Here is a 72,089-nt window from a genome sequence, read left to right on the forward strand (position 1 = left end):
TTGACTTGTTGTGATGTTATATTACCTATACAGAACTCCATATTTGACACAAGGAAAATATTTCTGGCCAAAAAATTCTGAATCTTGAACTTTCCACATATACTCATAGACAACTTCTGATTCTTCATTAGTCATATTGAAGTCCATTTAGAAGTCCATATCTTGACTGATTGAACTTATTTCTGGTCAAAGGGTCCTTAATTGGTTTTAAACTATATAAACTTAGAGACTCCTTCTGATGTTAAATCAGCCATTCAGAATTCCATATTTGACCTACTGAACATATTTTTGGCCAAAGAGTCCTCATCTTGATTTTTCGAGACATACTCATTGACTCATTCTGATGCTTCATAAGCCATATATGGCCATATCTGACCTATTGAACTTATTTCCGGTCACCTTCTATACATTCTCGTTAACACCTTCTGATATTACGTCAGCCATACAGAAGTCCATATTTGACCAAATAAACATATTTCTGGCCAAAGAGTCCTCAATCTTGAACTTTCTACACACTCACAATCTCCTTCTGATGCTTCATAAGCCATATATGGCCATATCTGAGCTATTGAACTTATTTCCGGTCAAAGGGTCCTAAGTTTTAAAAAAAGTTATAGACTACTTTTGATGAAATATTTGCCATACAGAGTCTTTGAACTTTGTATACAGAGGTCACTTTTTGACTTACTGGACTCTTCCTGGCCAAAGAGTACCTGAACGTTAACTTGCTATTCATAAAGATTGACTTGTTGTGATGTTATATTACCCACACAGAAGTCCATATTTGACACAAGGAAAATATTTCTGGCCAAAAAATTCTGAATCTTGAACTTTCCACATATACTCATAGACAACTTCTGATGCTTCATTAGTCATATTGAAGTCATTTATAAGTCCATATCTTGACTGATTGAACTTATTTCTGGTCAAAGGGTCCTTAATTGGTTTTAAACTATATAAACTTAGAGACTCCTTCTGATGTTAAATCAGCCATTCAGAATTCCATATTTGACCTACTGAACATATTTTTGGCCAAAGAGTCCTCATCTTGATTTTTCGAGACATACTCATTGACTCATTCTGATGCTTCATAAGCCTTATATGGCCATATCTGACCTATTGAACTTATTTCCGGTCACCTTCTTTACATTCTCGTTAACACCTTCTGATATTACGTCAGCCATACAGAAGTCCATATTTGATCAAATGAACATATTTATGGCCAAAGAGTCCTCAATCTTGAACTTTCTACACACTCACAATCTCCTTCTGATGCTTCATAAGCCATATATGGCCATATCTGACCTATTGAACTTATTTCCGGTCAAAGGGTCCTAAGATTTAAAAAAAGTTATAGACTACTTTTGATGAAAAATTTGCCATACAGAGTCTTTGAACTCTGTATACAGAGTTCACTTTTTGACTTACTGGACTCTTCCTGGCCAAAGAGTACCTGAACGTTAACTTGCTATTCATAAAGATTGAGTTGTTGTGATGTTATATTACCCATACAGAAGTCCATATTTGACACAAGAAAAACATTTCTGGCCAAAAAATTCTGAATCTTGAACTTTCCACATATACTCATAGACATCTTCTGATGCTTCATTACTCATATTGAAGTCCATTTATAAGTCCATATCTTGACTGTTTGAACTTATTTCTGGTCAAAGGGTCCTTAATTGGTTTTAAACTATATACATTTAGAGACTCCTTCTGATGTTAAAGCAGCCATTCAGAATTCCATATTTGACCTACTGAACATATTTTTGGCCAAAGAGTCCTCATCTTGATTTTTCGAGACATACTCATTGACTCATTCTGATGCTTCAGAAGCCATATATGGCCATAGCTGACCTATTGAACTTATTTCCGGTCACCTTCTATACATTCTCGTTAACACCTTCTGATATTACGTCAGCCATACAGAAGTCCATATTTTACCAAATAAACATATTTCTGGCCAAAGAGTCCTCAATCTTGAACTTTCTACACACTCACAACCTCCTTCTGATGCTTCATAAGCCATATATGGCCATATCTGACCTATTGAACTTATTTCTGGTCAAAGGGTCCTTAATTGGTTTTAAACTATATACATTTAGAGACTCCTTCTGATGTTAAATCAGCCATTCAGAATTCCATATTTGACCTACTGAACATATTTTTGGCCAAAGAGTCCTCATCTTGATTTTTCGAGACATACTCATTGACTCATTCTGATGCTTCATAAGCCATATATGGCCATATCTGACCTATTGAACTTATTTCCGGTCACCTTCTTTACATTCTCGTTAACACCTTCTGATATTACGTCAGCCATACAGAAGTCCATATTTGATCAAATGAACATATTTCTGGCCAAAGAGTCCTCAATCTTGAACTTTCTACACACTCACAATCTCCTTCTGATGCTTCATAAGCCATATATGGCCATATCTGACCTATTGAACTTATTTCCGGTCAAAGGGTCCTAAGTTTTAAAAAAAGTTGTAGACTACTTTTGATGAAAAATTTGCCATACAGAGTCTTTGAACTCTGTATACAGAGGTCACTTTTTGACTTACTGGACTCTTCCTGGCCAAAGAGTACCTGAACGTTAACTTGCTATTTATAAAGATTGACTTGTTGTGATGTTATATTACCCATACAGAACTCCATATTTGACACAAGGAAAATATTTCTGGCCAAAAAATTCTGAATCTTGAACTTTCCACATATACTCATAGACAACTTCTGATTCTTCATTAGTCATATTGAAGTCCATTTAGAAGTCCATATCTTGACTGATTGAACTTATTTCTGGTCAAAGGGTCCTTAATTGGTTTTAAACTATATAAACTTAGAGACTCCTTCTGATGTTAAATCAGCCATTCAGAATTCCATATTTGACCTACTGAACATATTTTTGGCCAAAGAGTCCTCATCTTGATTTTTCGAGACATACTCATTGACTCATTCTGATGCTTCATAAGCCATATATGGCCATATCTGACCTATTGAACTTATTTCCGGTCACCTTCTATACATTCTCGTTAACACCTTCTGATATTACGTCAGCCATACAGAAGTCCATATTTGACCAAATAAACATATTTCTGGCCAAAGAGTCCTCAATCTTGAACTTTCTACACACTCACAATCTCCTTCTGATGCTTCATAAGCCATATATGGCCATATCTGACCTATTGAACTTATTTCCGGTCAAAGGGTCCTAAGATTTAAAAAAAGTTATAGACTACTTTTGATGAAAAATTTGCCATACAGAGTCTTTGAACTCTGTATACAGAGTTCACTTTTTGACTTACTGGACTCTTCCTGGCCAAAGAGTACCTGAACGTTAACTTGCTATTCATAAAGATTGACTTGTTGTGATGTTATATTACCCATACAGAAGTCCATATTTGACACAAGAAAAACATTTCTGGCCAAAAAATTCTGAATCTTGAACTTTCCACATATACTCATAGACATCTTCTGATGCTTCATTACTCTCATATTGAAGTCCATTTATAAGTCCATATCTTGACTGTTTGAACTTATTTCTGGTCAAAGGGTCCTTAATTGGTTTTAAACTATATACATTTAGAGACTCCTTCTGATGTTAAAGCAGCCATTCAGAATTCCATATTTGACCTACTGAACATATTTTTGGCCAAAGAGTCCTCATCTTGATTTTTCGAGACATACTCATTGACTCATTCTGATGCTTCAGAAGCCATATATGGCCATAGCTGACCTATTGAACTTATTTCCGGTCACCTTCTATACGTTCTCGTTAACACCTTCTGATATTACGTCAGCCATACAGAAGTCCATATTTGACCAAATAAACATATTTCTGGCCAAAGAGTCCTCAATCTTGAACTTTCTACACACTCACAATATCCTTCTGATGCTTCATAAGCCATATATGGCCATATCTGACCTATTGAACTTATTTCCGGTCAAAGGGTCCTAAGTTTTAAAAAAAGTTATAGACTACTTTTGATGAAAAATTTGCCATACAGAGTCTTTGAACTCTGTATACAGAGGTCACTTTTTGACTTACTGGACTCTTCCTGGCCAAAGAGTACCTGAACGTTAACTTGCTATTCATAAAGATTGACTTGTTGTGATGTTATATTACCCATACAGAAGTCCATATTTGACACAAGGAAAATATTTCTGGCCAAAAAATTCTGAATCTTGAACTCTCCACATATACTCATAGACAACTTCTGATGCTTCATTAGTCATATTGAAGTCATTTATAAGTCCATATCTTGACTGATTGAACTTATTTCTGGTCAAAGGGTCCTTAATTGGTTTTAAACCATATAAACTTAGAGACTCCTTCTGATGTTAAATCAGCCATTCAGAATTCCATATTTGACCTACTGAACATATTTTTGGCCAAAGAATCCTCATCTTGATTTTTCGAGACATACTCATTGACTCATTCTGATGCTTCATAAGCCATATATGGCCATATCTGACCTATTGAACTTATTTCCGGTCACCTTCTATACATTCTCGTTAACACCTTCTGATATTACGTCAGCCATACAGAAGTCCATATTTGACCAAATAAACATATTTCTGGCCAAAGAGTCCTCAATCTTGAACTTTCTACACACTCACAACCTCCTTCTGATGCTTCATAAGCCATATATGGCCATATCTGACCTATTGAACTTATTTCTGGTCAAAGGGTCCTTAATTGGTTTTAAACTATATACATTTAGAGACTCCTTCTGATGTTAAATCAGCCATTCAGAATTCCATATTTGACCTACTGAACATATTTTTGGCCAAAGAGTCCTCATCTTGATTTTTCGAGACATACTCATTGACTCATTCTGATGCTTCATAAGCCATATATGGCCATATCTGACCTATTGAACTTATTTCCGGTCACCTTCTTTACATTCTCGTTAACACCTTCTGATATTACGTCAGCCATACAGAAGTCCATATTCGATCAAATGAACATATTTCTGGCCAAAGAGTCCTCAATCTTGAACTTTCTACACACTCACAATCTCCTTCTGATGCTTCATAAGCCATATATGGCCATATCTGACCTATTGAACTTATTTCCGGTCAAAGGGTCCTAAGTTTTAAAAAAAGTTGTAGACTACTTTTGATGAAAAATTTGCCATACAGAGTCTTTGAACTCTGTATACAGAGGTCACTTTTTGACTTACTGGACTCTTCCTGGCCAAAGAGTACCTGAACGTTAACTTGCTATTTATAAAGATTGACTTGTTGTGATGTTATATTACCCATACAGAACTCCATATTTGACACAAGGAAAATATTTCTGGCCAAAAAATTCTGAATCTTGAACTTTCCACATATACTCATAGACAACTTCTGATTCTTCATTAGTCATATTGAAGTCCATTTAGAAGTCCATATCTTGACTGATTGAACTTATTTCTGGTCAAAGGGTCCTTAATTGGTTTTAAACTATATAAACTTAGAGACTCCTTCTGATGTTAAATCAGCCATTCAGAATTCCATATTTGACCTACTGAACATATTTTTGGCCAAAGAGTCCTCATCTTGATTTTTCGAGACATACTCATTGACTCATTCTGATGCTTCATAAGCCATATATGGCCATATCTGACCTATTGAACTTATTTCAGGTCACCTTCTATACATTCTCGTTAACACCTTCTGATATTACGTCAGCCATACAGAAGTCCATATTTGACCAAATAAACATATTTCTGGCCAAAGAGTCCTCAATCTTGAACTTTCTACACACTCACAATCTCCTTCTGATGCTTCATAAGCCATATATGGCCATATCTGAGCTATTGAACTTATTTCCGGTCAAAGGGTCCTAAGTTTTAAAAAAAGTTATAGACTACTTTTGATGAAAGATTTGCCATACAGTCTTTGAACTCTGTATACAGAGGTCACTTTTTGACTTACTGGACTCTTCCTGGCCAAAGAGTACCTGAACGTTAACTTGCTATTCATAAAGATTGACTTGTTGTGATGTTATATTACCCACACAGAAGTCCATATTTGACACAAGGAAAATATTTCTGGCCAAAAAATTCTGAATCTTGAACTTTCCACATATACTCATGGACAACTTCTGATGCTTCATTAGTCATATTGAAGTCATTTATAAGTCCATATCTTGACTGATTGAACTTATTTCTGGTCAAAGGGTCCTTAATGGGTTTTAAACTATATAAACTTAGAGACTCCTTCTGATGTTAAATCAGCCATTCAGAATTCCATATTTGACCTACTGAACATATTTTTGGCCAAAGAGTCCTCATCTTGATTTTTCGAGACATACTCATTGACTCATTCTGATGCTTCATAAGCCTTATATGGCCATATCTGACCTATTGAACTTATTTCCGGTCACCTTCTTTACATTCTCGTTAACACCTTCTGATATTACGTCAGCCATACAGAAGTCCATATTTGATCAAATGAACATATTTATGGCCAAAGAGTCCTCAATCTTGAACTTTCTACACACTCACAATCTCTTTCTGATGCTTCATAAGCCATATATGGCCATATCTGACCTATTGAACTTATTTCCGGTCAAAGGGTCCTAAGATTTAAAAAAAGTTATAGACTACTTTTGATGAAAAATTTGCCATACAGAGTCTTTGAACTCTGTATACAGAGTTCACTTTTTGACTTACTGGACTCTTCCTGGCCAAAGAGTCCCTGAACGTTAACTTGCTATTCATAAAGATTGACTTGTTGTGATGTTATATTACCCATACAGAAGTCCATATTTGACACAAGAAAAACATTTCTGGCCAAAAAATTCTGAATCTTGAACTTTCCACATATACTCATAGACATCTTCTGATGCTTCATTACTCATATTGAAGTCCATTTATAAGTCCATATCTTGACTGTTTGAACTTATTTCTGGTCAAAGGGTCCTTAATTGGTTTTAAACTATATACATTTAGAGACTCCTTCTGATGTTAAAGCAGCCATTCAGAATTCCATATTTGACCTACTGAACATATTTTTGGCCAAAGAGTCCTCATCTTGATTTTTCGAGACATACTCATTGACTCATTCTGATGCTTCAGAAGCCATATATGGCCATAGCTGACCTATTGAACTTATTTCCGGTCACCTTCTATACATTCTCGTTAACACCTTCTGATATTACGTCAGCCATACAGAAGTCCATATTTGACCAAATAAACATATTTCTGGCCAAAGAGTCCTCAATCTTGAACTTTCTACACACTCACAATATCCTTCTGATGCTTCATAAGCCATATATGGCCATATCTGACCTATTGAACTTATTTCCGGTCAAAGGGTCCTAAGTTTTAAAAAAAGTTATAGACTACTTTTGATGAAAAATTTGCCATACAGAGTCTTTGAACTCTGTATGAGGTCACTTTTTGACTTACTGGACTCTTCCTGGCCAAAGAGTACCTGAACGTTAACTTGCTATTCATAAAGATTGACTTGTTGTGATGTTATATTACCCATACAGAACTCCATATTTGACACAAGGAAAATATTTCTGGCCAAAAAATTCTGAATCTTGAACTCTCCACATATACTCATAGACAACTTCTGATGCTTCATTAGTCATATTGAAGTCATTTATAAGTCCATATCTTGACTGATTGAACTTATTTCTGGTCAAAGGGTCCTTAATTGGTTTTAAACTATAAACTTAGAGACTCCTTCTGATGTTAAATCAGCCATTCAGAATTCCATATTTGACCTACTGAACATATTTTTGGCCAAAGAGTCCTCATCTTGATTTTTCGAGACATACTCATTGACTCATTCTGATGCTTCATAAGCCATATATGGCCATATATGACCTATTGAACTTATTTCCGGTCACCTTCTTTACATTCTCGTTAACACCTTCTGATATTACGTCAGCCATACAGAAGTCCATATTTGATCAAATGAACATATTTCTGGCCAAAGAGTCCTCAATCTTGAACTTTCTACACACTCACAATCTCCTTCTGATGCTTCATAAGCCATATATGGCCATATCTGACCTATTGAACTTATTTCCGGTCAAAGGGTCCTAAGATTTAAAAAAAGTTATAGACTACTTTTGATGAAAAATTTGCCATACAGAGTCTTTGAATGAATTCTGTATACAGAGGTCACTTTTTGACTTACTGGACTCTTCCTGGCCAAAGAGTACCTGAACGTTAACTTGCTATTCATAAAGATTGACTTGTTGTGATGTTATATTACCCATACAGAAGTCCATATTTGACACAAGGAAAATATTTCTGGCCAAAAAATTCTGAATCTTGAACTTTCCACATATAGTCATAGACAACTTCTGATTATTCATTAGTCATATTGGAGTCATTTATAAGTCCATATCTTGACTGATTGAACTTATTTCTGGTTAAAGGGTCCTTAATTGGTTTTAAACTATATAAACTTAGAGACTCCTTCTGATGTTAAATCAGCCATTCAGAATTCCATATTTGACCTACAGAACATATTTTTGGCCAAAGAGTCCTCATCTTGATTTTTCGAGACATACTCATTGACTCATTCTGATGCTTCATAAGCCATATATGGCCATATCTGACCTATTGAACTTATTTCCGGTCACCTTCTATACATTCTCGTTAACACCTTCTGATATTACGTCAGCCATACAGAAGTCCATATTTGACCAAATAAACATATTTTTGGCCAAAGAGTCCTCAATCTTGAACTTTCTACACACTCACAATCTCCTTCTGATGCTTCATAAGCCATATATGGCCATATCTGACCTATTGAACTTATTTCCGGTCAAAGGGTCCTGAGTTTTAAAAAAATTTATAGACTACTTTTGATGAAAAATTTGCCCTACAGAGTCTTTGAACTCTGTATACAGAGGTCACTTTTTGACTTACTGGACTCTTCCTGGCCAAAGAGTACCTGAACGTTAACTTGCTATTCATAAAGATTGACTTGTTGTGATGTTATATTACCCATACAGAAGTCCATATTTGACAGAAGGAAAATATTTCTGGCCAAAAAATTCTGAATCTTGAACTCTCCACATATACTCATAGACAACTTCTGATGCTTCATTAGTCATATTGAAGTCATTTATAAGTCCATATCTTGACTGATTGAACTTATTTCTGGTCAAAGGGTCCTTAATTGGTTTTAAACTATATAAACTTAGAGACTCCTTCTGATGTTAAATCAGCCATTCAGAATTCCATATTTGACCTACTGAACATATTTTTGGCCAAAGAGTCCTCATCTTGAGTTTTCGAGACATACTCATTGACTCATTCTGATGCTTCATAAGCCATATATGGCCATATCTGACCTATTGAACTTATTTCCGGTCACCTTCTTTACATTCTCGTTAACACCTTCTGATATTACGTCAGCCATACAGAAGTCCATATTTGATCAAATGAACATATTTATGGCCAAAGAGTCCTCAATCTTGAACTTTCTACACACTCACAATCTCCTTCTGATGCTTCATAAGCCATATATGGCCATATCTGACCTATTGAACTTATTTCCGGTCAAAGGGTCCTAAGATTTAAAAAAAGTTATAGACTACTTTTGATGAAAAATTTGCCATACAGAGTCTTTGAACTCTGTATACAGAGTTCACTTTTTGACTTACTGGACTCTTCCTGGCCAAAGAGTACCTGAACGTTAACTTGCTATTCATAAAGATTGACTTGTTGTGATGTTATATTACCCATACAGAAGTCCATATTTGACAAAAGGAAAAAAATTCTGGCCAAAAAATTCTGAATCTTGAACTTTCCACATATACTCATAGACAACTTCTGATGCTTCATTACTCATATTGAAGTCCATTTATAAGTCCATATCTTGACTGTTTGAACTTATTTCTGGTCAAAGGGTCCTTAATTGGTTTTAAACTATATACATTTAGAGACTCCTTCTGATGTTAAATCAGCCATTCAGAATTCCATATTTGACATACTGAACATATTTTTGGCCAAAGAGTCCTCATCTTGATTTTTCGAGACATACTCATTGACTCATTCTGATGCTTCATAAGCCATATATGGCCATAGCTGACCTATTGAACTTATTTCCGGTCACCTTCTATACATTCTCGTTAACACCTTCTGATATTACGTCAGCCATACAGAAGTCCATATTTGACCAAATAAACATATTTCTGGCCAAAGAGTCCTCAATCTTGAACTTTCTACACACTCACAATCTCCTTCTGATGCTTCATAAGCCATATATGGCCATATCTGACCTATTGAACTCATTTCCGGTCAAAGGGTCCTAAGATTTAAAAAAAGTTATAGACTACTTTTGATGAAAAATTTGCCATACAGAGTCTTTGAACTCTTTATACAGAGGTCACTTTTTGACTTACTGGACTCTTCCTGGCCAAAGAGTACCTGAACGTTAACTTGCTATTCATAAAGATTGACTTGTTGTGATGTTATATTACCCATACAGAAGTCCATATTTGACACAAGGAAAATATTTCTGGCCAAAAAATTCTGAATCTTGAACTCTCCACATATACTCATAGAAAACTTCTGGTGCTTCATTAGTCATATTGAAGTCATTTATAAGTCCATATCTTGACTGATTGAACTTATTTCTGGTCAAAGGGTCCTTAATTGGTTTTAAACTATATAAACTTAGAGACTCCTTCTGATGTTAAATCAGCCATTCAGAATTCCATATTTTACCTACTGAACATATTTTTGGCCAAAGAGTCCTCATCTTGATTTTTCGAGACATACTCATTGACTCATTCTGATGCTTCATAAGCCATATATGGCCATATCTGACCTATTGAACTTATTTCCGGTCACCTTCTTTACATTCTCGTTAACACCTTCTGATATTACGTCAGCCATACAGAAGTCCATATTTGATCAAATGAACATATTTCTGGCCAAAGAGTCCTCAATCTTGAACTTTCTACACACTCACAATCTCCTTCTGATGCTTCATAAGCCATATATGGCCATATCTGACCTATTGAACTTATTTCCGGTCAAAGGGTCCTAAGATTTAAAAAAAGTTATAGACTACTTTTGATGAAAAATTTGCCATACAGAGTCTTTGAACTCTGTATACAGAGGTCACTTTTTGACTTACTGGACTCTTCCTGGCCAAAGAGTACCTGAACGTTAACTTGCTATTCATAAAGATTGACTTGTTGTGATGTTATATTACCCATACAGAAGTCCATATTTGACACAAGGAAAATATTTCTGGCCAAAAAATTCTGAATCTTGAACTTTCCATATATACTCATAGACAACTTCTGATGCTTCATTAGTCATATTGAAGTCATTTATAAGTCCATATCTTGACTGATTGAACTTATTTCTGGTCAAATGGTCCTTAATTGGTTTTAAACTATATAAACTTAGAGACTCCTTCTGATGTTAAATCAGCCATTCAGAATTCCATATTTGACCTACTGAACATATTTTTGGCCAAAGAGTCCTCATCTTGATTTTTCGAGACATACTCATTGACTCATTCTGATGCTTCATAAGCCTTATATGGCCATATCTGACCTATTGAACTTATTTCCGGTCACCTTCTTTACATTCTCGTTAACACCTTCTGATATTACGTCAGCCATACAGAAGTCCATATTTGATCAAATGAACATATTTATGGCCAAAGAGTCCTCAATCTTGAACTTTCTACACACTCACAATCTCCTTCTGATGCTTCATAAGCCATATATGGCCATATCTGACCTATTGAACTTATTTCCGGTCAAAGGGTCCTAAGATTTAAAAAAAGTTATAGACTACTTTTGATGAAAAATTTGCCATACAGAGTCTTTGAACTCTGTATACAGAGTTCACTTTTTGACTTACTGGACTCTTCCTGGCCAAAGAGTACCTGAACGTTAACTTGCTATTCATAAAGATTGACTTGTTGTGATGTTATATTACCCATACAGAAGTCCATATTTGACACAAGAAAAACATTTCTGGCCAAAAAATTCTGAATCTTGAACTTTCCACATATACTCATAGACATCTTCTGATGCTTCATTACTCATATTGAAGTCCATTTATAAGTCCATATCTTGACTGTTTGAACTTATTTCTGGTCAAAGGGTCCTTAATTGGTTTTAAACTATATACATTTAGAGACTCCTTCTGATGTTAAAGCAGCCATTCAGAATTCCATATTTGACCTACTGAACATATTTTTGGCCAAAGAGTCCTCATCTTGATTTTTCGAGACATACTCATTGACTAATTCTGATGCTTCAGAAGCCATATATGGCCATAGCTGACCTATTGAACTTATTTCCGGTCACCTTCTATACATTCTCGTTAACACCTTCTGATATTACGTCAGCCATACAGAAGTCCATATTTGACCAAATAAACATATTTCTGGCCAAAGAGTCCTCAATCTTGAACTTTCTACACACTCACAATATCCTTCTGATAAGCCATATATGGCCATATCTGACCTATTGAACTTATTTCCGGTCAAAGGGTCCTAAGTTTTAAAAAAAGTTATAGACTACTTTTGATGAAAAATTTGCCATACAGAGTCTTTGAACTCTGTATGAGGTCACTTTTTGACTTACTGGACTCTTCCTGGCCAAAGAGTACCTGAACGTTAACTTGCTATTCATAAAGATTGACTTGTTGTGATGTTATATTACCCATACAGAACTCCATATTTGACACAAGGAAAATATTTCTGGCCAAAAAATTCTAAATCTTGAACTCTCCACATATACTCATAGACAACTTCTGATGCTTCATTAGTCATATTGAAGTCATTTATAAGTCCATATCTTGACTGATTGAACTTATTTCTGGTCAAAGGGTCCTTAATTGGTTTTAAACTATATAAACTTAGAGACTCCTTCTGATGTTAAATCAGCCATTCAGAATTCCATATTTGACCTACTGAACATATTTTTGGCCAAAGAGTCCTCATCTTGATTTTTCGAGACATACTCATTGACTCATTCTGATGCTTCATAAGCCATATATGGCCATATCTGACCTATTGAACTTATTTCCGGTCACCTTCTATACATTCTCGTTAACACCTTCTGATATTACGTCAGCCATACAGAAGTCCATATTTGACCAAATAAACATATTTTTGGCCAAAGAGTCCTCAATCTTGAACTTTCTACACACTCACAATCTCCTTCTGATGCTTCATAAGCCATATATGGCCATATCTGACCTATTGAACTTATTTCCGGTCAAAGGGTCCTGAGTTTTAAAAAAATTTATAGACTACTTTTGATGAAAAATTTGCCCTACAGAGTCTTTGAACTCTGTATACAGAGGTCACTTTTTGACTTACTGGACTCTTCCTGGCCAAAGAGTACCTGAACGTTAACTTGCTATTCATAAAGATTGACTTGTTGTGATGTTATATTACCCATACAGAAGTCCATATTTGACAGAAGGAAAATATTTCTGGCCAAAAAATTCTGAATCTTGAACTCTCCACATATACTCATAGACAACTTCTGATGCTTCATTAGTCATATTGAAGTCATTTATAAGTCCATATCTTGACTGATTGAACTTATTTCTGGTCAAAGGGTCCTTAATTGGTTTTAAACTATATAAACGTAGAGACTCCTTCTGATGTTAAATCAGCCATTCAGAATTCCATATTTGACCTACTGAACATATTTTTGGCCAAAGAGTCCTCATCTTGAGTTTTCGAGACATACTCATTGACTCATTCTGATGCTTCATAAGCCATATATGGCCATATCTGACCTATTGAACTTATTTTCGGTCACCTTCTTTACATTCTCGTTAACACCTTCTGATATTACGTCAGCCATACAGAAGTCCATATTTGATCAAATGAACATATTTATGGCCAAAGAGTCCTCAATCTTGAACTTTCTACACACTCACAATCTCCTTCTGATGCTTCATAAGCCATATATGGCCATATCTGACCTATTGAACTTATTTCCGGTCAAAGGGTCCTAAGATTTAAAAAAAGTTATAGACTACTTTTGATGAAAAATTTGCCATACAGAGTCTTTGAACTCTGTATACAGAGTTCACTTTTTGACTTACTGGACTCTTCCTGGCCAAAGAGTACCTGAACGTTAACTTGCTATTCATAAAGATTGACTTGTTGTGATGTTATATTACCCATACAGAAGTCCATATTTGACAAAAGGAAAAAAATTCTGGCCAAAAAATTCTGAATCTTGAACTTTCCACATATACTCATAGACAACTTCTGATGCTTCATTACTCATATTGAAGTCCATTTATAAGTCCATATCTTGACTGTTTGAACTTATTTCTGGTCAAAGGGTCCTTAACTGGTTTTAAACTATATACATTTAGAGACTCCTTCTGATGTTAAATCAGCCATTCAGAATTCCATATTTGACATACTGAACATATTTTTGGCCAAAGAGTCCTCATCTTGATTTTTCGAGACATACTCATTGACTCATTCTGATGCTTCATAAGCCATATATGGCCATAGCTGACCTATTGAACTTATTTCCGGTCACCTTCTATACATTCTCGTTAACACCTTCTGATATTACGTCAGCCATACAGAAGTCCATATTTGACCAAATAAACATATTTCTGGCCAAAGAGTCCTCAATCTTGAACTTTCTACACACTCACAATCTCCTTCTGATGCTTCATAAGCCATATATGGCCATATCTGACCTATTGAACTCATTTCCGGTCAAAGGGTCCTAAGTTTTAAAAAAAGTTATAGACTACTTTTGATGAAAAATTTGCCATACAGAGTCTTTGAACTCTGTATACAGAGTTCACTTTTTGACTTACTGGACTCTTCCTGGCCAAAGAGTACCTGAACGTTAACTTGCTATTCATAAAGATTGACTTGTTGTGATGTTATATTACCCATACAGAAGTCCATATTTGACACAAGAAAAACATTTCTGGCCAAAAAATTCTGAATCTTGAACTTTCCACATATACTCATAGACAACTTCTGATGCTTCATTAGTCATATTGAAGTCATTTATAAGTCCATATCTTGACTGATTGAACTTATTTCTGGTCAAAGGGTCCTTAATTGGTTTTAAACTATATAAACTTAGAGACTCCTTCTGATGTTAAATCAGCCATTCAGAATTCCATATTTGACCTACTGAACATATTTTTGGCCAAAGAGTCCTCATCTTGATTTTTCGAGACATACTCATTGACTCATTCTGATGCTTCATAAGCCATATATGGCCATATCTGACCTATTGAACTTATTTCCGGTTAAAGGGTCCTAAAAAGTTTTTTTTTTTTTTAAATAGACTACTTTTGATAAAAAATCTGCCATACAGAGTCTTTGAATTCTGTATACAGAGGTCACTTTTTGACTTAGTGGACATATTCCTGGCCAAAGAGTACCTGAACATTAACTTGCTATTCATAAAGATTGACTTGTTGTGATGTTATATTACCCATACAGAAGTCCATATTTGACACAAGGAAAATATTTCTGGCCAAAAAATTCTGAATCTTGAACTTTCCACATATACTCATAGACAACTTCTGATGCTTCATTAGTCATATTGAAGTCATTTATAAGTCCATATCTTGACTGATTGAACTTATTTCTGGTCAAAGGGTCCTTAATTGGTTTTAAACTATATAAACTTAGAGACTCCTTCTGATGTTAAATCAGCCATTCAGAATTCCATATTTGACCTACTGAACATATTTTTGGCCAAAGAGTCCTCATCTTGATTTTTCGAGACATACTCATTGACTCATTCTGATGCTTCATAAGCCTTATATGGCCATATCTGACCTATTGAACTTATTTCCGGTCACCTTCTTTACATTCTCGTTAACACCTTCTGATATTACGTCAGCCATACAGAAGTCCATATTTGATCAAATGAACATATTTATGGCCAAAGAGTCCTCAATCTTGAACTTTCTACACACTCACAATCTCCTTCTGATGCTTCATAAGCCATATATGGCCATATCTGACCTATTGAACTTATTTCCGGTCAAAGGGTCCTAAGATTTAAAAAAAGTTATAGACTACTTTTGATGAAAAATTTGCCATACAGAGTCTTTGAACTCTGTATACAGAGGTCACTTTTTGACTTACTGGACTCTTCCTGGCCAAAGAGTACCTGAACGTTAACTTGCTATTCATAAAGATTGACTTGTTGTGATGTTATATTACCCATACAGAAGTCCATATTTGACACAAGGAAAATATTTCTGGCCAAAAAATTCTGAATCTTGAACTTTCCATATATACTCATAGACAACTTCTGATGCTTCATTAGTCATATTGAAGTCATTTATAAGTCCATATCTTGACTGATTGAACTTATTTCTGGTCAAATGGTCCTTAATTGGTTTTAAACTATATAAACTTAGAGACTCCTTCTGATGTTAAATCAGCCATTCAGAATTCCATATTTGACCTACTGAACATATTTTTGGCCAAAGAGTCCTCATCTTGATTTTTCGAGACATACTCATTGACTCATTCTGATGCTTCATAAGCCATATATGGCCATATCTGACCTATTGAACTTATTTCCGGTCACCTTCTTTACATTCTCGTTAACACCTTCTGATATTACGTCAGCCATACAGAAGTCCATATTTGATCAAATGAACATATTTCTGGCCAAAGAGTCCTCAATCTTTTTTTTGAACTTTATTGCCAAAAGTAAACATTGCTGGCAATTTATACAGTACAGCAACAGAACACATAAAACACATACAAAACACAATAGAACAACAAAAAATAATAAAATAAATAAATAATAAAAAATAAATAAACATAAAAATTACATGGAGGTCACCTTATGGTTGAGCTACGTTCAGGACATATATTTACCGCCTAGAAGCATGGTAAATACATCGTTAAATAACACAGTATGTTTACGCTATTATTCTAAGTCAAGGCCGATAATGACAGGGTTCCATCTTCTTACAAACACTGGTACTTTCATCTGTAAAATAGCAGTCATATTTTCCATTGTACGGACCTGCTTGACTTTTTGTATCCACTGGGCTTTTGTAGGAGGGCTAGGCTTCAACCAGTTAATAGTGATCATTTTTCTTGCAATCATTAACAGAATATGTAACATGTGGCGTTGATCCTTAGAAAGCAAGTTTTCAGGTATTTTCTCCAGTAAAAAAAATAAAGGGTCCAAAGGAAAATCCATCCTGAAAATTTTGTCCACTTCCTCTTTAATGTCTTTCCAGTATGTCTGTATCACAGAACAATCCCAGAATATATGTGTATGATCCCCCACCCTGCCACAGTTCCTCCAGCAGATGTTGGGGGCATTGTTTTTAAACATTGATACCTTGAGAGGAGTCCTAAAGAATCTAATCTTCATCTTCCAATCAAATTCTTTCCACATTTGACTCCCAATCCCTGTATGACTTGCCCTACATATGTCTTCCCATGTTTCATCCTCTATAATTGTATTAAGTTCCATTTCCCATTCATTTTTAATATGAAGAGTGTTGTCTGATGTGTCTTTCATAAGACTCTTATAAATATGTGATACTTGACGCCTTGTTGATATCACTTGTTGAGAAATATGTATAAAATACCGTTCAACATCGGTTGGATCTTTTTTAAGACTTTCCCAATCTGTGTGCTTTGTGATGTAATGTCTTATTTGTAGAAACCTATAAAAGTCATTTGAGGGCAAATCAAACTTTTCTTGCAATTGTGAAAATGCTCGTAGTGTGTTGTTTTCAAACAACTGATTTATAGTGACCAACCCCTTTTCCGCCCATCTTCTGTATGCTAGGTCTGTCACAGATGGGAGAAACTCAATGTTTCCAAGAATGGGCATTGCCCTAGATAGAGCCCTAGACCCCTTTAACTGTTTCTGAGCCCAATTCCAGACCTTTAGTGTGTGCTTGACCCAAATATTATTAATTTTAATTTTTTTTTGTGCCTGCCGACTAAGAAATGGAAGAGTAGATAGTGATATCCCTTTTAAAGAATTCTGCTCTATGGATATCCACCCATTCTCTTCATCTTTAGTCACCCATGCCACTATTGCTCTAAGTTGAGCTGCCCAGTAATACATTTTAAGATTAGGTAGACCCAGTCCTCCTTTTTCTTTACTTGCCATCAATATTTTTAGCCGTATTCTGGGTCTCCTATTTTGCCATATAAATTGTGATATACGTTTTTCAAGAAGCTTAAGCGTTGATTGTGGTACATGGATAGGCAAAGATTGAAACAAAAAAAGGAGTCTAGGTAGAATATTCATCCTTACTGACTCTATTCGGCCAAAAAGTGACAAAGGCAGCATATCCCACCTACTTATATCTTGGTTGATCTCTTTGACTAGTTTGTGATAATTGGAGGAATACAGTTGTGCTGGTTTTGGTGTCAAAATAACACCTAAATATCTAAATCCCTGTTTGGATTTCCTTAAGGATACCAATTTGTCTAATTGTTGAGGCCATTCACCACTTATCATCATTGCTTCAGATTTATTTGTATTTATTTTATATCCTGAAACTGCACCGTAACTATTAAGACTGTTTAAAAGTGCAGGAATAGAAACCATGGGGCGTTCTAAGAATAACAAAATATCATCCGCAAATAACGCTAGTTTGTGTTGAGACATTCCCTCATCAGGAATACCCAGTATGAGAGGGTTTGTCCTTATTAATTCCGCCAATGGCTCTATGCTTAAGGCAAATAAAGAAGGAGATAAAGAATCCCCCTGCCGGGTGCCACGTCCCAATGGAAAGAAATTAGAGCAATGCCCATTTACTCTGACTCTAGATTTCGGGTTTTTATAAAATATACCTATCCATTTAATAAATGTGTCACTGAAGCCCATATATCTGAGAGTCTGTTGTAGAAAAGTCCAATCAACCCTATCAAATGCCTTCTCAGCATCTAAGCTGAGAAGCATTGAAGGCGTGTTCCTTTTGGCTGCGATGGATTGCAAGTTTAAAGCCCTCCTGACATTGTCCACTCCCTGTCTATTACTAATAAACCCGGTTTGATCCGGTTTTACTAATTTATGTATGCACTTTTGTATTCTTTTTGCTATAATGGAGGTAAGAATTTTAAGATCAACGCATAGGAGGCTAATTGGACGATAAGATGTACACTGGGTTGGGTCTTTGTTTTCTTTGTGGATAACACTTATTATTGCTTCTGACCACGATCCAGGTGGATCTCCCTTCTCCAGTACATAGTTATATACTTTACACAAGATTGGGGTCATGTCATCTATAAATGTTTTGTAGTATTCCCCAGGAAAACCATCTGTACCTGGAGATTTATTATTTTTAAGGTTTAAAATATTATCTCGTATTTCTATTTCTGATATTGGCAGAGACATTATGTTAGCCTCTTCTGATGTTAGTTTTGCCAACTTGATGGATCTGAAAAAAGATTCCATTTTGTCTTTTTTTTGTGGATCCGACTGCTCTTCATATAACTTTCTATACACAGGTTTCTTGTATACAAACAATACCGGATGCGCGCGCATCCAAGAGGCAAGACCGCTATATGTTATGCCGAGTTCTGTAAAAGAACATTGTAATTAACGTAGATTTCGCATTGTTTGTAAATTCTTGTTGACTCAATAATAAACTGCAATTTCAGAGATGAATCTGTTTGCTTGTGTTTCATTTGCATATTAATATAACATTATGTAAAAAGTTAGTTAGTTGACTAGTATGAAATTGTCCAACTAAGTTTGCGAATCATAAAAACATGACATACCCTATGCATTTAGGTTAGTTTACAGCACAACAGCTCCGCGTCATCTCTGCTTCTGCTAGATATAGCCGTAAAGACTGTTGCTTTCTGCCTCTTAGATGCGCGCGCATCTACGTGATGACGTTGCACAGAAACCCGTGTATAGTACGTGGCAAAAGCCTCTGTAATATCGGCAGGTTGTGTTAGGATTTCGTCACTCTCTGGGCTTTTTATTTTGTGAACCATCCTGCTATTTTGCTTTTTCCGCAATTGAAAAGCCAACAGGCGACTTGCTTTATTTCCCATTTCGTAATATTTTAGAGTCCTCAATCTTGAACTTTCTACACACTCACAATCTCCTTCTGATGCTTCATAAGCCATATATGGCCATCTCTGACCTATTGAACTTATTTCTGGTCAAAGGGTCCTTTAAAAAAAGTTATAGACTACTTTTGATGAAAAATTTGCCATACAGAGTCTTTGAACTCTGTATACAGAGGTCACCTTTTGACTTACTGGACTCTTCCTGGCCAAAGAGTACCTGAACGTTAACTTGCTATTCATAAAGATTGACTTGTTGTGATGTTATATTACCCATACAGAAGTCCATATTTGACACAAGGAAAATATTTCTGGCCAAAAAAATCTGAATCTTGAACTTTCCACATATAATCATAGACAACTTCTGATGCTTCATTAGTCATATTGAAGTCCATTTATAAGTCCATATCTTGACTGATTGAACTTATTTCTGGTCAAAGGGTCCTTAATTGGTTTTAAACTATATAAACTTAAAGACTCCTTCTGATGTTAAATCAGCCATTCAGAATTCCATATTTGACCTACTGAACATATTTTTGGCCAAAGAGTCCTCATCTTGATTTTTCTATACATACTCATTGACTCATTCTGATGCTTCATAAGCCATATATGGCCATATCTGACCTATTGAACTTATTTCCGGTCACTTTCTATACATTCTCGTTAACACCTTCTGATATTACGTCAGCCATACAGAAGTCCATATTTGACCAAATAAACATATTTCTGGCCAAAGAGTCCTCAATCTTGAACTTTCTACACACTCACAATCTCCTTCTGATGCTTCATAAGCCATATATGGCCATATCTGACCTATTGAACTTATTTCTGGTCAAAGGGTCCTAAGTTTTAAAAAAAAGTTATAGACTACTTTTGACCAAAAATTTGCCATACAGAGTCTTTGAACTCTGTATACAGAGGTCACTTTTTGACTTACTGGACTCTTCCTGACCAAAGAGTACCTGAACGTTAACTTGCTATTCATAAAGATTGACTTGTTGTGATGTTATATTACCCATACAGAAGTCCATATTTGACACAAGGAAAATATTTCTGGCCAAAAAATTCTGAATCTTGAACTTTCCACATATACTCATAGACAACTTCTGATGCTTCATTAGTCATATTGAAGTCCATTTATAAGTCCATATCTTGACTGATTGAACTTATTTCTGGTCAAAGGGTCCTTAATTGGTTTTAAACTATATAAACTTAGAGACTCCTTCTGATGTTAAATCAGCCATTCAGAATTCCATATTTGACCTACTGAACATATTTTTTGCCAAAGAGTCCTCATCTTGATTTTTCGAGACATACTCATTGACTCATTCTGATGCTTCATAAGCCATATATGGCCATATCTGACCTATTGAACTTATTTCCGGTCACTTTCTATACATTCTCATTAACACCTTCTGATATTACGTCAGCCATACAAAAGTCCATATTTGACCAAATAAACATATTTCTGGCCAAAGTGTCCTCAATCTTGAACTTTCTACACACTCACAATCTCTTTCTGATGCTTCATAAGCCATATATGGCCATATCTGACCTATTGAACTTATTTCCGGTCAAAGGGTCCTAAGTTTTAAAAAAAGTTATAGACTACTTTTGATGAAAAATTTGCCATACAGTGTCTTTGAACTCTGTATACAGAGGTCACTTTTTGACTTACTGGACTCTTCCTGGCCAAAGAGTACCTGAACGTTAACTTGCTATTCATAAAGATTGACTTGTTGTGATGTTATATTACCCATACAGAAGTCCATATTTGACACAAGGAAAATATTTCTGGCCAAAAAATTCTGAATCTTGAACTTTCCACATATACTCATAGACAAATTCTGATGCTTCATTAGTCATATTGAAGTCCATTTATAAGTCCATATCTTGACTGATTGAACTTATTTCTGGTCAAAGGGTCCTTAATTGGTTTTAAACTATATAAACTTAGAGACTCCTTCTGATGTTAAATCAGCCATTCAGAATTCCATATTTGACCTACTGAACATATTTTTGGCCAAAGAGTCCTCATCTTGATTTTTCGAGACATACTCATTGACTCATTCTGATGCTTCATAAGCCATATATGGCCATAGATGACCTATTGAACTTATTTCCGGTCACCTTCTATACATTCTCGTTAACACCTCGTTAATATCAGAATATTACGTCAGCCATACAGAAGTCCATATTTGACCAAATAAACATATTTCTGGCCAAAGAGTCCTCAATCTTGAACTTTCTACACACTCACAATCTCCTTCTGATGCTTCATAAGCCATATATGGCCATATCTGACCTATTGAACTTAATTCCGGTCAAAGGGTCCTAAGTTTTAAAAAAAGTTATAGACTACTTTTGATGAAAAATTTGCCATACAGAGTCTTTGAACTCTGTATACAGAGGTCACTTTTTGACTTACTGGACTCTTTCTGGCCAAAGAGTACCTGAACGTTAACTTGCTATTCATAAAGATTGACTTGTTGTGATGTTATATTACCCATACAGAAGTCCATATTTTTCACACAAAGAAAATATTTCTGGCCTAAAAATTCTGAATCTTGAACTTTCCACATATACTCATAGACAACTTCTGATGCTTCATTAGTCATATTGAAGTCCATTTATAAGTCCATATCTTGACTGATTGAACTTATTTCTGGTCAAAGGGTCCTTAATTGGGTTTTAAACTATATAGACTTAGAGACTCCTTCTGATGTTAAATCAACCATTCAGAATTCCATATTTGACCTACTGAACATATTTTTGGCCAAAGAGTCCTCATCTTGATTTATCGAGACATACTCATTGACTCATTCTGATGCTTCATAAGCCATATATGGCCATATCTGACCTATTGAACTTATTTCCGGTCACTTTCTATACATTCTCGTTAACACCTTCTGATATTACGTCAGCCATACAGAAGTCCATATTTGACCAAATAAACATATTTCTGGCCAAAGAGTCCTCAATCTTGAATTTTCTACACACTCACAATCTCCTTCTGATGCTTCATAAGCCATATATGGCCATATCTGACCTATTGAACTTAATTCCGGTCAAAGGGTCCTAAGTTTAAAAAAAAGTTATAGACTACTTTTGATGAAAAATTTGCCATACAGAGTCTTTGAACTCTGTATACAGAGGTCACTTTTTGACTTACTGGACTCTTCCTGACCAAAGAGTACCTGAACGTTAACTTGCTATTCATAAAGATTGACTTGTTGTGATGTTATATTACCCATACAGAAGTCCATATTTGACACAAGGAAAATATTTCTGGCCTAAAAATTCTGAATCTTGAACTTTCCACATATACTCATAGACAACTTCTGATGCTTCATTAGTCATACTGAAGTCCATTTATAAGTCCATATCTTGACTGATTGAATTTATTTCTGGTCAAAGGGTCCTTAATTGGGTTTTAAACTATATAAACATAGAGACTCCTTCTGATGTTAAATCAACCATTCAGAATTCCATATTTGACCTACTGAACATATTTTTGGCCAAAGAGTCCTCATCTTGATTTTTCTATACATACTCATTGACTCATTCTGATGCTTCATAAGCCATATATGGCCATATCTGAACTATTGAACTTATTTCCGGTTAAAGGGTCCTAAAAAGTTTTGTTTTTTTAAAATAGACTACTTTTGATGTAAAATCTGCCATACAGAGTCTTTAAACTCTGTATACAGAGGTCACTTTTTGACTTAGTGGACATATTCCTGGCCAAAGAGTACCTGAACATTAACTTGCTATTCATAAAGATTGACTTGTTGTGATGTTATATTAGCCATACAGAAGTTCATATTTGACTCAAGGAAAATATTTCTGGCCAAATAATCCTCAATCTTGAACTTTCCATACATAATCATAGACAACTTCTGATGCTTCATTAGCCATATTGAAGTCCATTTAGAAGTCTATACTTGACTGATTGAACTCATTTCTGGTCAAAATGTCCTTAATTGGTTTTAAACTATATAAACTTAGAGACTCATTTTGATGTTAAATCAGCCATTTAAAATTCCATATTTGACCTACTGAACATATTTCTGGCCAAATAATCCTCAATCTTGAACTTTCCATACATAATCATAGACAACTTTTGATGTTTCATTAGCCATATTGAAGTCTTTTTAGAAGTCCATATCTTGACTGATTTAACTTATGTCTGGTCAAAGGGTCCTTAATTGGTTTTAAACTATATAAACTTAGAGAATCCTTTTGATGTTAAATCAGCCATTTAGAATTCCATATTTGACCTACTGAAAATATTTCTGGCCAAAGAGTCCTCAATCTTGAAGTTTCTATACATACTGAAAGACTCCTACTGATGCTTCATAAGTCCAATAGATATACATATCAGGCCATTGAACTTATTTCTGGTCAAAGGGTCCTAATTGGTTTTAAACTATATAAACTTAGAGACTCCTGATGTTAAATCAGCCATTCAGAATTCCATATTTGACCTACTGAACATATTTTTGGCCAAAGAGTCCTCACCTTGATTTTTCAATACATACTCATTGACTCATTCTGATGCTTCATAAGCCATATATGGCCATATCTGACCTATTGAACTTATTTCCGGTTAAAGGGTCCTAAAAAGTTTTTTTTTTTTTTAAATAGACTACTTTTGATAAAAAATCTGCCATACAGAGTCTTTGAACTCTGTATACAGAGGTCACTTTTTGACTTAGTGGACATATTCCTGGCCAAAGAGTACCTGAACATTAACTTGCTATTCATAAAGATTGACTTGTTGTGATGTTATATTACCCATACAGAAGTCCATATTTGACACAATGAAAATATTTCTGGCCAAAAAATTCTGAATCTTGAACTATCCACATATACTCATAGACAACTTCTGATGCTTCATTACTCATATTGAAGTCCATTTATAAGTCCATATCTTGACTGATTGAACTTATTTCTGGTCAAAGGGTCCTTAATTGGTTTTAAACTATATAAATTTAGAGACTCCTGATGTTAAATCAGCCATTCAGAATTCCATATTTGACCTACTGAACATATTTTTGGCCAAAGAGTCCTCATCTTGATTTTTCGAGACATACTCATTGACTCATTCTGATGCTTCAGAAGCCATATATGGCCATAGCTGACCTATTGAACTTATTTCCGGTCACCTTCTATACATTCTCGTTAACACCTTCTGATATTACGTCAGCCATACAGAAGTCCATATTTGACCAAATAAACATATTTCTGGCCAAAGAGTCCTCAATCTTGAACTTTCTACACACTCACAATCTCTTTCTGATGCTTCATAAGCCATATATGGCCATATCTGACCTATTGAACTTATTTCCGGTCAAAGGGTCCTAAGTTTAAAAAAATGTTATAGACTACTTTTGATGAAAAATATTATGCGTGGTTAGTAAGTTTTGGGAAAAAATGTGTCACTGCAATGAGTCCATATAACTCATACTGAATAGTTTGGCACAATACTTTTGAGTTACCATTCTTGTAGGCTAGAATGTTTACTACAAAATGATGTGAAAATCATTCTGATCACTCTTTCACAAAACAACAATATAATGATTTAAACTTTGCAAGTCAGTTTTTGTGCCAGTACTGCTTTATGCGTAGGGGTGTTGATGTCCATGAATATGAATGAGGGGAGACAATAGACACTCCCCCAATGGCTAATGCCCCATCAAGGTGCTGTGAGGCAGAGAGGAGAATCTGAGAATGAGAGGACATTCAAAGGTTTTGTTTTTTAATCTGTTTTTATTGTAATTCCTCTATGTGGAGGAACTAAATGTTGTGCCTCACAAGACCACAGTGCTACCGTACATATATAAACATATAGTACCAGTCAAACGTTTGGACACATTACCATTTTTAGTATTTTTAATATTTTTGGAAGATGGCTGCATTTATTTGATAAAAAATACAGAAACAACAGTAATATTGTGAAATATTATTACAATTTAAAATAATGATTTTCTATTTTAATATACTTTAAAATATAATTTATTTCTTTGATCAAAGCTGAATTTTCAGCATCCTTACTCCAGTCTTCAGTGTCACATGATCCTTCAGAAATCATTCTAATATCATGATTTGATAATCAGGTATTATCAATGTTGGAAACCGTTGTGCTGCTTAATATTTTTTTATAACCTGTGATATTTTTTTCAGGATTCACTGATTAAAAAGAAAAGCATTTATTCAAAATAGAAATCTTTCCTAACAATATAACTTAACACATCCTTTAAAAAAAAAGAAAGAAAGGTAGTGTATACTGTTACAAACAGACTCATGGGCGAATGCGAGTCAACAGAGGTCACTTGCGGTCCAGTTTCCCGGGCAGGAATCACGCAGTCTGTGCAACCATGTCAACATCAGTCTCGGTTTTCCATGACAGGGTGGACTTGGACCTGTTGCTTGTTTGCCATGGCTCTCTTCGGGACCGGTGCTTGGACATGTTCATTGTCACATCTGTTGATAACACAATCAAAGAAACTGTATTATTATCGCTATCAATCACTATGGCCATGGATTAAGAAAAAGACAACCGATTTTGTAATTTCACACAAGAATAGGTAGGCCCTACTTGTATATTATGACGAGTATATTATGTATATTGTAAACACAATTACATTTCATCAGTAAAATATTACGTCTGTGCACTTACCATCATTCTCGATTGAGAACTGAACGACACCTGCGTGTCCCTCTGCTGAGCTGCAGAAGGAGAGTGTGATGCAAACACATTCCTAAAAAAATAAAAACAACTGTGTTAGCATACATTACCCAAAGATGGGCGATTAATGGGTATGGACGCACAATGCATGTAGTCTATATATCTGTTGATGGGCCATAGGACGGAGAAATATCTATTTATGGGCCATAGATCGCGAGCTGTTGATGGCCATTATCTGCGCACGCATTTAGAACATTTCAAACATTTACACCTGTATTCACAATCATCTGTGGCAATATTTTAGCGTGTGTCATAGGCTAACCAAAACCGAACATTTATAAATAAAAATATAATGTCTAGTAGGCTATTTAGACAGTATCACATTTTACCGGAGGCTGAAATATATTTGCACGAAATCATATTTACATCTAAGCAGATATTCGCAAAAGTCAGTATTTTTAGCATGATAATCAGTGTCATAAGCTAATCAAAACGGATTGAAATATAATACAAATAGAGAGTAATATCACATTGAAACACGACCATATACGAATGTTAGGAATATTGTAAGGCAATCTTTCCTGTAAGATGTCAAAAGCTAACCAAAATTACGCAAAATATAGTCTGAAAATTCACATGAGTTCTATATAATCAGAAAAGAATTATATAAACACTAAACAACTTACTCGAACTTGTATCCTCTGTGGGATCAATTCGCTCTTGAAAATGCAGCCGTTCTCCGTCTGAGATGCAACCGTTTCTCTGAGGAAAAGTGAATTCTTCCTCGCTGTCCATAATCATCTGAAGAGAGACTTTACCGGAGAAGCGTGCCATCCTCAAAACGCGATGAACTATCCGTGAATCTGACGAGAAACTGCGTGTATTCATCATGGCATTGATCGGAGGGCGTGTGCAATGCGTATAGATCACCTCAACTATTAGCATGTGAATAGCGCCGGGGGGCGTGGCGGCATCAGCTCATTAAAAATAATGAAGAGAGAACGAAAAACTGCGCCTCTCCTTGGTTTCAAACGGATTATATAAACTAAGAATATGTGTTTTTTAATATAAATTACTTCATTTAAAAGAAGAGAATTCTAGCTTCATAAAGACAAATGTCTCGTTCCTGAGTGACAAGTATTCGCTGAGTTACAGTTCATTTTCGGACGCGTTTCAGAATGGACTTCCCTGACAGAGAGAAGGCAGAACTCGCATCATGTTTATTTTTCTTTATTTGGCGAAAGACACAACACTTTGTTTTTATTGTGAGTATACACAAAAAAAATAGAAACTTAACTGGATCGAATGATGTAAAACACTTAAATGTAAGATCAAAACCAACAAAGTATTTTGAATCTCTTTTGCACTGATAAGAAAAAAAGCGAGCAGATCACGCCGGCGTGATTGCCGACCCCAGGGGGTTAATTGGTTTTAAACTATATAAACTTAGAGACTCCTTCTGATGTTAAATCAGCCATTCAGAATTCCATATTTGACCTACTGAACATATTTTTGGCCAAAGAGTCCTCATCTTGATTTTTCGAGACATACTCATTGACTCATTCTGATGCTTCATAAGCCATATATGGCCATATCTGACCTATTGAACTTATTTCCGGTTAAAGGGTCCTAAAAAGTTTTTTTTTTTTTTTAAATAGACTACTTTTGATAAAAAATCTGCCATACAGAGACTTTGAACTCTGTATACAGAGGTCACTTTTTGACTTAGTGGACATATTCCTGGCCAAAGAGTACCTGAACATTAACTTGCTATTCATAAAGATTGACTTGTTGTGATGTTATATTACCCATACAGAAGTCCATATTTGACACAAGGAAAATATTTCTGGCCAAAAAATTCTGAATCTTGAACTTTCCACATATACTCATAGACAACTTCTGATGCTTCATTAGTCATATTGAAGTCCATTTAGAAGTCCATATCTTGACTGATTGAACTTATTTCTGGTCAAAGGGTCCTTAATTGGTTTTAAACTATATAAACTTAGAGACTCCTTCTGATGTTAAATCAGCCATTCAGAATTCCATATTTGACCTACTGAACATATTTTTTGCCAAAGAGTCCTCATCTTGATTTTTCGAGACATACTCATTGACTCATTCTGATGCTTCATAAGCCATATATGGCCATATCTGACCTATTGAACTTATTTCCGGTCACTTTCTATACATTCTCGTTAACACCTTCTGATATTACGTCAGCCATACAAAAGTCCATATTTGACCAAATAAACATATTTCTGGCCAAAGTGTCCTCAATCTTGAACTTTCTACACACTCACAATCTCTTTCTGATGCTTCATAAGCCATATATGGCCATATCTGACCTATTGAACTTATTTCCGGTCAAAGGGCCCTAAGTTTTAAAAAACGTTATAGACTACTTTTGATGAAAAATTTGCCATACAGAGTCTTTGAACTCTGTATACAGAGGTCACTTTTTGACTTACTGGACTCTTCCTGGCCAAAGAGTACCTGAATGTTAACTTGCTATTCATAAAGATTGACTTGTTGTGATGTTATATTACCCATACAGAAGTCCATATTTGACACAAGGAAAATATTTCTGGCCAAAAAATTCTGAATCTTGAACTTTCCACATATACTCATAGACAACTTCTGATGCTTCATTAGTCATATTGAAGTCCATTTCTAAGTCCATATCTTGACTGATTGAACTTATTTCTGGTCAAAGGGTCCTTAATTGGGTTTTAAACTATATAAACTTAGAGACTCCTTCTGATGTTAAATCAGCCATTCAGAATTCCATATTTGACCTACTGAACATATTTTTGGCCAAAGAGTCCTCATCTTGATTTTTCGAGACATACTCATTGACTCATTCTGATGCTTCATAAGCCATATATGGCCATATCTGACCTATTGAACTTATTTCCGGTTAAAGGGTCCTAAAAAGTTTTTTTTTTTTTTAAATAGACTACTTTTGATAAAAAATCTGCCATACAGAGTCTTTGAACTCTGTATACAGAGGTCACTTTTTGACTTAGTGGACATATTCCTGGCCAAAGAGTACCTGAACATTAACTTGCTATTCATAAAGATTGACTTGTTGTGATGTTATATTACCCATACAGAAGTCCATATTTGACACAATGAAAATATTTCTGGCCAAAAAATTCTGAATCTTGAACTATCCACATACTCATAGACAACTTCTGATGCTTCATTACTCATATTGAAGTCCATTTATAAGTCCATATCTTGACTGATTGAACTTATTTCTGGTCAAAGGGTCCTTAATTGGTTTTAAACTATATAAATTTAGAGACTCCTGATGTTAAATCAGCCATTCAGAATTCCATATTTGACCTACTGAACATATTTTTGGCCAAAGAGTCCTCATCTTGATTTTTCGAGACATACTCATTGACTCATTCTGATGCTTCAGAAGCCATATATGGCCATAGCTGACCTATTGAACTTATTTCCGGTCACCTTCTATACATTCTCGTTAACACCTTCTGATATTACGTCAGCCATACAGAAGTCCATATTTGACCAAATAAACATATTTCTGGCCAAAGAGTCCTCAATCTTGAACTTTCTACACACTCACAATCTCTTTCTGATGCTTCATAAGCCATATATGGCCATATCTGACCTATTGAACTTATTTCCGGTCAAAGGGTCCTAAGTTTTAAAAAATGTTATAGACTACTTTTGATGAAAAATATTATGCGTGGTTAGTAAGTTTTGGGAAAAAATGTGTCACTGCAATGAGTCCATATAACTCATACTGAATAGTTTGGCACAATACTTTTGAGTTACCATTCTTGTAGGCTAGAATGTTTACTACAAAATTATGTGAAAATCATTCTGATCACTCTTTCACAAAACAACAATATAATGATTTAAACTTTGCAAGTCAGTTTTTGTGCCAGTACTGCTTTATGCGTAGGGGTGTTGATGTCCATGAATATGAATGAGGGGAGACAATAGACACTCCCCCAATGGCTAATGCCCCATCAAGGTGCTGTGAGGCAGAGAGGAGAATCTGAGAATGAGAGGACATTCAAAGGTTTTGTTTTTTAATCTGTTTTTATTGTAATTCCTCTATGTGGAGGAACTAAATGTTGTGCCTCACAAGACCACAGTGCTACCGTACATATATAAACATATAGTACCAGTCAAACGTTTGGACACATTACCATTTTTAGTATTTTTAATATTTTTGGAAGATGGCTGCATTTATTTGATAAAAAATACAGAAACAACAGTAATATTGTGAAATATTATTACAATTTAAAATAATGATTTTCTATTTTAATATACTTTAAAATATAATTTATTTCTTTGATCAAAGCTGAATTTTCAGCATCCTTACTCCAGTCTTCAGTGTCACATGATCCTTCAGAAATCATTCTAATATCATGATTTGATAATCAGGTATTATCAATGTTGGAAACCGTTGTGCTGCTTAATATTTTTTTATAACCTGTGATATTTTTTTCAGGATTCACTGATTAAAAAGAAAAGCATTTATTCAAAATAGAAATCTTTCCTAACAATATAACTTAACACATCCTTTAAAAAAAAAGAAAGAAAGGTAGTGTATACTGTTACAAACAGACTCATGGGCGAATGCGAGTCAACAGAGGTCACTTGCGGTCCAGTTTCCCGGGCAGGAATCACGCAGTCTGTGCAACCATGTCAACATCAGTCTCGGTTTTCCATGACAGGGTGGACTTGGACCTGTTGCTTGTTTGCCATGGCTCTCTTCGGGACCGGTGCTTGGACATGTTCATTGTCACATCTGTTGATAACACAATCAAAGAAACTGTATTATTATCGCTATCAATCACTATGGCCATGGATTAAGAAAAAGACAACCGATTTTGTAATTTCACACAAGAATAGGTAGGCCCTACTTGTATATTATGACGAGTATATTATGTATATTGTAAACACAATTACATTTCATCAGTAAAATATTACGTCTGTGCACTTACCATCATTCTCGATTGAGAACTGAACGACACCTGCGTGTCCCTCTGCTGAGCTGCAGAAGGAGAGTGTGATGCAAACACATTCCTAAAAAAATAAAAACAACTGTGTTAGCATACATTACCCAAAGATGGGCGATTAATGGGTATGGACGCACAATGCATGTAGTCTATATATCTGTTGATGGGCCATAGGACGGAGAAATATCTATTTATGGGCCATAGATCGCGAGCTGTTGATGGCCATTATCTGCGCACGCATTTAGAACATTTCAAACATTTACACCTGTATTCACAATCATCTGTGGCAATATTTTAGCGTGTGTCATAGGCTAACCAAAACCGAACATTTATAAATAAAAATATAATGTCTAGTAGGCTATTTAGACAGTATCACATTTTACCGGAGGCTGAAATATATTTGCACGAAATCATATTTACATCTAAGCAGATATTCGCAAAAGTCAGTATTTTTAGCATGATAATCAGTGTCATAAGCTAATCAAAACGGATTGAAATATAATACAAATAGAGAGTAATATCACATTGAAACACGACCATATACGAATGTTAGGAATATTGTAAGGCAATCTTTCCTGTAAGATGTCAAAAGCTAACCAAAATTACGCAAAATATAGTCTGAAAATTCACATGAGTTCTATATAATCAGAAAAGAATTATATAAACACTAAACAACTTACTCGAACTTGTATCCTCTGTGGGATCAATTCGCTCTTGAAAATGCAGCCGTTCTCCGTCTGAGATGCAACCGTTTCTCTGAGGAAAAGTGAATTCTTCCTCGCTGTCCATAATCATCTGAAGAGAGACTTTACCGGAGAAGCGTGCCATCCTCAAAACGCGATGAACTATCCGTGAATCTGACGAGAAACTGCGTGTATTCATCATGGCATTGATCGGAGGGCGTGTGCAATGCGTATAGATCACCTCAACTATTAGCATGTGAATAGCGCCGGGGGGCGTGGCGGCATCAGCTCATTAAAAATAATGAAGAGAGAACGAAAAACTGCGCCTCTCCTTGGTTTCAAACGGATTATATAAACTAAGAATATGTGTTTTTTAATATAAATTACTTCATTTAAAAGAAGAGAATTCTAGCTTCATAAAGACAAATGTCTCGTTCCTGAGTGACAAGTATTCGCTGAGTTACAGTTCATTTTCGGACGCGTTTCAGAATGGACTTCCCTGACAGAGAGAAGGCAGAACTCGCATCATGTTTATTTTTCTTTATTTGGCGAAAGACACAACACTTTGTTTTTATTGTGAGTATACACAAAAAAAATAGAAACTTAACTGGATCGAATGATGTAAAACACTTAAATGTAAGATCAAAACCAACAAAGTATTTTGAATCTCTTTTGCACTGATAAGAAAAAAAGCGAGCAGATCACGCCGGCGTGATTGCCGACCCCAGGGGGTTAATTGGTTTTAAACTATATAAACTTAGAGACTCCTTCTGATGTTAAATCAGCCATTCAGAATTCCATATTTGACCTACTGAACATATTTTTGGCCAAAGAGTCCTCATCTTGATTTTTCGAGACATACTCATTGACTCATTCTGATGCTTCATAAGCCATATATGGCCATATCTGACCTATTGAACTTATTTCCGGTTAAAGGGTCCTAAAAAGTTTTTTTTTTTTTTTTAATAGACTACTTTTGATAAAAAATCTGCCATACAGAGACTTTGAACTCTGTATACAGAGGTCACTTTTTGACTTAGTGGACATATTCCTGGCCAAAGAGTACCTGAACATTAACTTGCTATTCATAAAGATTGACTTGTTGTGATGTTATATTACCCATACATAAGTCCATATTTGACACAAGGAAAATATTTCTGGCCAAAAAATTCTGAATCTTGAACTTTCCACATATACTCATAGACAACTTCTGATGCTTCATTAGTCATATTGAAGTCCATTTAGAAGTCCATATCTTGACTGATTGAACTTATTTCTGGTCAAAGGGTCCTTAATTGGTTTTAAACTATATAAACTTAGAGACTCCTTCTGATGTTAAATCAGCCATTCAGAATTCCATATTTGACCTACTGAACATATTTTTTGCCAAAGAGTCCTCATCTTGATTTTTCGAGACATACTCATTGACTCATTCTGATGCTTCATAAGCCATATATGGCCATATCTGACCTATTGAACTTATTTCCGGTCACTTTCTATACATTCTCGTTAACACCTTCTGATATTACGTCAGCCATACAAAAGTCCATATTTGACCAAATAAACATATTTCTGGCCAAAGTGTCCTCAATCTTGAACTTTCTACACACTCACAATCTCTTTCTGATGCTTCATAAGCCATATATGGCCATATCTGACCTATTGAACTTATTTCCGGTCAAAGGGCCCTAAGTTTTAAAAAAAGTTATAGACTACTTTTGATGAAAAATTTGCCATACAGAGTCTTTGAACTCTGTATACAGAGGTCACTTTTTGACTTACTGGACTCTTCCTGGCCAAAGAGTACCTGAATGTTAACTTGCTATTCATAAAGATTGACTTGTTGTGATGTTATATTACCCATACAGAAGTCCATATTTGACACAAGGAAAATATTTCTGGCCAAAAAATTCTGAATCTTGAACTTTCCACATATACTCATAGACAACTTCTGATGCTTCATTAGTCATATTGAAGTCCATTTCTAAGTCCATATCTTGACTGATTGAACTTATTTCTGGTCAAAGGGTCCTTAATTGGGTTTTAAACTATATAAACTTAGAGACTCCTTCTGATGTTAAATCAGCCATTCAGAATTCCATATTTGACCTACTGAACATATTTTTGGCCAAAGAGTCCTCATCTTGATTTTTCGAGACATACTCATTGACTCATTCTGATGCTTCATAAGCCATATATGGCCATAGATGACCTATTGAACTTATTTCCGGTCACCTTCTATACATTCTCGTTAACACCTCGTTAATATCAGAATATTACGTCAGCCATACAGAAGTCCATATTTGACCAAATAAACATATTTCTGGCCAAAGAGTCCTCAATCTTGAACTTTCTACACACTCACAATCTCCTTCTGATGCTTCATAAGCCATATATGGCCATATCTGACCTATTGAACTTAATTCCGGTCAAAGGGTCCTAAGTTTTAAAAAAAGTTATAGACTACTTTTGATGAAAAATTTGCCATACAGAGTCTTTGAACTCTGTATACAGAGGTCACTTTTTGACTTACTGGACTCTTTCTGGCCAAAGAGTACCTGAACGTTAACTTGCTATTCATAAAGATTGACTTGTTGTGATGTTATATTACCCATACAGAAGTCCATATTTTTCACACAAAGAAAATATTTCTGGCCTAAAAATTCTGAATCTTGAACTTTCCACATATACTCATAGACAACTTCTGATGCTTCATTAGTCATATTGAAGTCCATTTATAAGTCCATATCTTGACTGATTGAACTTATTTCTGGTCAAAGGGTCCTTAATTGGGTTTTAAACTATATAAACTTGGAGACTCCTTCTGATGTTAAATCAACCATTCAGAATTCCATATTTGACCTACTAAACATATTTTTGGCCAAAGAGTCCTCATCTTGATTTATCGAGACATACTCATTGACTCATTCTGATGCTTCATAAGCCATATATGGCCATATCTGACCTATTGAACTTATTTCCGGTCACTTTCTATACATTCTCGTTAACACCTTCTGATATTACGTCAGCCATACAGAAGTCCATATTTGACCAAATAAACATATTTCTGGCCAAAGAGTCCTCAATCTTGAATTTTCTACACACTCACAATCTCCTTCTGATGCTTCATAAGCCATATATGGCCATATCTGACCTATTGAACTTAATTCCGGTCAAAGGGTCCTAAGTTTTAAAAAAAGTTATAGACTACATTTGATGAAAAATTTGCCATACAGAGTCTTTGAACTCTGTATACAGAGGTCACTTTTTGACTTACTGGACTCTTCCTGACCAAAGAGTACCTGAACGTTAACTTGCTATTCATAAAGATTGACTTGTTGTGATGTTATATTACCCATACAGAAGTCCATATTTGACACAAGGAAAATATTTCTGGCCTAAAAATTCTGAATCTTGAACTTTCCACATATACTCATAGACAACTTCTGATGCTTCATTAGTCATACTGAAGTCCATTTATAAGTCCATATCTTGACTGATTGAATTTATTTCTGGTCAAAGGGTCCTTAATTGGGTTTTAAACTATATAAACATAGAGACTCCTTCTGATGTTAAATCAACCATTCAGAATTCCATATTTGACCTACTGAACATATTTTTGGCCAAAGAGTCCTCATCTTGATTTTTCTATACATACTCATTGACTCATTCTGATGCTTCATAAGCCATATATGGCCATATCTGAACTATTGAACTTATTTCCGGTTAAAGGGTCCTAAAAAGTTTTGTTTTTTTAAAATAGACTACTTTTGATGTAAAATCTGCCATACAGAGTCTTTAAACTCTGTATACAGAGGTCACTTTTTGACTTAGTGGACATATTCCTGGCCAAAGAGTACCTGAACATTAACTTGCTATTCATAAAGATTGACTTGTTGTGATGTTATATTAGCCATACAGAAGTTCATATTTGACTCAAGGAAAATATTTCTGGCCAAATAATCCTCAATCTTGAACTTTCCATACATAATCATAGACAACTTCTGATGCTTCATTAGCCATATTGAAGTCCATTTAGAAGTCTATACTTGACTGATTGAACTTATTTCTGGTCAAAATGTCCTTAATTGGTTTTAAACTATATAAACTTAGAGACTCCTTTTGATGTTAAATCAGCCATTTAGAATTCCATATTTGACCTACTGAACATATTTCTGGCCAAATAATCCTCAATCTTGAACTTTCCATACATAATCATAGACAACTTTTGATGTTTCATTAGCCATATTGAAGTCTTTTTAGAAGTCCATATCTTGACTGATTGAACTCATGTCTGGTCAAAGGGTCCTTAATTGGTTTTAAACTATATAAACTTAGAGAATCCTTTTGATGTTAAATCAGCCATTTAGAATTCCATATTTGACCTACTGAAAATATTTCTGGCCAAAGAGTCCTCAATCTTGAAGTTTCTATACATACTGAAAGACTCCTACTGATGCTTCATAAGTCCAATAGATATACATATCAGGCCATTGAACTTATTTCTGGTCAAAGGGTCCTAATTGGTTTTAAACTATATAAACTTAGAGACTCCTGATGTTAAATCAGCCATTCAGAATTCCATATTTGACCTACTGAACATATTTTTGGCCAAAGAGTCCTCATCTTGATTTTTCGAGACATACTCATTGACTCATTCTGATGCTTCATAAGCCATATATGGCCATAGATGACCTATTGAACTTATTTCCGGTCACCTTCTATACATTCTCGTTAACACCTCGTTAATATCAGAATATTACGTCAGCCATACAGAAGTCCATATTTGACCAAATAAACATATTTCTGGCCAAAGAGTCCTCAATCTTGAACTTTCTACACACTCACAATCTCCTTCTGATGCTTCATAAGCCATATATGGCCATATCTGACCTATTGAACTTAATTCCGGTCAAAGGGTCCTAAGTTTTAAAAAAAGTTATAGACTACTTTTGATGAAAAATTTGCCATACAGAGTCTTTGAACTCTGTATACAGAGGTCACTTTTTGACTTACTGGACTCTTTCTGGCCAAAGAGTACCTGAACGTTAACTTGCTATTCATAAAGATTGACTTGTTGTGATGTTATATTACCCATACAGAAGTCCATATTTTTCACACAAAGAAAATATTTCTGGCCTAAAAATTCTGAATCTTGAACTTTCCACATATACTCATAGACAACTTCTGATGCTTCATTAGTCATATTGAAGTCCATTTATAAGTCCATATCTTGACTGATTGAACTTATTTCTGGTCAAAGGGTCCTTAATTGGGTTTTAAACTATATAAACTTGGAGACTCCTTCTGATGTTAAATCAACCATTCAGAATTCCATATTTGACCTACTGAACATATTTTTGGCCAAAGAGTCCTCATCTTGATTTATCGAGACATACTCATTGACTCATTCTGATGCTTCATAAGCCATATATGGCCATATCTGACCTATTGAACTTATTTCCGGTCACTTTCTATACATTCTCGTTAACACCTTCTGATATTACGTCAGCCATACAGAAGTCCATATTTGACCAAATAAACATATTTCTGGCCAAAGAGTCCTCAATCTTGAATTTTCTACACACTCACAATCTCCTTCTGATGCTTCATAAGCCATATATGGCCATATCTGACCTATTGAACTTAATTCCGGTCAAAGGGTCCTAAGTTTTAAAAAAAGTTATAGACTACATTTGATGAAAAATTTGCCATACAGAGTCTTTGAACTCTGTATACAGAGGTCACTTTTTGACTTACTGGACTCTTCCTGACCAAAGAGTACCTGAACGTTAACTTGCTATTCATAAAGATTGACTTGTTGTGATGTTATATTACCCATACAGAAGTCCATATTTGACACAAGGAAAATATTTCTGGCCTAAAAATTCTGAATCTTGAACTTTCCACATATACTCATAGACAACTTCTGATGCTTCATTAGTCATACTGAAGTCCATTTATAAGTCCATATCTTGACTGATTGAATTTATTTCTGGTCAAAGGGTCCTTAATTGGGTTTTAAACTATATAAACATAGAGACTCCTTCTGATGTTAAATCAACCATTCAGAATTCCATATTTGACCTACTGAACATATTTTTGGCCAAAGAGTCCTCATCTTGATTTTTCTATACATACTCATTGACTCATTCTGATGCTTCATAAGCCATATATGGCCATATCTGAACTATTGAACTTATTTCCGGTTAAAGGGTCCTAAAAAGTTTTGTTTTTTTAAAATAGACTACTTTTGATGTAAAATCTGCCATACAGAGTCTTTAAACTCTGTATACAGAGGTCACTTTTTGACTTAGTGGACATATTCCTGGCCAAAGAGTACCTGAACATTAACTTGCTATTCATAAAGATTGACTTGTTGTGATGTTATATTAGCCATACAGAAGTTCATATTTGACTCAAGGAAAATATTTCTGGCCAAATAATCCTCAATCTTGAACTTTCCATACATAATCATAGACAACTTCTGATGCTTCATTAGCCATATTGAAGTCCATTTAGAAGTCTATACTTGACTGATTGAACTTATTTCTGGTCAAAATGTCCTTAATTGGTTTTAAACTATATAAACTTAGAGACTCCTTTTGATGTTAAATCAGCCATTTAGAATTCCATATTTGACCTACTGAACATATTTCTGGCCAAATAATCCTCAATCTTGAACTTTCCATACATAATCATAGACAACTTTTGATGTTTCATTAGCCATATTGAAGTCTTTTTAGAAGTCCATATCTTGACTGATTGAACTCATGTCTGGTCAAAGGGTCCTTAATTGGTTTTAAACTATATAAACTTAGAGAATCCTTTTGATGTTAAATCAGCCATTTAGAATTCCATATTTGACCTACTGAAAATATTTCTGGCCAAAGAGTCCTCAATCTTGAAGTTTCTATACATACTGAAAGACTCCTACTGATGCTTCATAAGTCCAATAGATATACATATCAGGCCATTGAACTTATTTCTGGTCAAAGGGTCCTAATTGGTTTTAAACTATATAAACTTAGAGACTCCTGATGTTAAATCAGCCATTCAGAATTCCATATTTGACCTACTGAACATATTTTTGGCCAAAGAGTCCTCATCTTGATTTTTCGAGACATAATCATTGACTCATTCTGATGCTTCATAAGCCATATATGGCCATAGCTGACCTATTGAACTTATTTCCGGTCACCTTCTATACATTCTCGTTAACACCTTCTGATATTACGTCAGCCATACAAAAGTCCATATTTGACCAAATAAACATATTTCTGGCCAAAGTGTCCTCAATCTTGAACTTTCTACACACTCACAATCTCTTTCTGATGCTTCATAAGCCATATATGGCCATATCTGACCTATTGAACTTATTTCCGGTGAAAGGGTCCTAAGTTTTAAAAAATGTTATAGACTACTTTTGATGAAAAATTTGCCATACAGAGTCTTTGAACTCTGTATACAGAGGTCACTTTTTGACTTACTGGACTCTTCCTGGCCAACGAGTACCTGAACGTTAACTTGCTATTCATAAAGATTGACTTGTTGTGATGTTATATTACCCATACAGAAGTCCATATTTGACACAAGGAAAATATTTCTGGCCAAAAAATTCTGAATCTTGAACTTTCCACATATACTCATAGACAACTTCTGATGCTTCATTAGTCATATTGAAGTCCATTTATAAGTCCATATCTTGACTGATTGAACTTATTTCTGGTCAAAGGGTCCTTAATTGGTTTTAAACTATATAAACTTAGAGACTCCTTCTGATGTTAAATCAGCCATTCAGAATTCCATATTTGACCTACTGAACATATTTTTGGCCAAAGAGTCCTCATCTTGATTTTTCGAGACATACTCATTGACTCATTCTGATGCTTCATAAGCCATATATGGCCATATCTGACCTATTGAACTTATTTCCGGTTAAAGGGTCCTAAAAAGTTTTTTTTTTTTTTAAATAGACTACTTTTGATAAAAAATCTGCCATACAGAGACTTTGAACTCTGTTTACAGAGGTCACTTTTTGACTTAGTGGACATATTCCTGGCCAAAGAGTACCTGAACATTAACTTGCTATTCATAAAGATTGACTTGTTGTGATGTTATATTACCCATACAGAAGTCCATATTTGACACAAGGAAAATATTTCTGGCCAAAAAATTCTGAATCTTGAACTTTCCACATATACTCATAAACAACTTCTGATGCTTCATTAGTCATATTGAAGTCCATTTATAAGTCCATATCTTGACTGATTGAACTTATTTCTGGTCAAAGGGTCCTTAATTGGGTTTTAAACTATATAAACTTAGAGACTCCTTCTGATGTTAAATCAGCCATTCAGAATTCCATATTTGACCTACTGAACATATTTTTGGCCAAAGAGTCCTCATCTTGATTTTTCGAGACATACTCATTGACTCATTCTGATGCTTCATAAGCCAAATATGGCCATATCTGACCTATTGAACTTATTTCCGGTTAAAGGGTCCTAAAAAGTTTTTTTTTTTTTTTAAATAGACTACTTTTGATAAAAAATCTGCCATACAGAGTCTTTGAACTCTGTATACAGAGGTCACTTTTTGACTTAGTGGACATATTCCTGGCCAAAGAGTACCTGAACATTAACTTGCTATTCATAAAGATTGACTTGTTGTGATGTTATATTACCCATACAGAAGTCCATATTTGACACAATGAAAATATTTCTGGCCGAAAAATTCTGAATCTTGAACTATCCACATATACTCATAGACAACTTCTGATGCTTCATTACTCATATTGAAGTCCATTTATAAGTCCATATCTTGACTGATTGAACTTATTTCTGGTCAAAGGGTCCTTAATTGGTTTTAAACTATATAAATTTAGAGACTCCTGATGTTAAATCAGCCATTCAGAATTCCATATTTGACCTACTGAACATATTTTTGGCCAAAGAGTCCTCATCTTGATTTTTCGAGACATACTCATTGACTCATTCTGATGCTTCATAAGCCATATATGGCCATAGCTGACCTATTGAACTTATTTCCGGTCACCTTCTATACATTCTCGTTAACACCTTCTGATATTACGTCAGCCATACAAAAGTCCATATTTGACCAAATAAACATATTTCTGGCCAAAGTGTCCTCAATCTTGAACTTTCTACACACTCACAATCTCTTTCTGATGCTTCATAAGCCATATATGGCCATATCTGACCTATTGAACTTATTTCCGGTCAAAGGGTCCTAAGTTTTAAAAAATGTTATAGACTACTTTTGATGAAAAATTTGCCATACAGAGTCTTTGAACTCTGTATACAGAGGTCACTTTTTGACTTACTGGACTCTTCCTGGCCAACGAGTACCTGAACGTTAACTTGCTATTCATAAAGATTGACTTGTTGTGATGTTATATTACCCATACAGAAGTCCATATTTGACACAAGGAAAATATTTCTGGCCAAAAAATTCTGAATCTTGAACTTTCCACATATACTCATAGACAACTTCTGATGCTTCATTAGTCATATTGAAGTCCATTTATAAGTCCATATCTTGACTGATTGAACTTATTTCTGGTCAAAGGGTCCTTAATTGGTTTTAAACTATATAAACTTAGAGACTCCTTCTGATGTTAAATCAGCCATTCAGAATTCCATATTTGACCTACTGAACATATTTTTGGCCAAAGAGTCCTCATCTTGATTTTTCGAGACATACTCATTGACTCATTCTGATGCTTCATAAGCCATATATGGCCATATCTGACCTATTGAACTTATTTCCGGTTAAAGGGTCCTAAAAAGTTTTTTTTTTTTTTTAAATAGACTACTTTTGATAAAAAATCTGCCATACAGAGTCTTTGAACTCTGTATACAGAGGTCACTTTTTGACTTAGTGGACATATTCCTGGCCAAAGAGTACCTGAACATTAACTTGCTATTCATAAAGATTGACTTGTTGTGATGTTATATTACCCATACAGAAGTCCATATTTGACACAAGGAAAATATTTCTGGCCTAAAAATTCTGAATCTTGAACTTTCCACATATACTCATAGACAACTTCTGATGCTTCATTAGTCATATTGAAGTCCATTTAGAAGTCCATATCTTGACTGATTGAACTTATTTCTGGTCAAAGGGTCCTTAATTGGTTTTAAACTATATAAACTTAGAGACTCCTTCTGATGTTAAATCAGCCATTCAGAATTCCATATTTTACCTACTGAACACATTTTTGGCCAAAGAGTCCTCATCTTGATTTTTCGAGACATACTCATTGACTCATTCTGATGCTTCATAAGCCATATATGGCCATATCTGACCTATTGAACTTATTTCCGGTTAAAGGGTCCTAAAACGTTTTTTTTTTTTTTTTAAATAGACTACTTTTGATAAAAAATCTGCCATACAGAGTCTTTGAACTCTGTATACAGAGGTCACTTTTTGACTTAGTGGACATATTCCTGGCCAAAGAGTACCTGAACATTAACTTGCTATTCATAAAGATTGACTTGTTGTGATGTTATATTACCCATACAGAAGTCCATATTTGACACAATGAAAATATTTCTGGCCTAAAAATTCTGAATCTTGAACTTTCCACATATACTCATAGAACCCTTCTGATGCTTCATTACTCATATTGAAGTCCATTTATAAGTCCATATCTTGACTGATTGAACTTATTTCTGGTCAAAGGGTCCTTAATTGGTTTTAAACTATATAAATTTAGAGACTCCTGATGTTAAATCAGCCATTCAGAATTCCATATTTGACCTACTGAACATATTTTTGGCCAAAGAGTCCTCATCTTGATTTTTCGAGACATACACATTGACTCATTCTGATGCTTCATAAGCCATATATGGCCATAGCTGACCTATTGAACTTATTTCCGGTCACCTTCTATACATTCTCGTTAACACCTTCTGATATTACGTCAGCCATACAGAAGTCCATATTTGACCAAATAAACATATTTCTGGCCAAAGAGTCCTCAATCTTGAACTTTCTACACACTCACAATCTCCTTCTGATGCTTCATAAGCCATATATGGCCATATCTGACCTATTGAACTTATTTCCGGTCAAAGGGTCCTAAGTTTTAAAAAAAGTTATAGACTACTTTTGATGAAAAATTTGCCATACAGAGTCTTTGAACTCTGTATACAGAGGTCACTTTTTGACTTACTGGACTCTTCCTGGCCAAAGAGTACCTGAACGTTAGCTTGCTATTCATAAAGATTGACTAGTTGTGATGTTATATTACCCATACAGAAGTCCATATTTGACACAAGGAAAATATTTCTGGCCAAAAAATTCTGAATCTTGAACTTTCCACATATACTCATAGAACCCTTCTGATGCTTCATTAGTCATATTGAAGTCCATTTATAAGTCCATATCTTGACTGATTGAACTTATTTCTGGTCAAAGGGTCCTTAATTGGGTTTTAAACTATATAAACTTAGAGACTCCTTCTGATGTTAAATCAACCATTCAGAATTCCATATTTGACCTACTGAACATATTTTTGGCCAAAGAGTCCTCATCTTGATTTATCGAGACATACTCATTGACTCATTCTGATGCTTCATAAGCCATATATGGCCATATCTGACCTATTGAACTTATTTCCGGTCACTTTCTATACATTCTCGTTAACACCTTCTGATATTACGTCAGCCATACAGAAGTCCATATTTGACCAAATAAACATATTTCTGGCCAAAGAGTCCTCAATCTTGAATTTTCTACACACTCACAATCTCCTTCTGATGCTTCATAAGCCATATATGGCCATATCTGACCTATTGAACTTAATTCCGGTCAAAGGGTCCTAAGTTTAAAAAAAAGTTATAGACTACTTTTGATGAAAAATTTGCCATACAGAGTCTTTGAACTCTGTATACAGAGGTCACTTTTTGACTTACTGGACTCTTCCTGGCCAAAGAGTACCTGAACGTTAACTTGCTATTCATAAAGATTGACTTGTTGTGATGTTATATTACCCATACAGAAGTCCATATTTGACACAAGGAAAATATTTCTGGCCTAAAAATTCTGAATCTTGAACTTTCCACATATACTCATAGACAACTTCTGATGCTTCATTAGTCATATTGAAGTCCATTTATAAGTCCATATCTTGACTGATTGAACTTATTTCTGGTCAAAGGGTCCTTAATTGGGTTTTAAACTATATAAACTTAGAGACTCCTTCTGATGTTAAATCAACCATTCAGAATCCCATATTTGACCTACTGAACATATTTTTGGCCAAAGAGTCCTCATCTTGATTTATCGAGACATACTCATTGACTCATTCTGATGCTTCATAAGCCATATATGGCCATATCTGACCTATTGAACTTATTTCCGGTCACTTTCTATACATTCTCGTTAACACCTTCTGATATTACGTCAGCCATACAGAAGTCCATATTTGACCAAATAAACATATTTCTGGCCAAAGAGTCCTCAATCTTGAATTTTCTACACACTCACAATCTCCTTCTGATGCTTCATAAGCCATATATGGCCATATCTGACCTATTGAACTTAATTCCGGTCAAAGGGTCCTAAGTTTTAAAAAAAGTTATAGACTACTTTTGATGAAAAATTTGCCATACAGAGTCTTTGAACTCTGTATACAGAGGTCACTTTTTGACTTACTGGACTCTTCCTGACCAAAGAGTACCTGAACGTTAACTTGCTATTCATAAAGATTGACTTGTTGTGATGTTATATTACCCATACAGAAGTCCATATTTGACACAAGGAAAATATTTCTGGCCTAAAAATTCTGAATCTTGAACTTTCCACATATACTCATAGACAACTTCTGATGCTTCATTAGTCATACTGAAGTCCATTTATAAGTCCATATCTTGACTGATTGAACTTATTTCTGGTCAAAGGGTCCTTAATTGGGTTTTAAACTATATAAACATAGAGACTCCTTCTGATGTTAAATCAACCATTCAGAATTCCATATTTGACCTACTGAACATATTTTTGGCCAAAGAGTCCGCATCTTGATTTTTCTATACATACTCATTGACTCATTCTGATGCTTCATAAGCCATATATGGCCATATCTGACCTATTGAACTTATTTCCGGTTATAGGGTCCTAAAAAGTTTTTTTTTTTTTTTAAATAGACTACTTTTGATGTAAAATCTGCCATACAGAGTCTTTGAACTCTGTATACAGAGGTCACTTTTTGACTTAGTGGACATATTCCTGGCCAAAGAGTACCTGAACATTAACTTGCTATTCATAAAGATTGACTTGTTGTGATGTTATATTAGCCATACAGAAGTTCATATTTGACTCAAGGAAAATATTTCTGGCCAAATAATCCTCAATCTTGAACTTTCCATACATAATCATAGACAACTTCTGATGCTTCATTAGCCATATTGAAGTCCATTTAGAAGTCTATACTTGACTGATTGAACTTATTTCTGGTCAAAATGTCCTTAATTGGTTTTAAACTATATAAACTTAGAGAATCCTTTTGATGTTAAATCAGCCATTTAGAATTCCATATTTGACCTACTGAACATATTTCTGGCCAAATAATCCTCAATCTTGAACTTTCCATACATAATCATAGACAACTTTTGATGTTTCATTAGCCATATTGAAGTCTTTTTAGAAGTCCATATCTTGACTGATTGAACTCATGTCTGGTCAAAGGGTCCTTAATTGGTTTTAAACTATATAAACTTAGAGAATCCTTTTGATGTTAAATCAGCCATTCAGAATTCCATATTTGACCTACTGAACATATTTTTGGCCAAAGAGTCCTCATCTTGATTTTTCGAGACATACTCATTGACTCATTCTGATGCTTCATAAGCCATATATGGCCATAGCTGACCTATTGAACTTATTTCCGGTCACCTTCTATACATTCTCGTTAACACCTTATGATATTACGTCAGCCATACAAAAGTCTATATTTGACCAAATAAACATATTTCTGGCCAAAGTGTCCTCAATCTTGAACTTTCTACACACTCACAATCTCTTTCTGATGCTTCATAAGCCATATATGGCCATATCTGACCTATTGAACTTATTTCCGGTCACTTTCTATACATTCTCGTTAACACCTTCTGATATTACGTCAGCCATACAGAAGTCCATATTTGACCAAATAAACATATTTCTGGCCAAAGAGTCCTCAATCTTGAATTTTCTACACACTCACAATCTCCTTCTGATGCTTCATAAGCCATATCTGACCTATTGAACTTAATTCCGGTCAAAGGGTCCTAAGTTTAAAAAAAAGTTATAGACTACTTTTGATGAAAAATTTGCCATACAGAGTCTTTGAACTCTGTATACAGAGCTCACTTTTTGACTTACTGGACTCTTCCTGGCCAAAGAGTACCTGAACGTTAACTTGCTATTCATAAAGATTGACTTGTTGTGATGTTATATTACCCATACAGAAGTCCATATTTGACACAAGGAAAATATTTCTGGCCTAAAAATTCTGGATCTTGAACTTTCCACATATACTCATAGACAACTTCTGATGCTTCATTAGTCATATTGAAGTCCATTTATAAGTCCTTATCTTGACTGATTGAACTTATTTCTGGTCAAAGGGTCCTTAATTGGGTTTTAAACTATATAAACTTAGAGACTCCTTCTGATGTTAAATCAACCATTCAGAATTCCATAATTGACCTACTGAACATATTTTTGGCCAAAGAGTCCTCATCTTGATTTATCGAGACATACTCATTGACTCAATCTGAAGCTTTATGAGCCATATATGGCCATAGCTGACCTATTGAATTTATTTCCGGTCACCTTCTATACATTCTCGTTAACACCTTATGATATTACGTCAGCCATACATAAGTCCATATTTGACCAAATAAACATATTTCTGGCCAAAGAGTCCTCAATCTTGATTTTTCTACACACTCACAATCTCCTTCTGATGCTTCATAAGCCATATATGGCCATATCTGACCTATTGAACTTAATTCCGGTCAAAGGGTCCTAAGTTTTAAAAAAAGTTATAGACTACTTTTGATGAAAAATTTGCCATACAGAGTCTTTGAACTCTGTATACAGAGGGCACTTTTTGACTTACTGGACTCTTCCTGGCCAAAGAGTACCTGAACGTTAACTTGCTATTCATAAAGATTGACTTGTTGTGATGTTATATTACCCATACAGAAGTCCATATTTGACACAAGGAAAATATTTCTGGCCTAAAAATTCTGAATCTTGAACTTTCCACAAATACTCATAGACAACTTCTGATGCTTCATTAGCCATATTGAAGTCCATTTAGAAGTCTATACTTGACTGATTGAACTTATGTCTGGTCAAAGGGTCCTTAATTGGTTTTAAACTATATAAACTTAGAGAATCCTTTTGATGTTAAATCAGCCATTTAGAATTCCATATTTGACCTACTGAAAATATTTCTGGCCAAAGAGTCCTCAATCTTGAAGTTTCTATAAATACTGAAAGACTCCTACTGATGCTTCATAAGTCCAATAGATATACATATCAGGCCATTGAACTTATTTCTGGTCAAAGGGTCCTAATTGGTTTTAAACAATATAAACTTAGAGACTCCTGATGTTAAATCAGCCATTCAGAATTCCATATTTGACCTACTGAACATATTTTTGGCCGAGTCCTCATCTTGATTTTTCGATACATACTCATTGACTCATTCTGATGCTTCATAAGCCATATATGGCCATATCTGACCTATTGAACTTATTTCTGGTCAAAGGGTCCTTATTGTTTTTAAACTATATAAACTTAGAGACTCCTGATGTTAAATCAGCCATTCAGAATTCCATATTTGACCTACTGAACATATTTTAGGCCAAAAAGTCCTCAATCTTGAACTTTCTAGACATACTCATAATCTCCTTCTGATGCTTCATACGCCATATATGGCCATATCTGACCCATATTGAACTTAAAAGTTCAACAGGTCTGATAAAAAAGTTCCTAAAAAGTTTTTAAAAAAGTTCCTAAAAAGTTTTTAAAAAAGTTATAGGCTACTTTTAATGAAAAATAAACAGATGTCATATTTTGACCTACTGGACATATTCCTGGCCAAAGAGTACCTGAACATTACCATGCTATTCATAAAGATTGACTTGTGATTCATACAGAGGTCCATATTTGACCCAAGGAAAATATTTCTGGCCAAATAATCCTCAATCTTGATCTTTCCATACATAATCATAGACAACTTCTGATGCTTCTTTAGCCATATTGAAGTCTATTTAGAAGTCCATATCTTGACTGATTGAACTTATTTCTGGTCAAAGGGTCCTAATTGGTTTTAAACTATATAAACTTAGAGAATACTTTTGATGTTAAATCGGCCATTTAGAATTCCATATTTGACCTACTGAACATATTTCTGGCCAAATAATCCTCAATCTTGAACTTTCCATACATAATCATAGACAACTTCTGATGCTTCATTAGCCATATTGAAGTCTATTTAGAAGTCCATATCTTGACTGATTGAACTTATTTCTGGTCAAAGGGTCCTTAATTGGTTTTAAACTATATAAACTTAGAGAATCCTTTTGATGTTAAATCAGCCATTTAGAATTCCATATTTGACCTACTGAACATATTTCTGGCCAAAGAGTCCTCAATCTTGAAGTTTCTATACATACTGAAAGACTCCTACTGATGCTTCATAAGTCCAATAGATATACATATCAGGCCATTGAACTTATTTCGGTCAAAGGGTCCTTAACTTTGATGTTAAATCAGCCATTCAGAATTCCATATTTGACCTACTGAACATATTTGGCAAAAGAATCCTCAATCTTGAACTTTCTAGACATACTCATAATCTCCTTCTGATGCTTCATACGCCATATAAGCCCATATCTGACCCATATTGAACTTCAAAGTTCAATAGGTCTGATAAAAAAAGTTCCTAAAAAGTTTTTAAAAAAGTCTTTAATGCACAACGCTTTAACATATGTGCAAAACAATGCAACAGCAGATTGCATTGCAAATATCTTCAATGCATTGTTGAATGAGTTAGTACTTGAATGCATTGCAAGGCAATAAAGTGCATGATACTTTTATTGTTATTCTTTAATGCACTACGCTTTAACGTATGTACAAAGCGATGCAACAGCAGATTGCATTGCAAATATCTTCAATGCACTGTTGAATGAGTTAGTTCTTGAATGCATTGTAATGCAACAAAGTGCATGTTACTTTTATTGTTATTCTTTAATGCACAACGCTTTAACATATGTTCAAAGCGATGCAACAGCAGAGCGCATTGCAAATATCTTCAATGCATTGTTGAATGAGTTAGTTCTGGAATGCATTGCAAGGCAACAAAGTGCATGATACTTTTAGTGTTATTCTTTAATGCACTACGCTTTAACGTATGTACAAAGCGATGCAACAGCAGATTGCATTGCAAATATCTTTATTGCACTGTTGAATGAGTTAGTTCTTGAATGCATTGCAAGGCAACAAAGTGCATGATACTTTTATTGTTATTCTTCAATGCACAGCGCTTAATCATATGTGCAAAGCGATGCAACAGCAGATTGCATTGCAAATATCATTAATGCACTGTTGAATGAGTTAGTTATTGAATGCATTGCAAGGCAACAAAGTGCATGATACTTTTATTGTTATTCTTCAATGCACAACGCTTTAACGTAGGTACAAAACGATGCAACAGCAGATTGCAGTGCAAATATCTTCAATGCACTGTTAAATGAGTTAGTTCTGAATGCATTTTCAAGGCAACAAAGTGCATGATACTTTTATTGTTATACTTCAATGCACACCGCTTGAGCGTATAAGAAAGCGATGCAACAGCAGATTGCATTGCAAATATCTTCGATGCACTGTTGAATGAGTTAGTTCTTGAATGCATTTGCAAGGAAACAGTGCATGATATTTTTATTGTTATTGTTCAATGCACAACGCTTGAGCTTATAAGCAAACGATGCAACAGCATATTGCATTGCAAATATCTTCAGTGCACTTTGGCCTGAGTTAGTTCTTGAATGCATTGTAATGCAACAAAGTGCATGTTACTTTTATTGTTGTTCTTTAATGCACAACGCTTTAACGTATGTGCAAAGCAATGCAACAGCAGATTGCATTGCAAATATCTTCAATGCACTGTTGAATGAATTATTTCTTGAATGCATTGCAAGTCAACAAAGTGCATGATACTTTTATTGTTATTTGTTAATGCACAACGCTTTAACGTATGTGCAAAGCGATGCAACAACAGATTACATTGCAAATATCTTCAGTGCACTTTGGCCTGAGTTAGTTCTTGAATGCATTGCAAGGCAACAACGTGCATGATACTTTTATTGTTATTCTTTAATGCACTACGCCTTAACGTATATACAATGCAATGCAACAGCAGATTGCATTGCAAATATCTTTATTGCACTGTTGAATGTGTTAGTTCTTGAATGCATTGCAAGGATACAAAGTGCATGATACTTTTAATGTTATTCTTCAATGCACAACGCTTGAGCTTATAAGTAAACGATGCAACAGCAGATTGCATTGCAAATATCTTCAGTGCATTGTTGAATGAGTTAGTTCTTGAATGCATTGCAAGGCAACAAATTGCATGATACTTTTATTGTTATTCTTTAATGCACAACGCTTTAACATAGGTGCAAAGCGATGCAACGGCAGATTGCATTGCAAGTATCTTCAATGCACTGTTGAATGAGTTAGTTCTTGAATGCATTGCAAGGCAACAAAGTGCATGATACTTTAATTGTTATTCTTTAATGCACAAGGCTTTAACGTATGTACAAAGCGATGCAACAGCAGATTGCATTGCAAATTTCTTCAGTGCACTTTTGATTTAGTTAGTTCTTGAATGCATTTCAATGAAACAAAGTGCATGATACTTTTATTGTTATTCTTCAATGCACAGCGCTTAATCGTATGTGCAAAGCGATGCAACGGCAGATTGCATTGCAAGTATCTTCAATGCACTGTTGAATGAGTTAGTTCTTGAATGCATTGCAAGGCAACAAAGTGCATGATACTTTAATTGTTATTCTTTAATGCACAAGGCTTTAAGGTAAGTACAAAGCGATGCAACAGCAGATTGCATTGCAAATATCTTTAATGCACTGTTGGATGAGTTTGTTCTTGAATGCATTGTAAGCGACGCAACAGCAGATTGCATTGCAAATTTCTTAAGTGCACTTTTGATTTAGTTAGTTCTTGAATGCATTTCAATGAAACAAAGTGCATGATACTTTTATTGTTATTCTTCAATGCACAGCGCTTAATCGTATGTGCAAAGCGATGCAACAGCAGAATGCATTGCAAATATCATTAATGCACTGTTGAATGAGTTAGTTCTTGAATGCATTGCAAGGCAACAAAGTGCATGATACTTTTATTGTTATTCTTCAATGCACAGCGCTTAATCGTATGTGCAAAGCGATGCAACGGCAGATTGCATTGCAAGTATCTTCAATGCACTGTTGAATGAGTTAGTTCTTGAATGCATTGCAAGGCAACAAAGTGCATGATACTTTAATTGTTATTCTTTAATGCACAGCGCTTAATCGTATGTGCAAAGCGATGCAACGGCAGATTGCATTGCAAGTATCTTCAATGCACTGTTGGATGAGTTTGTTCTTGAATGCATTGTAAGCGACGCAACAGCAGATTGCATTGCAAATTTCTTAAGTGCCATTTTGATTTAGTTAGTTCTTGAATGCATTTCAATGAAACAAAGTGCATGATACTTTTATTGTTATTCTTCAATGCACAGCGCTTAATCGTATGTGCAAAGCGATGCAACAGCAGAATGCATTGCAAATATCATTAATGCACTGTTGAATGAGTTAGTTCTTGAATGCATTGCAAGGCAACAAAGTGCATGATACTTTTATTGTTATTCTTCAATGCACAGCGCTTAATCGTATGTGCAAAGCGATGCAACGGCAGATTGCATTGCAATTATCTTCAATGCACTGTTGAATGAGTTAGTTCTTGAATGCATTGCAAGGCAACAAAGTGCATGATACTTTAATTGTTATTCTTTAAAGCACAAGGCTTTAACGTATGTACAAAGCGATGCAACAGCAGATTGCACTGCAAATATCTTTAATGCACTGTTGAATGAGTTTGTTCTTGAATGCATTGTAAGCGATGCAACAGCAGATTGCATTGCAAATTTCTTAAGTGCACTTTTGATTTAGTTAGTTCTTGAATGCATTTCAATGAAACAAAGTGCATGATACTTTTATTGTTATTCTTCAATGCACAGCGCTTTAACGTATTTGCAAAGCGATGCAACAACAGATTGCATTGCAAATATCTTCAGTGCACTTTGGCCTGAGTTAGTTCTTGAATGCATTGCAAGGCAACAACGTGCATGATACTTTTATTGTTATTCTTCAATGCACAGAGCTTAATCGTATGTGCAAAACGATGCAACAGCAGATTGCATTGCAAATATCTTCAATGCACTATTGAATGAGTTAGTTCTTAAATGCATTGCAATGATACAAAGTGCATGATACTTTTAATGTTATTCTTCAATGCACAACGCTTAAGCTTATAAGTAAACGATGCAACAGCAGATTGCATTGCAAATATCTTCAGTGCACTTTGGCCTGAGTTAGTTCTTGAATGAATTGTAATGCAACAAAGTGCATGTTACTTTTATTGTTATTCTGTAATGCACAACGCTTTAACATATGTTCAAAGCGATGCAACAGCAGAGTGCATTGCAAATATCTTCAATGCATTGTTGAATGAGTTAGTTCTGGAATGCATTGCAAGGCAACAAAGTGCATGATACTTTTATTGTTATTCTTTAATGCACTACGCCTTAACGTATGTACAAAGCGATGCAACAGCAGATTGCATTGCAAATATCTTTATTGCACTGTTGAATGAGTTAGTTCTTGAATGCATTGCAAGGCAACAAAGTGCATGATATTTTTTTTGTTATTCTTTAATGCACAACGCTTTAACGTAGGTACAAAACGATGCAACAGCAGATTGCATTGCAAATATCTTCAATGCACTGTTGAATGAGTTAGTTCTTGAATGCATTGCAAGGCAACAAAGTGCATGATACTTTTATTGTTATTCTTCAATGCACAGCGCTTTAACGTATTTGCAAAGCGATGCAACAACAGATTGCAGTGCAAATATCTTCAGTGCACTTTGGCCTGAGTTAGTTCTTGAATGCATTGCAAGGCAACAACGTGCATGATACTTTTATTGTTATTCTTCAATGCACAGAGCTTAATCGTATGTGCAAAACGATGCAACAGCAGATTGCATTGCAAATATCTTCAATGCACTATTGAATGAGTTAGTTTTTGAATGCATTGCAAGGATACAAAGTGCATGATACTTTTAATGTTATTCTTCAATGCACAACGCTTAAGCTTATAAGTAAACGATGCAACAGCAGATTGCATTGCAAATATATTCAGTGCACTTTGGCCTTAGTTAGTTCTTGAATGAATTGTAATGCAACAAAGTGCATGTTAGTTTTATTGTTATTCTGTAATGCACAACGCTTTAACGTATGTTCAAAGCGATGCAACAGCAGAGTGCATTGCAAATATCTTCAATGCATTGTTGAATGAGTTAGTTCTGGAATGCATTGCAAGGCAACAAAGTGCATGATACTTTTATTGTTATTCTTTAATGCACTACGCCTTAACGTATGTACAAAGCGATGCAACAGCAGATTGCATTGCAAATATCTTTATTGCACTGTTGAAAGAGTTAGTTCTTGAATGCATTGCAAGGCAACAAAGTGCATGATACTTTTATTGTTATTCTTTAATGCACAACGCTTAACGTAGGTACAAAACGATGCAACAGCAGATTGCATTGCAAATATCTTCAATGCACTGTTGAATGAGTTAGTTCTTGAATGCATTGCAAGGCAACAAAGTGCATGATACTTTTATTGTTATTCTTCAATGCACAGCGCTTTAACGTATTTGCAAAGCGATGCAACAACAGATTGCATTGCAAATATCTTCAGTGCACTTTGGCCTGAGTTAGTTCTTGAATGCATTGCAAGGCAACAACGTGCATGATACTTTTATTGTTATTCTTCAATGCACAGAGCTTAATCGTATGTGCAAAACGATGCAACAGCAGATTGCATTGCAAATATCTTCAATGCACTATTGAATGAGTTAGTTCTTGAATGCATTGCAAGGATACAAAGTGCATGATACTTTTAATGTTATTCTTCAATGCACAACGCTTAAGCTTATAAGTAAACGATGCAACAGCAGATTGCATTGCAAATATCTTCAGTGCACTTTGGCCTTAGTTAGTTCTTGAATGAATTGTAATGCAACAAAGTGCATGTTACTTTTATTGTTATTCTGTAATGCACAACGCATTAACGTATGTTCAAAGCGATGCAACAGCAGAGTGCATTGCAAATATCTTCAATGCATTGTTGAATGAGTTAGTTCTGGAATGCATTGCAAGGCAACAAAGTGCATGATACTTTTATTGTTATTCTTTAATGCACTACGCCTTAACGTATGTACAAAGCGATGCAACAGCAGATTGCATTGCAAATATCTTTATTGCACTGTTGAATGAGTTAGTTCTTGAATGCATTGCAAGGCAACAAAGTGCATGATACTTTTATTGTTATTCTTTAATGCACAGCGCTTAAACGTAAGTGCAAAGCGATGCAACAGCAGAATGCATTGCAAATATCATTAATGCACTGTTGAATGAGTTAGTTCTTGAATGCATTGCAAGGATACAAAGTGCATGATACTTTTAATGTTATTCTTCAATGCACAACGCTTAAGCTTATAAGTAAACGATGCAACAGCAGATTGCATTGCAAATATCTTCAGTGCACTTTGGCCTGAGTTAGTTCTTGAAAGAATTGTAATGCAACAAAGTGCATGTTACTTTTATTGTTATTCTGTAATGCACAACGCTTTAACATATGTTCAAAGCGATGCAACAGCAGAGTGCATTGCAAATATCTTCAATGCATTGTTGAATGAGTTAGTTCTGGAATGCATTGCAAGGCAACAAAGTGCATGATACTTTTATTGTTATTCTTTAATGCACTACGCCTTAACGTATGTACAAAGCGATGCAACAGCAGATTGCATTGCAAATATCTTTATTGCACTGTTGAAAGAGTTAGTTCTTGAATGCATTGCAAGGCAACAAAGTGCATGATACTTTTATTGTTATTCTTTAATGCACAACGCTTTAACGTAGGTACAAAACGATGCAACAGCGATTGCATTGCAAATATCTTCAATGCACTGTTGAATGAGTTAGTTCTTGAATGCATTGCAAGGCAACAAAGTGCATGATACTTTTATTGTTATTCTTCAATGCACAGCGCTTTAACGTATTTGCAAAGCGATGCAACAACAGATTGCATTGCAAATATCTTCAGTGCACTTTGGCCTGAGTTAGTTCTTGAATGCATTGCAAGGCAACAACGTGCATGATACTTTTATTGTTATTCTTCAATGCACAGAGCTTAATCGTATGTGCAAAACGATGCAACAGCAGATTGCATTGCAAATATCTTCAATGCACTATTGAATGAGTTAGTTCTTGAATGCATTGCAAGGATACAAAGTGCATGATACTTTTAATGTTATTCTTCAATGCACAACGCTTAAGCTTATAAGTAAACGATGCAACAGCAGATTGCATTGCAAATATATTCAGTGCACTTTGGCCTTAGTTAGTTCTTGAATGAATTGTAATGCAACAAAGTGCATGTTACTTTTATTGTTATTCTGTAATGCACAACGCTTTAACGTATGTTCAAAGCGATGCAACAGCAGAGTGCATTGCAAATATCTTCAATGCATTGTTGAATGAGTTAGTTCTGGAATGCATTACAAGGCAACAAAGTGCATGATACTTTTATTGTTATTCTTTAATGCACTACGCCTTAACGTATGTACAAAGCGATGCAACAGCAGATTGCATTGCAAATATCTTTATTGCACTGTTGAATGAGTTAGTTCTTGAATGCATTGCAAGGCAACAAAGTGCATGATACTTTTATTGTTATTCTTTAATGCACAACGCTTTAACGTAGGTACAAAACGATGCAACAGCAGATTGCATTGCAAATATCTTCAATGCACTGTTGAATGAGTTAGTTCTTGAATGCATTGCAAGGCAACAAAGTGCATGATACTTTTATTGTTATTCTGCAATGCACAGCGCTTAATCGTATGTGCAAAGCGATGCAACGGCAGATTGCATTGCAAGTATCTTCAATGCACTGTTCAATGAGTTAGTTCTTGAATGCATTGCAAGGCAACAAAGTGCATGATACTTTAATTGTTATTCTTTAATGCACAAGGCTTTAAGGTAAGTACAAAGCGATGCAACAGCAGATTGCATTGCAAATATCTTTAATGCACTGTTGGATGAGTTTGTTCTTGAATGCATTGTAAGCGACGCAACAGCAGATTGCATTGCAAATTTCTTAAGTGCACTTTTGATTTAGTTAGTTCTTGAATGCATTTCAATGAAACAAAGTGCATGATACTTTTATTGTTATTCTTCAATGCACAGCGCTTAATCGTATAAGCAAAGCGATGCAACAGCAGATTGCATTGCAAATATCATTAATGCACTGTTGAATGAGTTAGTTCTTGAATGCATTTTAAGGCAACAAAGTGCATGATACTTTTATTGTTATTCTTCAATGCACAGTGCTTAATCGTATGTGCAAAGCGATGCAACGGCAGATTGCATTGCAAGTATCTTCAATGCACTGTTGAATGAGTTAGTTCTTGAATGCATTGCAAGGCAACAAAGTGCATGATACTTTTATTGTTATTCTTTAATGCACAACGCTTTAACGTAGGTACAAAACGATGCAAAAGCAGATTGCATTGCAAATATCTTCAATGCACTGTTGAATGAGTTAGTTCTTGAATGCATTGCAAGGCAACAGAGTGCATGGTACTTTTATCGTTATTGCCTGATATTGCCAATTGTTAATCATATGTGCAAAGCGATGCAACGGCAGATTGCATTGCAAATTTCTTCAGTGCACTTTTGATTTAGATAGTTCTTGAATGCATTTCAATGAAACAAAGTGCATGATACTTTTATTGTTATTCTTTAATGCACAGCGCTTAATCGTATGTGCAAAGCGATGCAACAGCAGATTGCATTGCAAATATCTTCAGTGCACTTTGGCCTGAGTTAGTTCTTGAATGAATTGTAATGCAACAAAGTGCATGTTACTTTTATTGTTATTCTTTAATGCACAACGCTTTAACGTATGTTCAAATCGATGCAACAGCAGATTGCATTGCAAATATCTTTAATGCACTGTTGGATGAGTTTGTTCTTGAATGCATTGTAAGCGATGCAACAGCAGATTGCATTGCAAATTTCTTAAGTGCACTTTTGATTTAGTTAGTTCTTGAATGCATTTCAATGAAACAAAGTGCATGATACGTTTATTGTTATTCTTCAATGCACAGCGCTTAATCGTATGTGCAAAGCGATGCAAAAGCAGATTGCATTGCAAATATCATTAATGCACTGTTGAATGAGTTAGTTCTTGAATGCATTGCAAGGAAACAAAGTGCATGATACTTTTATTGTTATTCTTCAATGCACAACGCTTTAACTTAGGTACAAAACGATGCAACAGCAGATTGCATTGCAAATATCTTCAATGCACTGTTGAATGAGTTAGTTCTTGAATGTATTGCAAGGCAACAAAGTGCATGATACTTTTATTGTTATTCTTCAATGCACAGCGCTTAATCGTATGTGCAAAGCGATGCAACGGCAGATTGCATTGCAAATTTCTTCAGTGCACTTTTGATTTAGTTAGTTCTTGAATGCATTGCAAGGCAACAAAAGTGCATGATACTTTTATTGTTATTCTTCAATGCACAGCGCTTAATCGTATGTGCAAAGCGATGCAACGGCAGATTGCATTGCAAATTTCTTCAGTGCACTTTTGATTTAGTTAGTTATTGAATGCATTGCAAGGCAACAAAGTGCATGATACTTTTATTGTTATTCTTCAATGCACAGCGCTTAATCGTATGTGCAAAGCGATGCAACGGCAGATTGCATTGCAAGTATCTTCAATGCACTGTTCAATGAGTTAGTTCTTGAATGCACTGCAAGGCAACAAAGTGCATGATACTTTAATTGTTATTCTTTAATGCACAAGGCTTTAAGGTAAGTACAAAGCGATGCAACAGCAGATTGCATTGCAAATATCTTTAATGCACTGTTGGATGAGTTTGTTCTTGAATGCATTGTAAGCGACGCAACAGCAGATTGCATTGCACATTTCTTAAGTGCACTTTTGATTTAGTTAGTTCTTGAATGCATTTCAATGAAACAAAGTGCATGATACTTTTATTGTTATTCTTCAATGCACAGCGCTTAATCGTATGTGCAAAGCGATGCAACAGCAGATTGCATTGCAAATATCATTAATGCACTGTTGAATGAGTTAGTTCTTGAATGCATTTCAATGAAACAAAGTGCATGATTCTTTTATTGTTATTCTTCAATGCACAGCGCTTAATCGTATGTGCAAAGCGATGCAACAGCAGATTGCATTGCAAATATCTTCAATGCACTGTTGAATGAGTTAGTTCTTGAATGTATTGCAAGGCAACAAAGTGCATGATACTTTTATTGTTATTCTTCAATGCACAGCTCTTAATCGTATGTGCAAAGCGATGCAACGGCAGATTGCATTGCAAATTTCTTCAGTGCACTTTTGATTTAGTTAGTTCTTGAATGCATTGCAAGGCAACAAAAGTGCATGATACTTTTATTGTTATTCTTCAATGCACAGCGCTTAATCGTATGTGCAAAGCGATGCAACGGCAGATTGCATTGCAAATTTCTTCAGTGCACTTTTGATTTAGTTAGTTATTGAATGCATTGCAAGGCAACAAAGTGCATGATACTTTTATTGTTATTCTTCAATGCACAGCGCTTAATCGTATGTGCAAAGCGATGCAACGGCAGATTGCATTGCAAGTATCTTCAATGCACTGTTCAATGAGTTAGTTCTTGAATGCACTGCAAGGCAACAAAGTGCATGATACTTTAATTGTTATTCTTTAATGCACAAGGCTTTAAGGTAAGTACAAAGCGATGCAACAGCAGATTGCATTGCAAATATCTTTAATGCACTGTTGGATGAGTTTGTTCTTGAATGCATTGTAAGCGACGCAACAGCAGATTGCATTGCACATTTCTTAAGTGCACTTTTGATTTAGTTAGTTCTTGAATGCATTTCAATGAAACAAAGTGCATGATACTTTTATTGTTATTCTTCAATGCACAGCGCTTAATCGTATGTGCAAAGCGATGCAACAGCAGATTGCATTGCAAATATCATTAATGCACTGTTGAATGAGTTAGTTCTTGAATGCATTTCAATGAAACAAAGTGCATGATACTTTTATTGTTATTCTTCAATGCACAGCGCTTAATCGTATGTGCAAAGCGATGCAACAGCAGATTGCATTGCAAATATCATTAATGCACTGTTGAATGAGTTAGTTCTTGAATGCATTTCAATGAAACAAAGTGCATGATACTTTTATTGTTATTCTTCAATGTACAGCGCTTAATCGTATGTGCAAAGCGATGCAACAGCAGATTGCATTGCAAATATCATTAATGCACTGTTGAATGAGTTAGTTCTTGAATGCAGTGCAAGGAAACAAAGTGCATGATACTTTTATTGTTATTCTTCAATGCACAACGCTTTAACGTAAGTACAAAACGATGCAACAGCAGATTGCATTGCAAATATCTTCAATGCACTGTTGAATGAGTTAGTTCTTGAATTAATGCATTGCAAGGCAACAAAGTGCATGATACTTTTATTGTTATTCTTCAATGCACAGCGCTTAATCGTATGTGCAAAGCGATGCAACGGCAGATTGCATTGCAAGTATCTTCAATGCACTGTTCAATGAGTTAGTTCTTGAATGCATTGCAAGGCAACAAAGTGCATGATACTTTAATTGTTATTCTTTAATGCACAAGGCTTTAAGGTAAGTACAAAGCGATGCAACAGCAGATTGCATTGCAAATATCTTTAATGCACTGTTGGATGAGTTTGTTCTTGAATGCATTGTAAGCGATGCAACAGCAAATTGCATTGCAAATTTCTTAAGTGCACTTTTGATTTAGTTAGTTCTTGAATGCATTTCAATGAAACAAAGTGCATGATACTTTTATTGTTATTCTTCAATGCACAGCGCTTAATCGTATGTGCAAAGCGATGCAACAGCAGATTGCATTGCAAATATCATTAATGCACTGTTGAATGAGTTAGTTCTTGAATGCATTGCAAGGGAAAAAAAAGCATGATACTTTTATTGTTATTCTTCAATGCACAACGCTTAAGCTTATAAGTAAACGATGCAACAGCAGATTGCATTGCAAATATCTTCAATGCACTGTTGAATGAGTTAGTTCTTAAATGCATTGCAAGGCAACAAAGTGCATGATACTTTTATTGTTATTCTTCAATGCACAGCGCTTAATCGTATGTGCAAAGCGATGCAACGGCAGATTGCATTGCAAGTATCTTCAATGCACTGTTCAATGAGTTAGTTCTTGAATGCACTGCAAGGCAACAAAGTGCATGATACTTTAATTGTTATTCTTTAATGCACAAGGCTTTAAGGTAAGTACAAAGCGATGCAACAGCAGATTGCATTGCAAATATCTTTAATGCACTGTTGGATGAGTTTGTTCTTGAATGCATTGTAAGCGACGCAACAGCAGATTGCATTGCAAATTTCTTAAGTGCACTTTTGATTTAGTTAGTTCTTGAATGCATTTCAATGAAACAAAGTGCATGATACTTTTATTGTTATTCTTCAATGCACAGCGCTTAATCGTATGTGCAAAGCGATGCAACAGCAGATTGCATTGCAAATATCATTAATGCACTGTTGAATGAGTTAGTTCTTGAATGCATTGCAAGGCAACAAAGTGCATGATACTTTTATTGTTATTCTTCAATGCACAGCGCTTCATCGTATGTGCAAAGCGATGCAACGGCAGATTGCATTGCAAGTATCTTCAATGCACTGTTCAATGAGTTAGTTCTTGAATGCACTGCAAGGCAACAAAGTGCATGATACTTTAATTGTTATTCTTTAATGCACAAGGCTTTAACGTATGTACAAAGTGATGCAACAGCAGATTGCACTGCAAATATCTTTAATGCACTGTTGAATGAGTTTGTTCTTGAATGCATTGTAAGCGATGCAACAGCAGATTGCATTGCAAATTTCTTAAGTGCACTTTTGATTTAGTTAGTTCTTGAATGCATTTCAATGAAACAAAGTGCATGATACTTTTATTGTTATTCTTCAATGCACAGCGCTTAATCGTATGTGCAAAGCGATGCAACAGCAGATTGCATTGCAAATATCATTAATGCACTGTTGAATGAGTTAGTTCTTGAATGCATTGCAAGGAAACAAAGTGCATGATACTTTTATTGTTATTCTTCAATGCACAACGCTTTAATGTAAGTACAAAACGATGCAACAGCAGATTGCATTGCAAATATCTTCAATGCACTGTTGAATGAGTTAGTTCTTGAATGAATGCATTGCAAGGCAACAAAGTGCATGATACTTTTATTGTTATTCTTCAATGCACAGCGCTTAATCGTATGTGCAAAGCGATGCAACGGCAGATTGCATTGCAAGTATCTTCAATGCACTGTTCAATGAGTTAGTTCTTGAATGCATTGCAAGGCAACAAAGTGCATGATACTTTAATTGTTATTCTTTAATGCACAAGGCTTTAAGGTAAGTACAAAGCGATGCAACAGCAGATTGCATTGCAAATATCTTTAATGCACTGTTGGATGAGTTTGTTCTTGAATGCATTGTAAGCGATGCAACAGCAGATTGCATTGCAAATTTCTTAAGTGCACTTTTGATTTAGTTAGTTCTTGAATGCATTTCAATGAAACAAAGTGCATGATACTTTTATTGTTATTCTTCAATGCACAGCGCTTAATCGTATGTGCAAAGCGATGCAACAGCAGATTGCATTGCAAATATCATTAATGCACTGTTGAATGAGTTAGTTCTTGAATGCATTGGAAGGAAAAAAAAGCATGATACTTTTATTGTTATTCTTCAATGCACAACGCTTTAACGTAGGTACAAAACGATGCAACAGCAGATTGCATAGCAAATATCTTCAATGCATTGTTGAATGAGTTAGTTCTTGAATGTATTTAAGGCAACAAAGTGCATGATACTTTTATTGTTATTCTTCAATGCACAGCGCTTAATCGTATGTGCAAAGCGATGCAACGGCAGATTGCATTGCAAGTATCTTCAATGCACTGTTGAATGAGTTAGTTCTTGAATGCATTGCAAGGCAACAAAGTGCATGATACTTTAATTGTTATTCTTTAATGCACAAGGCTTTAACGTATATACAAAGCGATGCAACAGCAGATTGCATTGCAAATATCTTTAATGCACTGTTGAATGAGTTTGTTCTTGAATGCATTGTAAGCGATGCAACAGCAGATTGCATTGCAAATTTCTTCAGTGCACTTTTGATTTAGTTAGTTCTTGAATGCATTTCAATGAAACAAAGTGCATGATACTTTTATTGTTATTCTTCAATGCACAGCGCTTAATCGTATGTGCAAAGCGATGCAACAGCAGATTGCATTGCAAATATCATTAATGCACTGTTGAATGAGTTAGTTCTTGAATGCATTGCAAGGCAACGAAGTGCATGATACTTTTATTGTTATTCTTTAATGCACAACGCTTTAAAGACCTATTGAACTTATTTCTGGTCAAAGGGTCCTAAGTTTTTTAAAAAGTTATAGACTACTTTTGATGAAAAATTTGCCATACAGAGTCTTTGAACTCTGTATACAGAGGTCACTTTTTGACTTAGTGGACATATTCCTGGCCAAAGAGTACCTGAACATTAACTTGCTATTCATAAAGATTGACTTGTTGTGATGTTATATTACCCATACAGAAGTCCATATTTGACATAAGGAAAATATTTCTGGCCTAAAAATTCTGAATCTTGAACTTTCCACATATACTCATAGACAACTTCTGATGCTTCATTAGTCATATTGAAGTCCATTTATAAATCCATATCTTGACTGATTGAACTTATTCCATATTTACACTCACAATCTCCTTCTGATGCTTCATAAGCCATATATGGCCATCTCTGACCTATTGAAATTATTTCTGGTCAAAGGGTCCTTTAAAAAAAGTTATAGACTACTTTTGATGAAAAATTTGCCATACAGAGTCTTTGAACTCTGTATACAGAGGTCACTTTTTGACTTACTGGACTCTTCCTGGCCAAAGAGTACCTGAACGTTAACTTGCTATTCATAAAGATTGACTTGTTGTGATGTTATATTACCCATGCAGAAGTCCATATTTGACACAAGGAAAACATTTCTGGGTAAAAAATTCTGAATCTTGAACTTTCCACATATACTCATAGACAACTTCTGAATCTTCATTAGTCATATTGAAGTCATTTATAAGTCCATATCTTGACTGATTGAACTTATTTCTGGTCAAAGGGTCCTTAATTGGTTTTAAACTATATAAACTTAGAGACTCCTTCTGATGTTAAATCAGCCATTCAGAATTCCATATTTGACCTACTGAACATATTTTTGGCCAAAGAGTCCTCATCTTGATTTTTCGAGACATACTCATTGACTCATTCTGATGCTTCATAAGCCATATATGGCCATATCTGACCTATTGAACTTATTTCCGGTCACCTTCTTTACATTCTCGTTAACACCTTCTGATATTACGTCAGCCATACAGAAGTCCATATTTGATCAAATGAACATATTTCTGGCAAAAGAGTCCTCAATCTTGAACTTTCTACACACTCACAATCTCCTTCTGATGCTTCATAAGCCATATATGGCCATATCTGACCTATTGAACTTATTTCCGGTCAAAGGATCCTAAGTTTTAAAAAAAGTTATAGACTACTTTTGATGAAAAATTTGCCATACAGAGTCTTTGAACTCTGTATACAGAGGTCACTTTTTGACTTACTGGACTCTTCCTGGCCAAAGAGTACCTGAACGTTAACTTGCTATTCATAAAGATTGACTTGTTGTGATGTTATATTACCCATACAGAAGTCCATATTTGACACAAAGAAAATAGACAACTTCTGATGCTTCATTAGTCATATTGAAGTCCATTTAGAAGTCCATATCTTGACTGATTGAACTTATTTCTGGTCAAAGGGTCCTTAATTGGTTTTAAACTATATAAACTTAGAGACTCCTTCTTATGTTAAATCAGCCATTCAGAATTACATTTTTGACCTACTGAACACATTTTTGGCCAAAGAGTCCTCATCTTGATTTTTCGAGACATACTCATTGACTCATTCTGATGCTTCATAAGCCATATATGGCCATAGCTGACCTATTGAACTTATTTCCGGTCACCTTCTATACATTCTCGTTAACACCTTCTGATATTACGTCAGCCATACAGAAGTCCATATTTGACCAAATAAACATATTTCTGGCCAAAGAGTCCTCAATCTTGAACTTTCTACACACTCACAACCTCCTTCTGATGCTTCATAAGCCATATATGGCCATATCTGACCTATTGAACTTATTTCTGGTCAAAGGGTCCTTAATTGGTTTTAAACTATATACATTTAGAGACTCCTTCTGATGTTAAATCAGCCATTCAGAATTCCATATTTGACCTACTGAACATATTTTTGGCCAAAGAGTCCTCATCTTGATTTTTCGAGACATACTCATTGACTCATTCTGATGCTTCATAAGCCATATATGGCCATAGCTGACCTATTGAACTTATTTCCGGTCACCTTCTATACATTCTCGTTAACACCTTCTGATATTACGTCAGACATACAGAAGTCCATATTTGACCAAATAAACATATTTCTGGCCAAAGAGTCCTCAATCTTGAACTTTCTACACACTCACAATATTCTTCTGATGCTTCATAAGCCATATATGGCCATATCTGTCTGACCTATTGAACTTATTTCCGGTTAAAGGGTCCTAAAAAGTTTTTTTTTTTTTTTAATAGACTACTTTTGATAAAAAATCTGCCATACAGAGTCTTTGAACTCTGTATACAGAGGTCACTTTTTGACTTAGTGGACATATTCCTGGCCAAAGAGTACCTGAACATTAACTTGCTATTCATAAAGATTGACTTGTTGTGATGTTATATTACCCATACAGAAGTCCATATTTGACACAAGGAAAATATTTCTGGCCAAAAAATTCTGAATCTTGAACTTTCCACATATACTCATAGACAACTTCTGATGCTTCATTAGTCATATTGAAGTCATTTATAAGTCCATATCTTGACTGTTTGAACTTATTTCTGGTCAAAGGGTCCTTAATTGGTTTTAAACTATATAAACTTAGAGACTCCTTCTGATGTTAAATCAGCCATTCAGAATTCCATATTTGACCTACTGAACATATTTTTGGCCAGAGTCCTCATCTTGATTTTTCGAGACATACTCATTGACTCATTCTGATGCTTCATAAGCCATATATGGCCATATCTGACCTATTGAACTTATTTCCGGTCACCTTCGTTACATTCTCGTTAACACCTTCTGATGTTAATTCAGCCATACAGAAGTCCATATTTGATCAAATGAACATATTTTTGGCCAAAGAGTCCTCATCTTGATTCTTCATATATGGCCATATCTGACCTATTGAACTTATTTCCGATCACCTTCTATACATTCTCTTTAACACCTTCTGATATTACGTCAGCCATACAGAAGTCCATATTTGACCAAATAAACATATTTCTGGCCAAAGAGTCCTCAATCTTGAACTTTCTACACACTCACAATCTCCTTCTGATGCTTCATAAGCCATATATGGCCATATCTGACCTATTGAACTTATTTCCGGTCAAAGGGTCCTAAGTTTTAAAAAAAGTTATAGACTACTTTTGATGAAAAATTTGCCATACAGAGTCTTTGAACTCTGTATACAGAGGTCACTTTTTGACTTACTGGACTCTTCCTGGCCAAAGAGTACCTGAACGTTAACTTGCTATTCATAAAGATTGACTTGTTGTGATGTTATATTACCCATACAGAAGTCCATATTTGACACAAGGAAAATATTTCTGGCCAAAAAATTCTGAATCTTGAACTTTCCACATATACTCATAGACAACTTCTGATGCTTCATTAGTCATATTGAAGTCATTTATAAGTCCATATCTTGACTGTTTGAACTTATTTCTGGTCAAAGGGTCCTTAATTGGTTTTAAACTATATAAACTTAGAGACTCCTTCTGATGTTAAATCAGCCATTCAGAATTCCATATTTGACCTACTGAACAGATTTTTGGCCAGAGTCCTCATCTTGATTTTTCGAGACATACTCATTGACTCATTCTGATGCTTCATAAGCCATATATGGCCATATCTGACCTATTGAACTTATTTCCGGTCACCTACGTTACATTCTCGTTAACACCTTCTGATATTACGTCAGCCATACAGAAGTCCATATTTGATCAAATGAACATATTTCTGGCCAAAGAGTCCTCAATCTTGAACTTTTTACACACTCACAATCTCCTTCTGATGCTTCATAAGCCATATATGGCCATATCTGACCTATTGAACTTATTTCCGGTCAAAGGGTCCTAAGATTTAAAAAAAGTTATAGACTACTTTTGATGAAAAATTTGCCATACAGAGTCTTTGAACTCTGTATACAGAGTTCACTTTTTGACTTACTGGACTCTTCCTGGCCAAAGAGTACCTGAACGTTAACTTGCTATTCATTAAGATTGACTTGTTGTGATGTTATATTACCCATACAGAAGTCCATATTTGACACAAGGAAAATATTTCTGGCCAAAAAATTCTGAATCTTGAACTCTCCACATATACTCATAGACAACTTCTGATGCTTCATTAGTCATATTGAAGTCATTTATAAGTCCATATCTTGACTGATTGAACTTATTTCTGGTCAAAGGGTCCTTAATTGGTTTTAAACTATATAAACTTAGAGACTCCTTCTGATGTTAAATCAGCCATTCAGAATTCCATATTTGACCTACTGAACATATTTTTGGCCAAAGAGTCCTCATCTTGATTTTTCGAGACATACTCATTGACTCATTCTGATGCTTCATCAGCCATATATGGCCATATCTGACCTATTGAACTTATTTCCGGTTAAAGGGTCCTAAAAAGTTTTTTGTTTTTTTTAAATAGACTACTTTTGATAAAAAATCTGCCATACAGAGTCTTTGAACTCTGTATACAGAGGTCACTTTTTGACTTAGTGGACATATTCCTGGCCAAAGAGTACCTGAACATTAACTTGCTATTCATAAAGATTGACTTGTTGTGATGTTATATTACCCATACAGAAGTCCATATTTGACACAAGGAAAATATTTCTGGCCAAAAAATTCTGAATCTTGAACTTTCCACATATACTCATAGACAACTTCTGATGCTTCATTAGTCATATTGAAGTCATTTATAAGTCCATATCTTGACTGATTGAACTTATTTCTGGTCAAAGGGTCCTTAATTGGTTTTAAACTATATAAACTTAGAGACTCCTTCTGATGTTAAATCAGCCATTCAGAATTCCATATTTGACCTACTGAACATATTTTTGGCCAAAGAGTCCTCATCTTGATTTTTCGAGACATACTCATTGACTCATTCTGATGCTTCATAAGCCTTATATGGCCATATCTGACCTATTGAACTTATTTCCGGTCACCTTCTTTACATTCTCGTTAACACCTTCTGATATTACGTCAGCCATACAGAAGTCCATATTTGATCAAATGAACATATTTATGGCCAAAGAGTCCTCAATCTTGAACTTTCTACACACTCACAATCTCCTTCTGATGCTTCATAAGCCATATATGGCCATATCTGACCTATTGAACTTATTTCCGGTCAAAGGGTCCTAAGATTTAAAAAAAGTTATAGACTACTTTTGATGAAAAATTTGCCATACAGAGTCTTTGAACTCTGTATACAGAGTTCACTTTTTGACTTACTGGACTCTTCCTGGCCAAAGAGTACCTGAACGTTAACTTGCTATTCATAAAGATTGACTTGTTGTGATGTTATATTACCCATACAGAAGTCCATATTTGACACAAGAAAAACATTTCTGGCCAAAAAATTCTGAATCTTGAACTTTCCACATATACTCATAGACAACTTCTGATGCTTCATTACTCATATTGAAGTCCATTTATAAGTCCATATCTTGACTGTTTGAACTTATTTCTGGTCAAAGGGTCCTTAATTGGTTTTAAACTATATACATTTAGAGACTCCTTCTGATGTTAAATCAGCCATTCAGAATTCCATATTTGACCTACTGAACATATTTTTGGCCAAAGAGTCCTCATCTTGATTTTTCGAGACATACTCATTGACTCATTCTGATGCTTCATAAGCCATATATGGCCATAGCTGACCTATTGAACTTATTTCCGGTCACCTTCTATACATTCTCGTTAACACCTTCTGATATTACGTCAGCCATACAGAAGTCCATATTTGATCAAATGAACATATTTATGGCCAAAGAGTCCTCAATCTTGAACTTTCTACACACTCACAATCTCCTTCTGATGCTTCATAAGCCATATATGGCCATATCTGACCTATTGAACTTATTTCCGGTCAAAGGGTCCTAAGATTTAAAAAAAGTTATAGACTACTTTTGATGAAAAATTTGCCATACAGAGTCTTTGAACTCTGTATACAGAGTTCACTTTTTGACTTACTGGACTCTTCCTGGCCAAAGAGTACCTGAACGTTAACTTGCTATTCATAAAGATTGACTTGTTGTGATGTTATATTACCCATACAGAAGTCCATATTTGACACAAGAAAAACATTTCTGGCCAAAAAATTCTGAATCTTGAACTTTCCACATATACTCATAGACAACTTCTGATGCTTCATTAGTCATATTGAAGTCATTTATAAGTCCATATCTTGACTGATTGAACTTATTTCTGGTCAAAGGGTCCTTAATTGGTTTTAAACTATATAAACTTAGAGACTCCTTCTGATGTTAAATCAGCCATTCAGAATTCCATATTTGACCTACTGAACATATTTTTGGCCAAAGAGTCCTCATCTTGATTTTTCGAGACATACTCATTGACTCATTCTGATGCTTCATAAGCCTTTTATGGCCATATCTGACCTATTGAACTTATTTCCGGTCACCTTCTTTACATTCTCGTTAACACCTTCTGATATTACGTCAGCCATACAGAAGTCCATATTTGATCAAATGAACATATTTATGGCCAAAGAGTCCTCAATCTTGAACTTTCTACACACTCACAATCTCCTTCTGATGCTTCATAAGCCATATATGGCCATATCTGACCTATTGAACTTATTTCCGGTCAAAGGGTCCTAAGATTTAAAAAAAGTTATAGACTACTTTTGATGAAAAATTTGCCATACAGAGTCTTTGAACTCTGTATACAGAGTTCACTTTTTGACTTACTGGACTCTTCCTGGCCAAAGAGTACCTGAACGTTAACTTGCTATTCATAAAGATTGACTTGTTGTGATGTTATATTACCCATACAGAAGTCCATATTTGACACAAGAAAAACATTTCTGGCCAAAAAATTCTGAATCTTGAACTTTCCACATATACTCATAGACAACTTCTGATGCTTCATTAGTCATATTGAAGTCATTTATAAGTCCATATCTTGACTGATTGAACTTATTTCTGGTCAAAGGGTCCTTAATTGGTTTTAAACTATATAAACTTAGAGACTCCTTCTGATGTTAAATCAGCCATTCAGAATTCCATATTTGACCTACTGAACATATTTTTGGCCAAAGAGTCCTCATCTTGATTTTTCGAGACATACTCATTGACTCATTCTGATGCTTCATAAGCCTTTTATGGCCATATCTGACCTATTGAACTTATTTCCGGTTAAAGGGTCCTAAAAAGTTTTTTGTTTTTTTTAAATAGACTACTTTTGATAAAAAATCTGCCATACAGAGTCTTTGAACTCTGTATACAGAGGTCACTTTTTGACTTAGTGGACATATTCCTGGCCAAAGAGTACCTGAACATTAACTTGCTATTCATAAAGATTGACTTGTTGTGATGTTATATTACCCATACAGAAGTCCATATTTGACACAAGGAAAATATTTCTGGCCAAAAAATTCTGAATCTTGAACTTTCCACATATACTCATAGACAACTTCTGATGCTTCATTAGTCATATTGAAGTCATTTATAAGTCCATATCTTGACTGATTGAACTTATTTCTGGTCAAAGGGTCCTTAATTGGTTTTAAACTATATAAACTTAGAGACTCCTTCTGATGTTAAATCAGCCATTCAGAATTCCATATTTGACCTACTGAACATATTTTTGGCCAAAGAGTCCTCATCTTGATTTTTCGAGACATACTCATTGACTCATTCTGATGCTTCATAAGCCTTATATGGCCATATCTGACCTATTGAACTTATTTCCGGTCACCTTCTTTACATTCTCGTTAACACCTTCTGATATTACGTCAGCCATACAGAAGTCCATATTTGATCAAATGAACATATTTATGGCCAAAGAGTCCTCAATCTTGAACTTTCTACACACTCACAATCTCCTTCTGATGCTTCATAAGCCATATATGGCCATATCTGACCTATTGAACTTATTTCCGGTCAAAGGGTCCTAAGATTTAAAAAAAGTTATAGACTACTTTTGATGAAAAATTTGCCATACAGAGTCTTTGAACTCTGTATACAGAGTTCACTTTTTGACTTACTGGACTCTTCCTGGCCAAAGAGTACCTGAACGTTAACTTGCTATTCATAAAGATTGACTTGTTGTGATGTTATATTACCCATACAGAAGTCCATATTTGACACAAGAAAAACATTTCTGGCCAAAAAATTCTGAATCTTGAACTTTCCACATATACTCATAGACAACTTCTGATGCTTCATTACTCATATTGAAGTCCATTTATAAGTCCATATCTTGACTGTTTGAACTTATTTCTGGTCAAAGGGTCCTTAATTGGTTTTAAACTATATACATTTAGAGACTCCTTCTGATGTTAAATCAGCCATTCAGAATTCCATATTTGACCTACTGAACATATTTTTGGCCAAAGAGTCCTCATCTTGATTTTTCGAGACATACTCATTGACTCATTCTGATGCTTCATAAGCCATATATGGCCATAGCTGACCTATTGAACTTATTTCCGGTCACCTTCTATACATTCTCGTTAACACCTTCTGATATTACGTCAGCCATACAGAAGTCCATATTTGACCAAATAAACATATTTCTGGCCAAAGAGTCCTCAATCTTGAACTTTCTACACACTCACAATATCCTTCTGATGCTTCATAAGCCATATATGGCCATATCTGACCTATTGAACTTATTTCCGGTCAAAGGGTCCTAAGTTTTAAAAAAAAGTTATAGACTACTTTTGATGAAAAATTTGCCATACAGAGTCTTTGAACTCTGTATA

At 35.0% G+C, this 72,089-nt stretch overlaps 2 long non-coding RNA genes across 2 annotated transcripts; both read right to left on the reverse strand.

Annotated features, from left to right (window-relative positions):
- Window positions 1-25,940: 25,940 nt before the first annotated feature.
- Window positions 25,941-27,594, reverse strand: LOC307009332. The gene is made up of 3 exons (XR_013799990.1): window positions 27,400-27,594; window positions 26,705-26,786; window positions 25,941-26,508 (listed from the first exon to the last, which is right to left on the reverse strand). It is a non-coding gene; the product is annotated as an uncharacterized lncRNA (long non-coding RNA).
- A 3,346-nt stretch (window positions 27,595-30,940) lies between these two features.
- LOC307009288 lies at window positions 30,941-32,594 on the reverse strand. The gene is made up of 3 exons (XR_013799981.1): window positions 32,400-32,594; window positions 31,705-31,786; window positions 30,941-31,508 (listed from the first exon to the last, which is right to left on the reverse strand). It is a non-coding gene; the product is annotated as an uncharacterized lncRNA (long non-coding RNA).
- Between the last annotated feature and the right edge of the window lie 39,495 nt (window positions 32,595-72,089).

This window comes from Phoxinus phoxinus (genome assembly GCF_949152265.1).
Source record: "Phoxinus phoxinus genome assembly, chromosome: 13".
NCBI lineage: Eukaryota > Metazoa > Chordata > Actinopteri > Cypriniformes > Leuciscidae > Phoxinus > Phoxinus phoxinus.